We start from the raw sequence: 61,161 nt of genomic DNA, 5'->3' as shown, positions 1-61,161 counted from the left end.
CTTAAATTTTTGTCTGTGCTATTTTTTCCTATTTTTTGGATTTTTTTTTTAAAAAATAAAAATATAATTATGATGTTATATGATGTTTTTTCTGATGTCACTGGTCACATGGGCTGATCGGACCAATCGATCTGAAAACCAGACGGCTAGCTTTTTCCCCAGTCCGCGGAAACCTTTCATCATAGGAGAAAGGCCAACCCTGGACCTGCTCAGATGAGCCTCCAGGAGCGAAGGCGGGCCGCTGAGGCCGCCCACAGAAGGGTTCTGGCCTACATGGCTGAACAAGACGGAATAACAGACAGCCAGCTGTGGAACATATAAGACATCAGACAGAACTATTGTGCCAGCACATGCATTTTGAATAGCTACCGTACCCTCTGAATTGACAATGGAGAGTTGTCAGTCTATTGATAGAAATTAATCGTTTATTCCCAGATGCCTTGTCATTCCCCTTTTTTTCATTCTAGTTATTAATATGCGAAGAAATGAAGAAAATTAGGGATACAATTCTACGTGACGTGACTCAAATTTAGCCCCTTCCTTTTTTTTAAGGACCAGAATTTCACTTTCTTTAGATCGCGAGTCAGTCTCTTAGAGTCCTTTCCTTAGTAGCAGGAGCCTATCATAGGCGCACTCAGTTGAGTCTAGTTCAGGAGTGAAGGAAGGCTCCAAATAAGTTTCTTCAAGCACTGGGAATCGTCCCGAGGGAAGGTGTACAGTTTGTTCTTTCTTTTAATTTAACGTCATCCTTCTTCTCTCTTCTTTCTCTTCGCCTAGGACGGTAATTCTTTCAGGGCCCTGGCTTGTCACATGAGTCTGAATTTCATATTTCCGGATGTGAAAAGAAGTATAAATATCTTCATATACCAGACGTTCGCTAATTAATACTGCGTCTTCAGAATTGTACGGTCAACAATGATCTCGGTGAGAATAGTCAGAGCATTGGGGTAAGCAGCAGATCCAATCTCCTGGTCCCTGCGGAAAGGAAAAATAATTTCAACTTCTTTTCGGAAAGGGAGGATTAGGAAAATCCTAGGTACCTTTTTTCGAGCCGTCGTTTTTTCCGTCATCGTCCTCTTTAGAGTTGCGTGCAATTAGCTTAGACCTTGGTAAGCGTTTCTTCTTCGAAACCTCAGCAGATATGGTTTTATAGGACGATTTGTCCAAAACAGACCTTGCTCGTAATGACCTATGTTTCTTTAGTAAGAAAGTCCGGTTTAAGCCAAGCCATCTCATACTATTGAGTAAGAAAGATTTCTACTTGCCTTAGATCACTATCGAGGAAGATAAACTCATAGCACAGATGATCCTTACCCGGGAAGGCAGAAAGAGTACCTGTTGTTAACAAAATGGAGTCTCAAAAACTCAATTATCGTATTTTCAAGCAGAGCACCAGTAAAAGACCTAGAGGCCTATGAAAGTCATGTTTTTACTTAAGAAAGATGGCGCCTTTGCGAGGATGTCTTTAATCAGCCAATGCCAAGGCAACAAAGCTAGCATCAAACCTACCCATCCTACTGAGCAAGAGGAGAAGCCTAGGGATCCGATTGTCTCTGAAAAGCCTTGAATTTAAAAACGGAGTCAGATTAATATGCATTAGCATTTCTACCTTACCCCAGCTTCGCACCTCCTTAAATATTTCAAAGCCATTCGACGAAAAAAATGACAGTCGGGTCGTCCACAATGCTACTAAACTGATAGTTGCTCTGTTTAGGAACAAGAATCAGCTTAGACACTGAGAACATGGATAGATACATTTTGACTAATCTGTCCGCCCGAACGTCATGACGACGAATTAGTCTTCTATGGAAGTTCGGTATCACTCGAGGTCTCTCGAGCCTTGCTAGGGATATCGGATGCGGTAAGGATTCGTGTCGATCCCAACATCCGCCACTAACCAAAGAGCAACCAGTCATAGGTGCACGCCGAGCTAACATTCCCTTTGAAAGGAAATGCGAGCGATGCCTCGTTGCGCTTGAGGTAGGGCACGTTGATATTCTAACTAGGAAAAAAGTCGCGATGCGAGACACGTAACAACTAGATCCAATCCAAATAAGGGGCCCAACTATCCTAGTTAAGGAATGACAGGTCTACGTTCTGGTCCACCCGCACATGACTTGAAATTTTATTAATATAAATAAAAAAGAAAATGAAATGAAAAATGAAAATACTCAAAAAGTACTTTACTTACTACAAATTCACCAGGCACGTCCGATTCCTATTCATCCAATTTCTATTCTATGTTAGGATCGAATATTTGTTTGACAGAAGGCATAGAGCCGGGATGGAAGAAGTAGTTGACTTTCTCAAAATCGATGTTCGAACCGACTAACGCAAAACTAATAAAAAAGATTTGCTGTCCGATTTGATTTTAAAAATGTTGCATAAGAATGCCTAGTATTACAAGATTGGACATTTCTAGTCCAATCATGAGTTGGAGAGGATCCTGCTTCAAGATTTTTGGTTGAGGTTCTCTCTAGCCCACAACTAGACTATAGAAATCTAGTCTAGCAATCACAAGTACTCATGTATCATATGATAGCTTATGATTTCATCACTATACAGGGAAGAGTGTCCTGTATTGAAAATAGGCCCATGTAATTGCAAGCTATTTTATGTGTAAGTGCACAACATACAAACACCCCTAATGGCAAGGTTGGAGTAGTTCATTCTATTTAGCATATTTACTATCTAATTGTTGTACCAGTCCAAATATGATTAATATTTTCTAATTGGTCTTGGTACACTTTTCTTACTAGTCATATTGTTAGGCTATATATTGATACACATATTGGTGTAACGAATAGAAGATACAAAGAATGAATATATTCTCTCTCTTCCCTTATTTTAACATGGTTTCAAAGCCATTGATATGATCTTTGTCATCATCTGCAACCGTCCATCTCTAAGCCCTAGGGTAATGGCTTTATCTGCCTTTCACCGGACGACATCCTTCACTATGATGTTGGTGCCCTCTCTCCGACAGCTTGCTTTTCAACCTATGCACTTGAGAAAATGCAGGGGTGAGTATCTGCATCCAGCTCCCTGCGTCCAGTGACCTACTTGTGCTCCTCTCCAACTTTGGCTTCTCTGAGAGGCTAAAAGGGGCACACTACATCGCAACCATCTTCTAGAGATCTCCACGATTGCTGCTTACCAATCATTATCAATAGTTGATCCTCGTCATGCTGCTAGTGGATTTGACAGACTACATTCCTCCACTCGGATCTAACTTTTTCCTCCACTCGACAAGCCCCTACCTGGTAAGCCCCAGCCTACCCTTGATGCCTTTGCCGAAGCCTTGATCCTATGATAGAGTCCTAATGCCATCGACATCTTCTTCTCACCATTTCATCTTCCATGTCTCATTACTGCCATCTAGCAACATGTCGCTGTCGAGCCCTTGATGCCCATTGCCCTTAACGTGGCTCTCATTGCAGCCACCTCACGACTAACCGGTGCACACTCTTGTTTGTCCTCAACAAGGCTCTCATTATTGTCATCTGATGACATGTCGCCACCTCACAAGGGCTTGGATCCAAGCCCTAATCACGATGGAGAAGGATCACAATGGATGAGACCCTTAAGCAAAACTTGATCTGATTCCAGTCAATGCCATATCTTCTAGGGTTCTTCCTCACCCTAATTCTCCTTCTACCTCTCCAATCAAGGCACTTAGCAACCAAAAGTATAGAGAATTTAAAGAGGAGTTCTTCGATGTTGGTCCTCATCTGACATGTAAGTGGCCATGTCATCAGACCACATTATCATTGATCATCCTTGTCATCTTGCCACGTCATCCTCTAACCAGACACATGGTTTGCCACATCAGCATGCTCGGGTGGGTGTAGGGTTCTAGTGTCTGCGTCCAGCACCTCACATTCGATGAGAAGCCCAAGCTGGCCAAGGAGTTCCCCTACGAGCTCAACCCCTTCCAATCCAAAACCATCAAGTGCCTTGATAATGGTGAATCAATGATGGTGTCATTTGGCCATATAAGCAGATACGTCAATCTACCACATCAATCAACCATGCGAGTAGCCACATTAGTATGCTGCCATGTTACCGCCATGTGATAATGATAGCAGCTAGTAATCAAACATAGTAGCCTACATCAGCGGACACGTCAATCACCCACATCAGTTTGCCACATCAGATACTTCAATAAGCCAATTAATCAGCCATGATGGTAGATACATCAGTCTACCATATTAGTCAACCTTGCGGGCAGATACGTCAACCTACCATGACAATCAACCATGCAGGCAGATATGTCAGCTTGCCATGTTAGTCAGCCACATAGGTAGGCACATCAGTCTACCACGCTAGTCAACCATGTGGGTGGTCACGCTAGTTTACCACATCAACATTTCCAAATACATCAACTTGCCATGCCAACTTCTTGACCTGCCACGCCAACTTCTTGACCTGCCACATCAATCTACCACGTCAGCTTCTAAGCTACTATGATAGCTTCTGATCTACTACATTAGTTTGTGGATGCTTTTATAATCTGGTTTCTAAACTCAATCTTGGTTCTGCTTTATCACCTTGAGTTTTAGGAGGGATGTTAAGCATATTTACTATCTAGTTAATGTATTAATCCACATATGATTAATATTTTCTTACTGTCTTGGTACACCTTTCTTACTAGTCACATTGTTAGGCTATATATTGATGTGCATATCAGTGTAACGAATAGAAGTTAATGTATTGGGAAATGCTGATGTGGCTAACTAACATGGCAGCCCATATGGCTGCTTGGCGTGGAAGATTGATGTACCTACCTGCATGGTTGACCGCCATGGCATGCTGACATATCTACCCACATGGCTAACTACCATGTAGTGTCTGCTCGTGTGGCTAACTAACATGGCAGACTGACGTATCAGTCCAAGTGGTTGACTGATGTAGCTCTGATGATATGGCAAACTGGTATCGCTGACTAATGCGTCCACTAATGTGGACTGCTTACTCGTCAGATGAGGACCAACATTAGAGAACTCTTTAAATTCTCCATACTTTTGGTTGTTAAGAGCCTTGATCAGAGAGTTATAGATGACCCATTGCTGGTCTTGCAAGGATATGGCAATAGCATGCAAAGAAACCACTATCTTTCCTACTGATGTATGTGCTAACACCATAGCAGATTCACCATTTTTGAGGCACTTGATAGCTTCGGACTGGAAGGGGTCGAGCTCAAAGGTGAACTCCTTGGCTGCCTTGGGCTTCTTGCCAACGGGGTGGGAGGTTGACGGTGATTTCTCTTCACTTATTTTGACACATGCATCACATGATGACTAGTGATTTCATCGAGCTCGCCACCATATATGGGATGGTGCCCTGATTCTAAGGTGGGCCTCGCATGAACCTCTCCAATCCCACTATAGATCAAAAGGACCTTGTAGTCATCCACAACTAGGACAAGTAGTTTAAAGTACAATAAAAAAATTTATCCAAAAAAGTAGGGTAAATTACAAAACGCCCCTTTAACTTTTTGTGATTTGCACTTACACCCCAAAATGTTCTAATTTTTCAGTTAGACCCCAAGATTATAAATTAATTGCAATATGCCCCAACCATCGATCTCTGTTAGGATTCGTGAATATATGATTGCTATGTGAGATAAGTTTAGACACAAAATACCAATAATACCCTTGTTGGCTAGATTAGAAGAAGATATGTGTTTCTGTGAGAATAGAAGGAGATCGTGTGGTGATCATATGACTCCTCTAATTCTTTTTTTTTCTTTCTAAAAAAGGGCTTCGCAAAGGGAGAAGAAAACAAGATAGGGCAAAGAGAGTAGGGCGAGAAGAGAAGAACTTGGATCCGAACTTGACCATTCCCCTTATTTGTCAATCATACAAAGAGAATGATCTTCTTCTCCATTGGTCCTTTATAGAGTTTTGCTAAGTTAAAACTTTGGGAAATCATTAATGTGGTGGATAAGCCAAGGTATGCTGGGATGTATGAACTCTTTGGTTAAGTTGTGCGCAGCCTTTAATTTGTGGAAGAGAAAAGTTTCTTTTTTTTATTTTAATTCTAGTAGCAATTGAAGGCTGAAGCGAGTAGACTGCTTCTGTTTAAAGGAATACTTTAGTATTAATGTAGTGGGCATTCAACAATGGACCTCCTCAACACCTTTCGTTTGTCGCCCGCCCTCCATTTCCTCTCCACGAACCCTCTCATTTCATCTTTCTCCTCTAGCTCCACCCCCTCTTCTTCATAGCCCTCCAACTTCTTCACCCTCTTCGCCACCTCCCCTCCACCTTCACCACCACCAACTCCACCCTCCATCCGCCTCCTTCTTCCCTTCCGCCGCCCCCACCCACTCCGCGCGCGCGCGCGCGCGTGAGAGAACCTTTGAGGCTTAAGACCAGCAAAATACTCATTTAGAATGCTACGTTATTAGCTAGGATGTAGGCCCAGTATAGAAATGCCAATCCGGAAGTCTTTTTTAAGATGGAATCCCTATCAGAAGTCAAAAACTACGATAACGAAGAGGAGAGAGCAAACGGAGAAGAGAGGAGGTGAAAGCGGAGGGAGAAGAGAAGAACCTGGAAATCACCCATGGCTTCAAGCATAAATAGTTATCTCTAAAAATCCTTTGTTGAAGCCGGTTAACTGAATAGTTCCAGCATGAATAGTGATATCTAAAAAAGCATGAATAGTTTTCGGCTGCAATAGAGGGTGGTCGTGCCCCAACGCCCCCCATTCATCAGCCTCCGCAAACTCTTTCTCCATGTACTACTACACCACTAGCACTGACAACTTCGCCCCAAAGTCCAACGAGACCAGCAGGTCGTCGATCGGCCCAAACTCCGGGAACTCGTTCCACTCCTCCAACCCCGCCATTAGTTCCAACTTCCTCTCGTAGCCCCTCCCCACCACGTAAAGATCATAGCTGCTGCCTGCTTCCCATTCTCCCGCAGCGCCACCACCATCTCCTACCGTTGCTCCCCACCTTCTCCATGAACTTGTTCGCCGACTCCTCATCCCTCTCCTTGGCTAGCTCCATGTCAACACTTCAGTACGAGAGTGACTAGGGATTACTGGGGTATTTGGCAGTTTTTACCAAATTGAATGTTTAACCGAGAAGGTAAATTAGTAATTTTACATTCATCGTTAACAATGTTTGAAAAGATTACTGCGGTACATTGCAACAAATTTATAATTTTTAAAATTTAATTTAACAAATTAAAATTTTTAAGATGTAAGTTCAAAACGTAAAAAGTTGAAAAGACGTCAAATCTCCTCTCGAGAATAAGTATGAGAGGAAAAGGTCCCAAGAATCCATCTCCCCTCAGCATTCTTCCACATGCTATCTTTGATGTGGCTAATCTCATCTCAACCCTTGGATTCCCCCCCTTCCCATCCTCTTCTCAAACCTAGATCTCCTCTCACCCCACCATCCCATCCTTTTCCTTCACCTAGTCTCCATCGTGCATCCCATTTGCCGATTACCTTCCTCCACCCTACTTATCGCGTCCAACCAATTCCAACTGCTGCACCCAAACTTCCCTTGGCACCACCTCTCAATTCACCTCCACCGCTCAACCCTGCCAAGGCCATTCGCCACCATCAGTCACAAGTTCACCGTCATTGCCATTACCAACTATTCCCCTTTTGCCTTCTGTAAATCCTCTCCTACCTCCATAATTCTATCTTAAGAAGGAACCGGCAAATTGCTAAAGAGAGACCAAAACTGAGCTGGCATGAAACCTGCTGAAGCAGCCGGTTGAAGCATCTCATGCCACTAGTTCAGAAAGCAAGAATTTTGGGATTTAGAAACGTCATCACATCCGGTTAACAGTGCTGCTTTTTTTTTGTTTAATATAAACGGACCGGCGTTTCTTGCACAGTCCCAAGTGCAGTGCCTGGAAAAAATTTGGCAGAAAAAAGGAATTTTAAAAAAAAAAGTAAACAAATTGGTCAAAAGTTGGGAAAGCCTGGATAAACAGATATTAATAATAAGATAAAAAAATAAAAAATATAAATTTTCTAAAACATCTGGATACTTATGTACTAGAAATAAGTATAGTAATTCAGGAATACCATGTGAAAACAAAAAAAACTATTTTTAAACCATCACCAGCAACAATATATCGCATCGTTAGCTTGTCACAGTTTTAGAAGATAGTCTCCATAACTCATGAATGATCGCAAAATTCACGTACAACTGGAATAATGACGCAGTCCTGGAACGATTTGTTAATGTAGATAAAACTCTGCAAACATATCGCCGAAGGTAAAAAATCAAAAAACCGAAAACAATAAATAAATTTCCAGCAGGTCAGAGAATATTGCTACCATGTTACAATCATATCTCTGAGCATTGGACAAGTCAGCACACGAAGGAAAGAAATGGATAACCTTGGTTTACCAATCAGATGTCAAAATGACGACACCAGTTCTCCATTTCATTCATCCATTTGAACGCTCCCTTGCATCACACGCAAAAAATGCTGGCATCCGCAGTAGTTTGCTTTCTTTAAGAAGATAACAGAGAACTTGCATGGAAAGCTTTTCAACAATATATGATGCCAATAATCTACCACTCCACCTTTTCAAAAAATAAAATTACACATGCAAGTTGTCATTATCAAAACCATTGAGATCCATAAGAAAACTTGCTGATTGGTCCGCAATAAGATCATTAGATGAGAACTAATGTTTTCACAGCTTCACATTTCCGAAGCATGCCAACCTTCCAAAACAATGATGAACACCATTCACTCCACCCCGCACTGTCCAAGAGCCTACAAAAGATCAAAAGCTTCAAAACTTCTCATCCGTGCCCACCCGCTGATGCAAAACAAATTATTTTGAGGTGGCTAAATATAAATTATTTGCACTCCAGGAGGTGGGAGACTGTAAATCAACATCAGCTGATGCCTTCCGGTGTGTATACATCAAATTCAGAATTCTGTGGCCCAATGCATTTGGCCTTCTGGACTAAACATCATTGAATCAGATGCTGCGTTCCCATACCATGACAGTGAATTGGCCAAATTTCCTTGTTCCTACCACAATCCATTATCAAGTGGGTAATTGGAGTATACTACTAAACATATAAGAGGTAATTGGAGTATACTACTAAACATATAAGAGAACCAAATTTGCATAGCTAATTAACTCGTTAGCATATCGCTCTAACATATGTCTAAAATGTCCAGTCACGATAAATAAAGCATCAATTCTGCAGAAAAAAGTCTATGATACAGCTTTAAAGTAAAAAGAGAAAGTATTAGAAACAATGATGTTAAGTAATTATCCATCATATTCTCCTTGGGCGAACTTGGCCTCTGGATAGAAAACCGCAACAACCTGATTTCCCCCAAATTTCCTTCCATGCAGCCCTTGCCTGGCTTTGGTGGATCCATCAACGTCAGCATACTCCAAAAATACCTGAAAAGGAGCTGACGGTTAAGAACTATTATATAAATGTGAGCAGCATTCACAAGGAGATCAAATGTACTGTCTCATGTGATGGGCGTGCACAAAAGCAGGACAAGTCTGAGGGTACACCAGTTCTTTCACAAACTATAAAAACGGAGACCAGAGAAGGTACAAAAGTGTAGACTGCTCATGTTTTACCAAGAAAAATAAGAAATGCAAGGGGTGAGGATGTGCTTGCATTTGTAAGCATGGATCAGTGAATCTGCAAGGCCTTCAGAGTTCCTTTCATATTATAATAGAAAGTCAATCTAAATTTCAAAATATTTATGGACTAACCTTTCCAACACCAGGAGCTAGTTCTCCATTTGGACCAGGTCTAGGGATGACAACATTCACTAATTTACCTGCAAAAAAAAGTACAGGGTTGTCAGATCAGCAAGAAGAATTACTAAAAGTTAGAGAGACGGTCCCAGGTTAGAACACAGAGAATAGGATCTTCTGTGGGTTAGGCCTGATTCTCAATTGCATAAGGTTGGACTACAAAAGACTGTAAAACAAAGCAAAAACAAACAAAAAAAAGAATTAAGAATTTATAGTTTCCATTAAAATGACATCAGATGTACAAAAAAAATTCTGAAAAAATTACTTACCATATTTTCCACCCTCTCCCCTCATGTCTTCCAATATGTCTTCATATTCCTCATCATCTTTCAATTCATCTGCGCTAACTACCTGTGTTAAGCACACTATCTTGGTTGGAAGGGACCCTGCCTGGTACACAAGCCTCTGCACCAAAAAGGTTTAGAATAAAAAGAAAATAAAACCAAGTCTCCTTCAAAAAGGAGCAAAACAAAACAACTTGAACCAGAATAGTGTTACATGTATACTGTCCACGGAAGTTATAGAGAAAAATATTAGAACTCTAGGTATAAGTGCTGACCAAAATAAAGAATGTTGAAAAACATAGTGAAGCTTCATAGATAGCCCTATAAAGAAAGGAGGTGACAGACCCCATGCAGAGGAAAAGGATAGGGGGATGACGGATTCAGCAAACCATGATGCAGCCCTTATTTGGAATATTTAGCAAATTAGATTCATAAACCTGATCACAACTAGTTATATTGCTGGTTACAGTTATGGGATAAAAGAAGAGACTAAATGGTAAAACAAGGAGAGCAGCTGAGTGCTACAATACAAAAGTCACATCTATAAACACGCGTAAAAATGTATGCAATTTAAGACCCATAACATAAGTGAATTTAAAGATCGAATAGAAATGCTCTAGTACTTGAGCTAGTCAGTGATGATGGTAATCAAAATGAGGACGTTATTGCTCTTAAAAGACTAGTGCTTCCCATTCAGGATCAACATTCTTTAAAATATTCTTACTTAAAATGAGGACGTTATTTTGTGAAGACCTCAACAAACGAGAAATCACAGATTGTAGCAACATATACCACACACACACACACACACACACACACTCTTAAAACAAGTGATCATCAGATGTAGCAGAAGATAATAAGGAAAACTGAGCACAAGTCAACGCATGTCCATTGTCTAGTGCTATATGAGAAAAAAGGAAATGACGAAAATGCAGGTGAAATCGTGTCAATGTAGGTAGACTCCAATTTACCCATGCTTCAAATCTCTTTGCTTAACTTTATTACAAACAGAACATAGTGGAAAGTTCTTTATATGTAACTACACTTTAGAAGTAAAACTCCAAGAAGCAACAACTTAACAGAAAATAGTATATTCTCCAAAAAGAGTCAATGGCAAACATGCTTAAAGTGCACCTAGTAGTCACCTTAAAAGCAAAACCTTATGAAACAGAGACACTGCCCACAGTTTGCCCCCGGCTCATAATAAATATTAGGTTGAAAGACTCCAAATTTTGCTGTTTAAACTAAATTAGTCAAGTGTAATTTGCACTTTACCTGCAAAGCCACTTGTTGTTGTGCCTGCAGTAACACACTTTCTTGCTCAGGCCTAGGTTGTTGGGTACCTTGGTTTGCACGCCTTACAGTCAGGGTTTTATCTCCCATCTTGATGCCATTAAGAGCAGCACAAGCAATGTCTGTAACAGAGAGATCTTGGTAGACACAGAAGGCATAGCCTTTCGAGTTACCAGTTTCCCTGTCCTTGACCAGATCAAAACCTCGAAGAGGTCCAAAGGACTCAAGCAATTCCCTTACTTGTGCTTCTGTAAAATAGTACGGAAGTCCGCCCACGAAAATGCGATCGGGACCCTCAAGACCACCAGCAGAACCTGGTGTAAGCCCAACTGCAGCAAGATTAAGATTGGGATTGGGCTGGCTGGGGCCAAGTGCAGCTGCAAGAGAAGGATTATAGTCACTTGGCCTTCTGACCTTTACTGGTGCACCCTGGGTGAATAAAGCAACAAGTGTTCAGATGTCAGCAGATACTCATCTAATATACCTTTAACTGTGGAAGAATCAGAGGCACATAGTAATTCCGGGTTTTCAAACTCCAACCTCAAAAATGATGCCATCCAAGGCCATTGCATTGCTTGCTTCTTCAACAGATCTCATTTCCACGAAAGCAAATTTCTTCTCATGGTTTATATACACATTCACAACAGCATCACCTTCAATAACAAAAACAGATAAATAAATAATAGAAGTCAACATTTGACTTTAAGATATAAAGCTAAGGTGATAGAATGTTAGATGCACACAAACATTGAGTACCTGGACCAGCCGTGTTGCCTCCAATGGCAGACATAACCTGGCTAAAGAAAGTTGCAACTGACTGCAGACAAGTTTTCAGGAGAAAGAAAATCATCAGCCTGGCATTGCAAAATCAGGTAAAGGAATGGAAGTTTCCATCGCCCACCAAAAACTTAATGGAATCCATATTTTTTAAATAACAAGGCAGGAACAACAGTGCAAAATATTTCTGATAGGCAGAGAGATAAGAATAGGGGAGGGAGAAAGAGAGAAAGAGCGAGAGGGAGGAGGGAGGGGCAGAGAGAGAGAGAGAGAGAGAGAGACTATAATGCATATCTAAGCCAAAAGGGTCAAACTTGATAGCATTCATTGACATTAAACAAGAACAAGAACTACTAAAGTTCTGACTCACTGCTAACACACTTTAACAGAAAAATAAATTCTCATCTAGAGCTCAAAAGTAAAAGGGGGAAACCCACCCATTACAAGTCTTTGTGCCAGAAATCTTCTACCAAAGACCTGCACGAAAATGTCAGCCTAATCCTAAAACTTTAGAAGTATTATTGCTAGAACAGAGCACTGACAAATTAAAGAAAAATAATGTTGAGCATGCATATAGAGACAGTTGTCTTCATATGACAATTATGACTTCATATAAAAGCTCGAAATATAAACTTATCCGAAAGTTTCTCATCCTTGCCTCTAAACTTCGGCCAACCCCACCACTTCCATTCTCCCTCATCTTTAGCCGAAGTTGATCTCAAAGTTTTAAGGTAAACAACTTTTTGGATGTCATTCAGTCTCACCTATTTGCATGCAATAGCCACCAATTCACCTGTGTTCAAACTTTAAAGGTCCTTTTTCTTTTCTAGTGTCATCCAGTCGCTCCCTTTGTCGTGGCTAACCAAGCCGTCCATGCTCCTCAGCCATCCCTTAGTATTTGTGCCATTCAAAAGTATTGAAATAACCTCAAACTTGGTCTCAAGAATGTCTAACAGAATTGCCTTCACAAATGTAAATGGACATGATCATCACCATATAAGAGGTATGATGAGTCACCAAGGACTTCGAGAAATCAGACCTCCATTTCACAAATGCAAGTACATGATTGTTTTGCATGTTTATATGTCTACTTTCCCAAACACAAACATATATAATATAGGGAGACAATCTGATCCTAAATAACCATGAACACAATATTTGTCAAAGGCTCATCCAAATCATAATATCAATAAAACATTTAAACTTTATTGCCATTCCCTATTCTATATCCAATTCCCTTACCTGCACATACATGACACACTCACACCTACCACACAACCCCTCACTATGCTGCAAAACCCCAATTACTAGATACCATGAGGCAAGGTACGCCGAACTGGTATCGGTCGGCATACCGGCGGCAACGTACCAAACCGGTACCGACCCAATCCGCCGCAGGAGTGCTCGATGATGGGAACCGCGCAGGCACACTTCCATGGGCGAGGCCATGATGATGGACAACTGCAGGGGAAGAGGAAGAAGAAAGGAAGGAGAAGGAAGAAGAGGTTATAGACATGTAGGAAGAAAAGAGGAGCGAAGGAGAAGGGAAGGAAGAAGAAAGGAAGGGGAAGGAAGAAGAGTAGTGTTGGGCAACGGGCCGTGCCGTGCCGGCCCGGCCCAGGCCCACCGGGCCAAAGGACTAAACGGGCCGTGCCTGGCCCGGCCCGGCCCGCTTATGAAGCGGGCCGTGCCTGGCACGGCCGGCCCGGCCCCAGGCCCGTCTATTGGCGGGCCGGGCCGGGCACGGCACGGCCCGTAACGGGCGCAAACGGGCCGTGCCAGGCACGGCCCGCAACGGCTCCAGACGGGCCGTGCCGGCACGGCCCGTCTGGAGAGGGGGGAGGAAAATAGCCGTTTCCAACGGCTATTTTCGGGAAAAAGTCCATTTTACCCCTCCCAACAGTCCAATAACGGCTGAATTGAGGGGTATTTTGGAAAAAAAAATTTTGGGCTTCTATAAATAGCCCATTCCTCCCTCATTCTCACCACACCAAACCTCTCATTCTCTCCTTCTCTACTGCTATTATTTCTCTCTTCTAAAGTGCTCTTCTAGCAATTTAATTTTTAGTTTGTTCAAGTGCTACACAAGAGGAGGTTCCTGTTGAGAAGAGAAGGTCGCTTCTGTTGAGAGCACAAGAGGAAGCTCGGAATCTCGGCTCTGCCTCTGCCCTCCGACCCTCTACTCAATTCCTCCTTGCGGTTAGTTTTTATTTTTTGAATTAATCATAGATATGTCATCTTTTGAGGAAAGTCAGTTTGGCATTCCTGTTTCTGAGGGAGAAGAAACTAATCCCCAACCCCATGTTCCTAGTTCCTCTAGAACTGGTGAACCGAGTGAAGATCAAACCTCTTCTCGTAAGAGGACTAGTGCTGTATGGAATGAATTTGATAGAGTTATGGTTGATGGAGTCTGGAAAGCTAGATGTAAAAAATGTGCCAAACTTTATAGTTGTAGTAGTAGTGGGGGAACAGGGCATTTAAAAAGACATCAAAAGAGTCATAGGATGCATGATTCTCATGCTCAAACTCAAAGTACCCTTAATATACAAGGGGGATTACTTGTAGGTAATTTTGCATATAATCATGAAAATCAAAGAAAAGCACTTGTAAAATGGATAGTTAAGGATGAATTACCTTTTAGTTTATGTGAATCTTTTAATTTTGAAGAATATGTTCAATTAAACCTAAAACCTGCTTACAAAAGAACTAGTAGGCGTACATTTAGAAGAGTAGCTATGACCAACTTTTTAGCAATGAAACAAAATTTAATTGAAACACTTTCTACTTTAAATGTAAATATTTCATTAACTTCTGATATTTGGTCAGCATCTGTAGGTAGTAATTGTTTTATTGCCATTACTGCTCATTATATTGATAATGATTGGCAATTAAATAAACGTATTCTTGCTTTTCGTGCTTTTGATTTTCCACATTCTGGGCAACAAATTTCAAATATTATTTATCAAACTGCATGTTCATATAATATTAATGATAAAATTATGTCTATTACTTTTGATAATGCATCTAATAATAATTCTGCTGTTGCATTATTAAAAGACTCATTGCATCCCATATTAGATGGAAATTTACTGCATATTAGATGTGCATGTCATATCTTAAATCTTTCTGTTCAAGCTGGCATGGGCATGATTCAAGATGTGATTTCAAAAATTAGAAATGCAGTTTCTTTTATTCATGCTTCAAGATCAAGACTTCAAGAATTTAAGGAATTATGCATAAATCATGGTAAATGTTTTAAAAAATTTAAACTTGATGTAATTACTCGTTGGAACTCCACATATAGCATGATACATGATGCATACCCATATAAAAACTTATTAAGTGCATATATTAATGATCGTGGATTAGGCTTTACATTGTCTGAAACTGATTGGAATAAAGAAAAAAATTTGGAAGATTTTTTGCTTAGTTTTTATAATGCTACCAATGTTCTTTCTGGTATTTATTACCCTACTTCATGTTCATTTTTACAACAAGCATATATAATTAGTCAAAAATTTGCAGAACATATATATGATGATGTTTTAATGCCTATTATTGACCTAATGGAATCTAAATGGAATGAGTATTGGGACAAGATATGTCCTATGCATAACTTAGCTGCTGTATTTGATCCTAGAGTTAAATTAAATGGCGTGCTAATTTTACTTGATGCATATTCTGAAAATATGAATCAAGATTCTGAATCTGCTAAAGATGAGGTAAAACAACTTCTTTATGATATTTATGCTATATATGATGAAAAAATTCGTAGATCTAGAACACAAATACAAACCTCTATTTCTTCTTCTAGTAGTTCTCGTTCGTCATCTATTTTTTCATTCATTGCACAGAGAAGACACACACATGCTTCAAGTTCCTCTTCATCTTCTTCATCTTTAAGTAGTGAACTAGAATTTTATTTACGAAATGATCTTCAGTCTGCATATGATGAAAATCAAATAGAGAATCTAGATGTATTATCTTGGTGGAAGAGTGTTAGAAATCAATATCCTGTTATGTCTGCAATTGCACGCGATATTTTAGCTGTGCCGATGTCCACGGTAGCATCGGAATCCGCTTTTAGTGCAGGTCGGCGTGTTCTTGACGAAAAGAGAAGTAGGATGACGGGCGAAACGGTGGAGATGCTTCTCTGCTTCAAGGATTGGTTGGATGCTGAGGCAAGACTTCAAGATAAAGGTGGACATAATACAACATCCTCTGATGATGATGATACAAACACTACTGAAGACTGAAGACTGAAGACTGAATACTGATTCACTGAATCACTGATGATTAGTAAGATTTCTTAATTTTTTATAATTGTACATTTTTATTGTATTCTGGAGGTCAGACCAAGGTCCAAACCTCGGCCCTTTCTTAGTTTCTTATTGTATTCTAGAGTGACGACCAAGGTCCAAACCTCCCTTCATGTACCATTTTGATTTAAATTAATAAACTGGTAGGGGTCTATGCCAAACCCCCCACCATTAAGGTGGCTTTATATTCATAAATCCTTAGTTTTCAATATTTATTAATTTTTTTAGGAAATTTATGAAGCATTAATTTTTATCGGGCCGGGCCGGGCCCAGGCCCGGACCGTGCCGGGCCCGCGGGCTAGCCCGGCCCAGGCCCTTATGGGCCGTGCCGGGCTGGCCCGCGGGCCGTGCCGTGCTTGGCCCGCGGGCCTAGAGCGGGCCGTGCCGGCCCAGGCCCGAAGCGGGCCGTGGGCGGCCCGGCCCAGTGCCCAACTCTAAAAAAGAGGTTATAGAGATGCAGGAAGAAGAGAGGAGAAAAGGAGAAGGGAAGGAGTGGGAAGAGAGAGGAGAGAAGGAACGTGGGGGAAGAAATCTTAATTCACTTTCATTAAACCCTAATCACAATGAGGGTCCCTTATATATAGGGCCCAAACAAGAAAATTAACACAACCCCTTACACAAAAATAATTCCCAATAAAGCCCAAAATAACAAAAATAAAGTCCTACAACAATAAAAATGTAAACAAGCCCAAAAATAAAACAAAAAATAGAATCAAAATAAAAATGGTGGACTAGACAGGCGGATGATCAGCTCCGATGTCCCCATCAACTCCTTCCGGATGGAAAAAACTCAACCCCGTCGAGTGCAGATCGGGCTGGTTGTCATACTACTCCAGAAGATCGGGATCAAGGCGTTATGACTCGGCTCTCGAGATCCACGTCACGTCAGACTTTGGTCAACCTTTTCACCGAACAAGGTAACGTTGGTAACTACCGTTTCTAGTTGACATAACTTGCTCATCCAATATATGTTTTATTTGTTCTCTGCATGCATGAAATTTGGAAGGTGGTGGCTCAACAGCAGGTAATGGGTCAGGATGATCAACAGGGGCAAGTGTGTCAACAAAGGGGTCAAAATGAATAATTGTTGTCTTTTTGTAGGGGATTAAATCTTTAATATTAACAATCGCACTAATCCCATAGTCATCAGAAAGATCCACAACATATGCATTCGAATTAATTTTTCATAGGACTTTGAACAGTTCCGCACTACAAGCTTGCAATTTTTTGAACATTCCTGAAGAAAGTCATTCAAGCCTAATTCTTATCATGGCGTAACCTTTTTCACTTAGCTCTTTATACGTCCATATAAATCAGCAAGGGATTTATATTTTAAGTTATTAAAGTGAATGCATTTGCTGATTTTTTGATGCAATGAATGTGGGTGCAATGCGAATAACTGTGCAGACTCCGACACTCTATACTGATAAGACATGGGGATCAGGTCTATGGGTTGTCTAAGTTTGCAACCATGTACCACATCGAATGGACTCATGCCTATGGACTTATTGACCAAACTATTATATGCAAACTCGGTGGTCGGTAACACTAAATTCCAGTTCCTAGCATGTTCACCTACCAGACATTTTAACAGATTTCTAAGGCTACGGTTGACAACTTTAGTCTGGCTGCCGATTTGAGGATGATAGGCAGAAGAAAATTTCAGTTTGGTGCCTATCACATACCACAGGATTTTTCTAAAGTAGCTCATGAATCTAGCACCCTATCAGACATAATAGATTTTGAAGGGTCAGGAGGTCTAACAACTTCATCAAAATAAAGTTTGGCAATTCTAGAAGCATCATAAGTCTTAGAATAGAAAAGAAAATGAGCCATCTTTGAAAATCGGTTCACAACCACAAAAATGAAATCGTGCTTGGTAGAAGTACGTGGAAGCCCTAACACGAAATCCATAATGACATCTAGCCATGGGCATTCGGGACGAATCCGAATATGGTACTAACTCTTCGAATCAATCTTAGAAAAGATTGTGGCACTAGACATAGAATCTAAAAGGTCGTTTAGCCTAAGAATGAGAAAGCGATACTTAACCATGAGTTTGTTGATGGCACGGCTATCAACGCACATCCTCCAAGAACTATCTTTTGTGAGGTTGAGGAGTGTAGACACAGTATAGGGGCTTAGGCTCTCACAATCATACCCTCTTGCGAAGAGTTCGTCAACTTGATGTTTCAACTCAGCGTATGCATTTGGGTTGAGCCTATGATAAGGAAGGATAGGCAGAGGTGCTCGGGGGACTAACTCAATTGCATGATGGATATAACACATCAGAGGAAGTGCATCCGGAAGATCATCAGGGACTACAGAATAAAACTCCTCTAGAAGGGGAGCTATCACAGAAAAATGGTCAAGGTTGGATTCCTCATTGATAGCTTTTGCCACATGTGCCAACATAGGAGATTAGCCCTCGACATCTTTTACTACCTCTTTCGAAGTAGTAATGTGAAGTGGTGTGTTTATACTTAGGTCAACAATTTTCTTTTGGGGATCATTCTGGACAAATTCTAATTCGGTGAGTTCATCTTCAAAGTCTTCTACATAATCTTCTATATTTGGTTCATAAACTTTTTCGACATATTCGGCCTCTTGGTTCTCAGCTTCTGGTTCAGTAATCTGGTAGGTCTTAATGGAACATTGAGATGCTATGTGGCCGAATTGTTGACACCTAGAGCATTGGGTTTGGTTCGTAGGGAAATGCGAAAAAACTATAGGTAGTGTGGCCAAACCGATTTTAGGTTGGGCTGCAACGGAGGTTGGCAGTTTAGGGGTCCTGACATTTCGCATGAGCTCACGAACCTCTTGTTTGATTTCTTCCCTTTGAGTTCGTATGGCAGCAAACTGGTCCATGAGGAATTTCAGGACTTCGGAATCTATGGTAGCTAAGGAGACTTTAGATTGGTCGGCTTGGTACTCCTTATCACTATGGGTTGATATGTAATGATAACACTATGTATGATGATGTAAAATGCAATGTCACTAATGAAACCCTAATAAATATAATGCAAAACCAAATTTGATGCAGGACAACCTACTAATGCAATCTATTATGATTTCAGAGATCAAATTTTCACAAGAATAACTTAAAGTTTAAATGTTGCTATTTTTACTTCGGTTATTCGGAATTAAGGATTAAGATTATTCAATTTAAGAAATTAGATTGCAATCAAGTAGTACAGTTGTTCTGATTCTAAATCAATCTGATCGAAGAATGTTGAGGAACGTCCAGTTGCTAGGGTGTGCTAATTTAATATCTAAATTTTAAAATGGTGAATAGGATGGGTTTGAGAGTAGTTCTATGTTTTGAATTTTGACGGTAAAAGTAAGTTTCAAAAATACGGCTATCATGCAAGAGAACTAGAACATAATTAAATGAACAAGTCAGAAAAAGTAGAAACCTTATTACCTGTCATGAAGCAGTAGATCAAGGTTGTTCGCTCGTGGCTTCTCCAGCAACGGAGACGATGAGGGATGCAGCACAGAGACTCAGTGGAGCTGATTGCTGAAGCCGAACTGTTGCAAGGCTAAAATGGATGCCAAGAGGATGCTGCCATGGGCCTGTGGTTGCAGTTTGGCCCGTGTAATGAAAACGGAAATGGGCTACGGGGTGGGCGCGACCCTGAGGAATTAAGCCCGTGAGGAACTTTGAGGGGTTTCTATGGTGTTGGGCTTCGGGTCTGCTGGGCTCAAGTACTTGGGCCCATGAAGAGGGAACTTGGGAAAATGGCTGGGATCGAGTGCGGCCGGATGGCACCGGCTCGACTGGCTCAGGGGGAGGAAAGAAGGGTTCGGTGCCAAGAACCCTTGATTTCGCAGAGAGAGGGAGAGGGGGCTCGGCGGCGGTGCTGCAGGTGGCGATAGGGAAGAAGCGGGGCTCGGAGAAATGGCGCTCGGAGGGCGAAGGCGGCACGGAGGAAGGCGGTGTGGCGTGAAGGCGTTAACTTACCTCTTCTAGACATAGGGCTACAACTTTTGGATCAGGGTCCATCTTTTAAATAACATTACGTAGAGCATCCAGAAGTTCGTCATCCATATCGATTCTAACTACGATGTATTGAAATCTTGAGTTCAAGTAGTATACTACAAATAAAATTCGTTATTGTCTTTGAAAAATTGTATCAAATATATAAGCTGTCTAATTTTTAATGTTCTTGCTTACCTACTAGATGCAAGTTCCTACCCATATGATAGTCTCACCGCCACTCAATGATGTCGATGTATTTCTGGACATACGTCGAATATGCCTCTTTGATATGAATTTTTCCATCAAATGATACTAGCACTTCTAGGAGAACCTCTAGCAGTCCACGACCCGAAGTACATACAATGGTCTGATAGCCTTCATTATCTTCTCAGCTTGCTGTCAGAATGTTTCTCTCATCACCAAGTCCTCGCAAATCTACTTTCTAGCCGCTCGAAATTGACAAACATCTGATATAGGGCAATTTTTCTCTCAAGAAGGCTATCCAGTGCAACGTAATTGGTAGCAAACCATGTAACTCCTAGTCTCAAAATTTCTCCCCAGGCAAACTACCTCATCAGTGAAAGAATCCATGCATGGTTATAAATATATCTAGTGATGGTTTGAGCTGTCTCCACTATCTTTTGCACCCTATAAATCTTCACAATGTCCATCAATATGAGGTCGATACAATGTGACATGAGGTTCAAAATATGTGGCTGCCGCATCATCAAGATCTCCTCGATGGCATTATATTGTGGCTCATTATCAGTGATAACCTACACAACATTCTTCTTTCTATTTGATCAATGATCTCCAATCTGAGGATGTTCATGGCGTCATGCACCTAATCGAAAGCATCAACCGACTTATGAAAAAAGTTTCCATATCACATGTCAAGAAGTTGATAATGCTCTGTCCGATAGGAACGGTCCAACCATCACACATTACCATTAGTCCATGTAGGCCATTTGCTCTTGTATGAGGCAATTCATTTTTCTAGCTCATTATTGTCAAGTTCACCGTAAACGTCCTTCAGTTCTGGAGTATCTACATCGAGACCGACAGCCCGTGTTGAAAAAATGACAGACCTATAACACGTATTGTTTGCCACATTCCTTGGAATATGGCTAAAGTGGAATCATGATCCAATAGCTCGCCACATGTCTTTCTTATCCTTCAATATTGTGTCAACCCCTACTGCTTCAAATTTTTGCTGGAAAAGGCATGTAGATCTAAATCTTGTGGTGGCTCCTGGTGGAATCTCTGGATGGCTTCTTATTGCTACCAAAAGCCTCCAACATAAATGCAATACGACCACCACCTCTGCTGATGGCCTTCCTGACTGAGGTCCTCCTAAACTCTAGATCTTTCCTGCTGCTCACAAAACCGGAGCCCGATTCATAGTACGAGAGCCCAAATTCTAGCCATATGCCTGGCCACCTCATTCTCCTGCCACTGATTATCCAAACTCTCCTAAATGATAGCCTGGATCTGTGCCTCGTCTTTTAGAGCGAACGCCTCCTGATTTTCTGAAGTGATAGAAAGATGGCTCTGTCGCTCGACGGTCCACCTCCACCTTCTTAGCAACCCTCTCCTTCGCTGCTTTAAAATTAGCGAAGTGTTTCATCAGCTATCAAACCTCTCGTGGACATTATCGACATATAGATACATTGGAGTAACCACGTATTGCTTCAACTTGATCACTTCTTTCAACTTGTTACACCAACTGCGCTTCCAATAGTGCCGACCTGAGAGCATTTGCTCATAATCCCAATCAATGTCACACTCTAACTTCTTTCTTTTTGATGGTTCCACTTTAAGGATTATCAAATACATCAATTTAGCAATTATTTAAAAATAGCAAAATTTTGTTACGAAAATAATATTTTTTAGTTCAGAAAATACAACTGATTTATCTAATACATAATAGTAAATTTTCATATTTTTTATTTATATATAAGTTTAATAATTTTTAAATTAAAAAAAATATATTTAAATATCATAAATTTAAAAAAAATATGTTTTTTACTTCTGAAAATACTTCTGAAATATGTATTATGTACTACTAATTTTTATAATTTTTGGTATTAATTATATATTTTTAATTATTTTTTAAATAAAAAAATAATTTTTAAATATAAATATTTTAATAAATTAATTTCAGCACAGATCCATGTAGAACCCAATAATGGGTGCTACATATATTTTTTAGACCTGTGGGCATACATCAAAGGCTACTTATTTCTCATTTTTTTTAAAATTTAGGCCTAAGCTACTATGCGCATGATCGCATCAAAACTTGAATAAATAGACACCAAATTTTGCTCGAAAATAACTTGCATGCCCCTAAATACCCTTATAATTTTACAATTTTTTTAAATTTTATTTTTTATATTTTTTATGTTTTAATCCAAATACATATTTTTAATTTTTAAAAATTATATATAATCTGAAATTACATATTTTTATGTCATCATGATGATCTACAACATATCATAAAATTAAGCCCAAATCAAAAATTTTGGCATAATCTTTTTTTATTTCGCAAATTTCAAGCTATATTTTGGAGCCCAAAAAATAGAGAAAATGAGATATACGAGAGGAAGCACACCGTATTTAGGCTTGGATCTTTCTTTAATCGTGCTGAATTGGTGTGATTTTGCAAATTGAGAGGAAGGAGGAACCAACAGACGTTTAGAGTTATAGAGAAGAAATGTTGAGGACACGAGCCTTCCTAACATCTTCTTTTAACAAAAGAAGGAAAGAGGGAGGGGGCCTGATTCCGAACCAGGTCGACTCGATGCAAACTGGACGGTTCACACCGAGATCGAACGGAACCGATCGGTTCCGAATGGTACCAGCTGATTCGCGATCTATTCTGACCAATTCGGTCTGGTTCCGACCCTTTTCGGCCGGATTCGGGGCCAATCCTGATTTTACCGAGCCGGAATGTTCGGTCCGGTTCGGCCAACCTTGCCACATACAATTCATCACGACTTTATTGAATGAAGGAGAGAACTAAACCATCAAACTTATGGGATATTAATTTGATGATTCACTTTGAGGTCTATAAATGAGATTTGCTGAAACAGAAACAAACAATTTTATTCAATTCTTTTTCTCACATCCATGATCACCCAATCATGATACCTAATCCATGTTATAGGTAAGAGAAACAGATTACCATCCTTGGGATGCTTGTGCATTGCAGAATTGAAACAGAGAGAAACCATGTTTGCAAGAACAAAGATGGGTTTACGAAGAAAGGGAAAAACTAGAGCAGGATATGCTCCATTCGTAAGAATTCTACATAGAACTTTGTTCATAAACAGGTAAAAATAAATGAAATGGGCAAAAATGTGATAAGTGATTATGTTCAAATATATTTTTGTTAAGCAGGAAAAATGCAGAAAAGGAAAGAGGGTGACATAGCGAATGTGCACAGTAGCGCATATGTTTAAGAATTTAACAATACAATGACAAAACCCAATTATAATTTCAAATGGAACTTGTAATATTGTATATGGAGATATAGCACCCCATTCTTCTCATATTAAAAAGTTAACAGTTCTGAGTCAAATCCAAAGTTCCCAACCTATCAGAATTTCAAAGACAATGCCTACCTTGAGAACACCATAGCAATTTCCAATAGGAACATCTGGTTACAACAGTTTTATGTTATTCTTGCATTTCCAACCAACATCCTAAAAGGCTGATTTGGCTGACTTGATTTCTTAATATAAAAGTAGAATCCCTTACAAATTATGTGATCTCGAATCGCCTGATTCGTACCGAGCTGTACCAGCGGCGGACCGGGACGGTTCCAGTAACCAAAACGAGAAACTGAGATGAAGAGGGAGAAGAAGAAAAGAGAAAAAGAGAGAGGGTGAGGGAGGGAAAGGGAGAGAAAGGAAGAGAGAGAGAGGGTGGCGGCTAGCTGGCAGAGGGCCGTGGAGCCGCACAGAGGGATGGAGGGCCGCGGAGCCGCGCAGAGGTGCAGAATGGCTCCACCTTCGGTTCCCTATTTTGTTCAAAATAGATGATCCGGAGGGGGCCCTTTTTATTTTAAAAAATTTTAAGTGACTGCACTTAAAAAATTTCAAAATTTTCTTCCACGACCCTTGTTTCGAACACAATAGGAGAACCGGATGCAGAGCCCCTCCTCCGCCCCTGTGCGTGGCTCCCCGGCCCTTCGTCGATCTCCTCTCTCTCCCCCTTCTCTCTCTCTTTTCCTCTCTCTAGTTCTCCCTCTCCTCCATCTCCTCTACTGCGTCGGTACGGGCTCGGCATGAAACAACATAGGGGCGTACCGACCCATGCCGCCAGGCAACCGGTCCGGGCTTTAGTTCCAGCATAATAATCCTTGGCAAAAATCAATAATTGTAGTAAAGAAGAATGAATTATAAAAACATCTATCGAAATATAACTCTTAAACAAGTAAACAAATACACATATATACGATTTCAGATCTAGAAGGCACTAGTACTAATTTCATGAATTTGGACAATATGGCTTCAGGCAAAACTGAAAAGAAATCTAAGGAAATTCAAAAATAAGAAATAAATTTCTACGTCTATGCTAAGTCAAGCAGCATATATGTAAAGTATGGTAAATGCCTAGGGTAAATAACCTGTTCATTTGCAGTAGGGGGGAGGCCGCCAACATACACACGCCGAGCATGTCGAGTTGCCTAGAGATACCAAAATATAGACTAAAATATAACATGAATAAATTATGCAATGTTATACATAAATCAGCAATGAACATACCTGCTGTGTCATTGCTTGCACTGGCATCACAGGAAGAGTTGGGAACTGTCATGAATGCAAATACAAAAACACATAAACATTGGGGTAGATTAAATATATAAACCAATATGCACCAAAAGCATGTGGTAACAATAGGAAGTTCCAGATGGTCAAAAGAAGAGAGGGAAAAAAAGCACCTGGCCAGCTCCTAGAGGAAACATATTTGGAAACATTCCAGGAATGGGTGGTGTAGTTGGAGGTAGCTGACCTGTATAAGCAAAGTAAGTTAAATCACAGAACGATAGTATACTTATTTTAATAACAGAAAAATATATGCAGCACCACATTTTATGCCCTCACAGACAGACTTGATCTGGCCTCCTCAATAGAATACATCATAAGGAAAAAATGATCATACGATTTTCCAAGTATTGAAGATAATATTTGTAAGACTACCAAAAAGGAAATAGTTGTTGGTTGAAGACGAACAAGATATCAAACCGGTGCATTGATTCCTCCTTGCACATAAAAGCTACAGTAGTCGGCTCACGCCCATTGGCAGCACAGTGGGACAAGTGGCCCAACATTGCCTTCTTACAACAACATATATACACAAAACAAACAAACAGCCACCAAAAACAAGAAACAACCAAATTGTGCTCAGTTTCAGAATTAACTCTCCAAGTAAAAAAATATATAGTAAAAAAAAATATGTCCAGATACAACAGATTTAGTTTCTAGTATCCTACAAGCTATGTACATAATTAAAATCGCTTACCCAAGAAACACCATGAATTTTGATATAATTTCCCTCATTAACAACAAACTAAGCAACAATGAAGACAGGAAAATCTGAACCGTAATTACAAAATTGATGTACCTGCAGCAGTTGGACCAGGTATCAGAGCCGAAACAGGCGGAGCCATGTCAAAACCGCTGATGCGTTTGCTGTTTGAGCAAGAAAAATGATTAGAAATAGATTAATCATGTAGAAGATTAAACAAGAACACATATTTTGAATAAATAAAGGGAAGAAGATGGTAGGCTTAGAAATACCATAGTTATCAAAACACATGCACAAGAAGAAATATCTTGCACAAAATGAGAAGGGCCAGAAAGTTAAATAATACATCACAATATGCATAATTGTCTCCCATAACCATCACCCAAAACCTTGTCCCAACTATCTGGGCTCAGCTTTTTGAATCCTCATTCGCCAAGCATTTCTATTAGACGACCTCTTTTGTAATGCATAATGTCACAATAAACAATCATTTTCGATGCTCTAGTTAAAGATTCATGAATTTGATTTCAACATATACATAAGGCAATGTTGACAAGCATATTCTTAATTTAATTGCTAGGTTATTGAGGCAAAAACGGAAAAGTAATCCTTTTAGGCTCCAACAACTACTCATCGGACTAGACCTTGCAATACAATGACAATTCTTCACACAACTTATTTAAAAAAGTTGCTTCTTAGGTTACCCATCAAGAAAAAGGAAGACCAGCATTACACCTGTGCACTGGGATGGCCCTAAGCATGGCTTCAAAGCTCTACATGCTGACCCAAGATCAGCCTGCCCACTAAAATTCATGCCTAGACTTGAACAAGCCTGCCCTAATCACTCTGGTGCATAATTGGCTCACCTTTCGTGGCTGGTGTTTAAAAAGAGGGGAAAAGGGAGGTGACACTAGAATGCAACACCAAAACAAATAGTCAAAGGGAATGCCAGCAACAGGAGGGAGGAGAAACTAATATTAATGTGGCCATAAAAAAAGATCTGAAAAGTACGTGGTAGAAAAGTAGGAAAAAAAAAAGATGACAATAAATATTGGAAATAGATACCTGAAAAATAAAGGGAACCTGCTAATAAAGATATCCTTAGCAATATAGTTCACGACAAGCATTAAACCCATTGTGTTTAGCTCAGATGCCATAATAAAATGAATGTCATTATGAAATAGGCATCACAAACATAGAAGTACATATACATATGGTACAAGCAAGCTAACGCTCCGCATCTGTATTGCTTTCATTACTTATCATTTTTGACACACAAAGGGGTCTGTGGGTGTGTGAGTTGCTACTTGAGGAGCTATATAAAATTACAGTTCTTCACTAGGGACAATTTTAGTCTTCTTTCACAATTTTCAAAAATAAGAAACTCATAGTTTTGGTCACCACCACCAACATCTTAGCCACCAACACTAGCACCACCAGCATTGTCGCCACTACTGCCATCATTGCTACCTCCACCACCATTACCCCCGTCGTCACTATCACTACTATCATCGCCTCCATCATACCACAACCACCACAGCCATTGCCTCCACCACATCATTAGTGCCCTCAGCACCACCACTGTTGCCACCAATGTCTACTACCACAGCCTCACTTCCACCACACCACCGCCGCCATCATCGCCACCTCTGCTTTACCACTATCGTACTAACCACCAACATCATCACCACCTCTACTGCCTCCACTACAACTACCATCGAGCCCATCATTATTGATAAAGTTTATTTTTAAAAAATAATTGACTATACCAAACATGTCTATATATTTTTTAAAAAAAGAAAAAGAATAGAAACAAAATTTCTATTTTTCTATATCTAAAAATAGAAAAATGGAAGTGATGCCAAACGGCACCTTTACTTTCAATTTATTTTGGTTTTACTCAGCAATTGTACTTCAGACTGCTATATTTAAGCAACAATTTACATGAATGACCATATACATGACATCTCTGAAAGGATCTACAATTTGTACCAATCCACATGTAATTAGGCTCTAGACTTACAAGCTAGAAAAAGGAATGGAAAAGGTGCACAAGAGGAGATCCAGGGGCATTTTATTTTCTTCAGTTCAAAGAGCCGTACAGGAAGACTACAAGAGTGATAACGCCATTTGAAATCACCTTGGATGTGATGAGTCTGTGGTCCATGCTTCTAAGGACCATCAAAATAAACAGAGCACTATCACTAATGTTTGCTTTTTGATTTAAGGGCTAGATGAGGCAACAAAGTTGACAATATACATTCATATGATAGCAAAAAAAATCTAATTATATAACCAACCTCAAAACTACAAAGGCCACTCTTGGGAGAACAAACATATACATTTTTTTAATCCTCCAAATTTGTCTCTCCCAGTTCCTAGCAACTAAAACTTGTCTTCAAATTGCCACCTACTACACTCTTTCCATAGTCCAGCAATACTAATCACTCCACTGTTCCATTGAAGTGTTTCCAACATTGACACCTTTATTAGCACATAGACAAATAAGGTTTTAAATAAGACCCATGATAGTGACCAATAATGGCAGAATAACAAAATCACCTAAGTTGCTCATTCTGTTCCATGTAAAGAACACTAAACCCATATCATGTTAAAATAAACTTTATCATGAAACCTAAATGCATCAAAGATATCATGACTCCCTTTCCACAAGCTATAGTTTGGACCCTCCAGCACGTTCTAAAATTAGCACTAGGCTATCACAAAGTTGCAAGACAACCTGCATATTCTCAATCTCTATATTTTATCTGTCATATGCCGCACATACATCAATTCTTACTCATTAAAGTCACCACAAGATAGAACCTTAGGTTATCAACTTATGTAAATTCAGAATTTTTAAAAAAAGCACTCGGGGCAAAAAATCTATCAAAGAAATATCAGATATTTGGTATGATATTGCTTTTACCTCTTTGATCTTGAACGGGAACGAGAATGAGATCCTGATCTATGATCGGACCTACCCCTTGATCGAGACCGAGATCGAGAACGATGCCTATGGCGCCGTTCTTTATCACGATCATAGTCCCTACGCCTGAAATGAATATGATGATATGAAGTCAAACATTAAAAAAAAATCTTTCAAAATGGAAAATTATGTGATCATAGCGAACATTGACAGTTAAAAAATTCAACTGGCAAACGTAGAAGCAATTATCTATGAAAATCAATGTGGACTAGAACAATGGCACATGTTGTGATACATATTAATATAACAATTTCTTGTGTATCATAACCAACTCAATCAGTACATATTGTAGAAACAAGCTTGCCAGAATATGGGATCTCAGTTCAAGCCTATATATATATATATATATATATATATATATATATATATATATATATATATATATATATATATATATATATATATATATATAAAATATGATATAATATAATTTAAATGTTCTCATTTTAGTAACATAAAATAGTAATAAACTGATGTTAACGCAGCTGAAACAACTCCAACAAAGTACATTAATTTAAACCTGTTACTGATCACATCCCTTTTTATTGAAATAAGATATGGAACCAAATTCAGCAAAAATAACTTCTTGCAATTGTCTGAGGACTAAAGTATTCAACATTCTATAAATATGAAGATTGGACACTTAATTAGGTGTATCCATATCTAATATGCATGAGTTACTGATACAGGTATACAGTACAAAATGTGTCAGATGCTTCTTGCATAATTTCACTTACAAGGGGAAAAGATTGGACATAACATGGTACGATCTAGATACATCCCAGATGGCAAGGACACATTCAAGATACATCCTAGGGACATCTCAAATACTCTTCGGGGTTGTCCTGTGATAGATTACATCAAATAAGGCAAGCAACTTCTGATTTCAAATCAATCATGATAAATAACACCCCTTCTGACTTTAACCATCGTGTGTATGCAAACCATGAGAGAAAAAGAGCGGGGAGATCTGGAGCTAAAACTAAGAAAAAATAGTCCATCTAGTACAATACATGGAAATAAAAAAGTGAATGCGTATGCTATTGGTTCCCCACCATATCCGCATCTTGTTTTAATTTTTTTTGATGCCATGTTGACATGTCCACGTAGTGTGTAAATTATATCGTAAACACATCCAATGTGTGCAGTCATGCTTCATAGATTTATTATTGGCTTCTTTAGCAACCTTGACATCATGTATGTCTTGTACAATATGCCAACAATATTCAGTAACCGTGGAACTTGGTACCTAGAAGGTGAGCAGCTTTCGCAAAAATTAATTAGGCAAATCTTCGATTCTCCTTTCTAATACAACCTAACATTCAAAGATTTAGGCTCGCAATTTTGAAAATTTCTATCTACTAGTTGAAGTACACTTGCATATGCAAGTCAAGCTAATGGCCAAAAGAGGGAAAATAAATTACCTAAATTAATGAAAAAGTGTGATAAATTTAGCATATTGCTTCTTGCTAATATTTAACATGGATCGTATTTTCAATCCAAGCCTAATCCAAATAATTTTGACTTCGATAGTTCCAAAGAGGAATCAATTCACAATCCAATCCATTTGAAGACCTAATTTGTACTCGATGGAAAAAATATTGGACACCTCAACCTCAGACCAGACCGTCCTCGCCAACCTCGGTACAAACCGAGGTAGACAAGTTCGGACCTAGCCGAGGAACCAACCGATTAAGGAGCCAATCAACACATGCCGGCAAGGACTGACGGTCTTGGCAATTGGCCGTTGTGACGACGACAGGCAGTAATGAAGGCTCTGCATTTAGCTCCTGATCAGTGTCGTACTACTGCCTGGCGACTGGCACACATCACGCCGGGCTAGATAACCGCAAAACTGACTCCCTCATATAAAGGGGAATATTATTGACAGAGAACCACATTACTAAAATTTCTTCCTTCCATATTATTGCCTCTCCATTCTGACTTAGGTATCGGAGGATAGCCCGCCGAAAACTCTCCGACAAGCGAACTTTTTGCAGGCCATCTTCGAAGGAGTTCAACCCCCGACACCTCGGCCACCTCGACTAGCTCAGATTCAGCCGACCTCAAGGTCATCCTGGGCTGCGCTCTGACCTCGGTCCAAAATTCAGTGGCATCAAATTAGCGCTAAAGGAAGGGTTCCCAGCTACACTAGTGATCAAGCGAAGGGAGAAATCGCCAACATGGGGTCATAAGGAGCTCGCAGTGCATCGCATGCTTCACAACGCCGCGCTCCAACCGCTCAAAGATTGTTGTAGAGCGCGAAACTTGCTCCGCCGAAGCAGCCTACCACGCCTATTGGCAATAAGCAATTCAAGTTGTTCGTTCAACAGGTGCAAGTGCTGATCGCGACAGTCTAGAGTCTGCAGCAGGCAGTGCTCCAATCAAAACCGGTCCGGCTGAAATTTGGTCAACTCTGCCACCACTCTCAGTCGTCGGTGCACCATATACATCTAGCCAGTCACCACTCTCAGGGTCGGGATCCCGGGTGGTTTCGCTAGAGTCGACGCACTCAGCGGAGCAGTCCTGGTCGGGATGAAAAATGGCGTACGCCAAGACCCCATTCTAGCAAGGACTCCGCTCTAAGCCTCTCGCCTCCTCGCCATACAGAGCCCCCGCTCTAGTGGGATGCCAACCTCGATAGGAGATTCGAGAAAATAGGCCGGCAAATTCAGACCCTTAAGGAACAGGCTCCGAGGGCGAACAACGATCTCAACTTTTCTTTGGAGCCTCCCCCCAGTAGATCATAGAGCCGATCCCACCTCGGTTCAAGATACCCCAAGTAGAGTCGTACAACCACACCTCGGAACCTCTAGATCGCTTGGAGAGCTTCAAGACCCTCATATTGCTGCACGGAGCCATCGATGTCGTGCTTTACAAGACCTTCCCCGCAAGTCTCTGCAAGGCAGCTCGGTTCTGGTTCTCTGGTCTTCGGGCCGAGTCCATCCATCGAGCAGCTAACCCGCCTCTTTACAGCGCACTTTGTCTCCAACTGAAGACGACGCTTCGGCTCAAACGCCCTCCTCGACATCAAGCAGAGAGAGGAATCTCGAATCTGCTAGTGGGAGACCTCCCCAAAATGTTGGCGCCCTCCTCTTCTTCTTGGAGAAGTGTTACCTAGCCGACTTCGCCGAAATGTTGGCGCGAGCAGACAAGTACGCCAATGCAAAGGAGGCCATGGCCTCACAATGCAAATCTGCTAGTAGGAGACCTCCCCGAGGTGCCAAGAGAGGGTGCAAGGAACGAGGGGAGCCGAGGAGTGTTTCACCTCAGTGTGAAAGGAGCTCATAACGACCCAAGAGTCCTCGAAAATTCGAAAGGTACACTCCTCTCACTGCTTCAAAGACTCAGATCCTCATGAAGATCGAAGGCCGAGGCTACTTCCGCCCTCCTCAGCGGATGAAGGCCTCGACGATCGAGAGAGACAAATACTGTTGCTTCCACCGGAACCACGGCCACAACACTGAAGAATGCATCCAACTCAAGGACGAAATTAAGGTACTCATCCGGCACGGATGACTGAACTAGTACGTGCACACGCAGCAAAACCGAGGAGCACCCGCTTTAGCCTCTGATCCGCCACCCTAGGGGCCAATCGACAATCGTCTGACAGTAGACGTCATCAACACCATCGATGGCGGACCTCCCAAGGTCCTAAGTACCTCGGACAATCGAGCTCCTCAAGAAGTTAAAGCTGCCCTGAAGAGACAGTGCACGGAAGATGTCATCACGTTCTCCAATGTCGGCCTAGGAGTCTAAACTCTTCATGACAATGCTGTAGTTATTTCTTATACAATTGCAAAATATGATGTAAAGAGAATACTTGTTGATAATGAAAGTTCAGCCAATGTGTTGTTTTACGATGCTTTCCAACGAATAAAGTTGCCTACTGAACAGCTCCAGAAGGTCAGTGCACCCCTGGTCTGCTTCTCGAAAGACTCGGTCCCTGTGGAAAGCGTGATCAATCTATCGGTCACCGCAGGACAAGAAGTAGAGTTGGAGAAATCCGAGGTGACCAAGCAATAAATCGCCAATGCTACATGGCCACTCTCGAAAGAAAGAAGTTGGTAGAGACTATCGATAAAGAGGCTCGACACAAGGGATGAGCTCAAAGAACAGCAAGGAGAACCGACCGAGAGCTGGTGATAGTCCTCCTGAAGGAGGACGAACCTGACCGGACCATGCAGATCGGCTCGAGCCTAGACAAAGAAAAATGGGTCAGGATAATCGGCTTCCCCCGGGCCAATGCCGATGTCTTCGCCTAGTCGGCTACCGACATGCCTGATATAAGCCCCAAAGTGATGGTCACGAGCTCAACATGGATCCAACTCACCGACCTATATGGCAGAAGAAGAAAAACTTCGCCGCAAAAGGCCGCAAATCATAAACCAAAAAGTTGACAAACTCCTGGAGGTCGGCTTTGTTCATGTGGTAAGCTATCCTGACTAGCTGGCCAATGTTGTACTTATTAGAAAAGCTAATGGAAAGTAACGAGTCTGCATCGACTACACCGACCTAAACAAGGCCTGCCCAAAGGACAGCTTTCCAGTCTCGAGGATTAATTAGCTCGTAGATGCGACCTTGGGACACCAACTGCTGACCTTCATCGATGCTTTCTCTGGGTACAACTAAATTCAAATGGCGCCCAAGGACGAAGAGAAAAGAGCATTTCTTACTGACAAAGGCCTCTACTCTTGCAAGATAATGCCCTTTGGCTTAAAAAATTGCAAGGACAACTTATCAATGTCTCATCAACAAGATCTACAAGGAGCAAATCGGCCAAAACATGGAGGTATATGTGAATAATATGCTCGTGGAGAGCCGAGCAGCAAAGCAGCACATAGTCGACCTAGAAAAAACTTTCGCAACTCTGAGAAGGTACTAGATGAAGCTCAACCCAACGAAGTGCGTCTTCATAGTCGCATCAAGAAAATTCCTAGGATTCATAGTGACACAGTGAGGCATCGAGGCAAATCCTGAGAAGATCCGAGTAGTGCAACAGATGCGACTGCCAAAAAATGTCAAAGAAGTCCAACACCTAACTGGTCAGAAGTTTCACTAGCAAGATTTATCTCCAGATCGGCAGAGCGCTGCCTCCCATTCTGCAACGCCCTGAAGCACCCGAAGCACTTCCAATGGATCGAGAAGTGTCAAGAGGTCTTCGATCGACTGAAGGAGTACCTCAACTTGTCGCCTCTCCTCACAAAACAGTAGGTCGGAGACATGCTCTGCTTGTACATAGCCATTTCTCCTTCTGCTGTGAGTTTGGTCCTGGTGCGGAAAGAAAAAAGGTGCCAAAGACCGATCAACTAAACAAGTCAAATCCTGCGAGACACCAAGACCAGATACTCCAAGTTGGAAAAGACGATCTACGCCCTCATCATCTCAGCTCGGAAACTCCGGCTATATTTTCAGGCTCATTCTATCACAATCCTGACCGACTAGCCGAGGAGGCAGATTTTGCAAAAGCCCGAAAATGCAGGTCAACTGGCAAAATGGGCAGCGGAGCTCGGAGAGTTTGACCTGGAGTACCGACCTTGGCTGTCCATCAAGGTGTAGGTGTTAGCAAATTTTCTGGTGGAGTGCACCATCCCTGATGAAGACCCTGTCGAGCTCCCCAAAAAGAAGACCACAGGGTGGCCATGGATCCTGCATGTAGATGGGTCATCAGGCCCAAGAGGCATCAAGGCTACACTTATACTCACCAGCCCAGATGGAGTAATCACAGAATACATTTTGCGATTCAAGTTTTCGACCTCAAATAATGAGATTGAATAAGAAGCGTTGATCACTGGACTCAAGCTTTCTAGGGAGCTCAGAGTTCAGCAACTGAAAGTCTTTAGCGACTCACAATAAGTTGTTAGACAAGTGAGGAAAACTCAAAGTCCGCGGCCATCGATGATCAAATATCTATAAAAAGTAAAGAACACCTCGGTCTTTCACAACTTCAATATACAGTAGATCCCCCAAACTGAGAATGCAAGAGCCAATCTGCTATCAAAGTTGGCCACCTCGGAGATTGCCGACTTGACCAAAGTTACATACCTCGAAGTCTTGAAGACATCGAACATCAACAAGCCCGACATTGTGATGAACACTACCATTGAGCCGACCTGGATAGATCCTCTCGTCGACTTCTTGAAGGACGAGAAATTGCCTGCAGACCGAACTGAAGCCCGCAGGATAAGGCGACAAGCCTCCCATTATGTTCTCCTCGACGACAAGTTATATCAATGGTCATTCTCATTGCCACTTCTTAAATGCCTCTGCCCAACCAAGGCAGACTATGCACTTCGAGAGGTGCACGAGAGCATCTGTGGCAACGACCTGGGTGGCGGATCTTTAACCTACAAGGTCCTGCAACAAGGATGCTACTATTCGACCCTACAAAAGAATGCGGCCGACTTTGTCAAGAAATGCGACCAATGTCAACGGCATGCGAGCATCCAATGACGACCAACTGTGCCGTTGACGCCAATTAGCGCCCCTTGGCCATTTGCACAACGGAAAATTAACATCCTCGAACCTTTTCCAATGGTTACCGAGCCGCGCAAATTTCTTTTTGTGGCGGTGACTACTTCACCAAATAGGCAGAAGTCGAGCCAGTGGCCCGAATTACCAAGGCGAAAGCTCGAGACTGTCTGGAAGGCCATAATTTGTAGATTTGAACTCCCTCAAGTGATCATCATAGATAATGGGCGTCGGTTCAACAATGCCCGATTCAAGAAGTTCTGCTCTAAGCTCGGCATCGACGACCAGTTCACTTCGGTGGTGCACCCTGAGACTAATGGACAAGACGAGGTGACCAACCAAACTATCCTATAGGATCTAAAGGCAAGGCTGGACCGAGCAAAAGAATTGTGGGCCGAAGAGCTATGTCTTATGGGCATACCGAACAACACATCATATTCCCATTGGAGAGATGCCCTTCAATCTCACTTTTGGGACCGAGACAGTGATCCCACTGGAGATCGGGCTTCCATCACTTCGAGTAAAAAGCTTTGATGACCAGACAAACTCAGATCGACACTAAGCTAACCTCGATCTGCTGAAGAAACCAGAACGAAAGCTCAAATTCGTCTGGCGACGTACCAACGGAGAGCAGCTCGGTACTCAATTTCAAGGTCAAGGTAAGCTCTTCCAACCTGGCGAGCTCGTCCTAAGAAAGACTGAAACGTCATAGCCAAAGAAACTCGAAAAGCTGAGTCCAAACTAGGAAGGCTCCTACCGAGCAACCGAAGCATGCGACCAGGGATATACTCTGGTTGGAGCACCTCGACGACGCCCCGATCCCATTAACTTGGAACTCCGACAACCTTCGCATCTATTATCAGTAAAATTCATTATAGTCCGAGCTTATTTCCAATAAAAATTCTCTTATTGTGATTGTTTTTCAGATCGGACAATTATGACAAACATATTCTACTTGAGACACCTTAAGCCAATTTGGAACCTCCTCAAGCCGAGCCCACTCGAAATTCCTCCAAAGCTAAACTCCAAAGTAGACCAATAAAGGAGACAACCCGGGCCAACCTAGAACCTCCTTAAGCCAAGCTCACTCAAAATCCTCTGGAGCTAGACTCCAGATAAGACCAACTAAGTCCCTGTTTGGGAGAGCTGTTGGCAGTAGAGCTTTTGGAAGTAGAGCTTTATGAAGTAGAGCTTTTATAAAAAGTTGTTTGCTGTTTGGTAACTACATTTCTAAAGTGTTGTGGCACTTTAACATGTATTTGGTAAACAGACTAAGAAAATATTTTTGTATGACAAAATGACCATAAAGGATATTACTAGTATTATACAACGGAGCATAATAAAATATAATATATATTAATATAATATAGTAATGTAATATAATATTATTATAATATAGTACTATAACATTGTATACTATAGATAATTTAATATAATATTAAATTATTTAACATAATATATCAATGTACTATGATATAATGTAATATAATATTATATTTACAGGATAATACAATAATAAATATATAAAATATTATAATTATTAGTGTAAATTAATTTTTTACCCTTCTGATAATGATTTATCTTTCTGACAAATTTTCTAGCTAGATGATAAAACTAGTTACAAAATTACTAATATTTATTTTTTTTTATTTATTTAGATCAAATTATTTGCCACTCACTCATTATTTTTATTTATTTATTTATTTGTTTTATTTATTATTTTATTTCATTAAACTATATTTATTTATTATCTTAATCATTTATTTATTTATTTATTCGTTCATTTATATACATACTTATTTATGCATTTATTTATCTTTTCTTTTCTTTTCTTTTTCTTTCCTTTTCTTTTTTTTCCTTTTTTTTCCTTTTCTTCTTTTTTTCTTTTTTCTTCTCTTCTCCTTCCTTCCTCTCTCCCCTTCTCCTTTCTTCTCCTCCCGCAAGGCCAACGGCGCCAGAAAGGGTCGGGCCACGGCGACCGCGAGAGCGGGCCCGGAAGGCGGCGACCGTAGGAGGGGGCCGCCATGGGGGCTTCGCTGCGGCTCGCCTCCCTAGGCCCGCGGCTGGGACGTCGTGGTCCCGCGGCTGGCGGAGGCCCGGCCAACCCACGGTCGAGCCCGGCTGCTCCACGGGTCGGCCATGCGCCACGGGTGGTGGCGAGCGTGGTGGCTGCCACCGTGGGCAGCCACGGGCTGCTCCCAAAACAAAAAAAAAAGAAAAAAAAGAAACAAAGGCGCCAGCGTTGAGAGGAAGAAGAAGATAGAGAGGGAGGGGGATGAGTGAGAGGAAGAGGCGGATGGATGATTTTGGAAAAAAAAGGACTTTTAAATGAAAATATTTTGGTCAGCTTTCTGACAAAGCTCAAAACAGGTTTTCGGAAAGTTCCAAAATGGAGCTTCTTCCAAAAAGCTGTTTTTAGCTTTCTGAAAAAACTAAAATAGCTTTCCGAAATTTTTACCAAACATCCTCTTTTTTTTTGGAGGGCCAGAAAGTGCTTTTTGGCCCTCCCAAAGCTCCCTCAAATGGAGGCCTAAGAAGACACTCCGAGCCAACCTTGGACCTCCTCAAGCCAAGCTCACTCGAAATTTCTCTAGAGCTAGACTCCAAAGAATAACTAAAGAGACATCCCGAGCCAACCCAAGACCTCCTTAAGTCGAACTCACTCAGAATTCCTTTAGAACTAAAATCCAGAGAAGACCAACAACTAAGGAGACACCCTGGGCCGACCTAAAACCTCTTCAAGCCGAGCTCACTCGAAATCCCTCTCGAGTTAAACTCCAGAGAAGACCAACAACTAAGAAGACACCCCGGGCCGATCTGGGACCTGCTAAACCCGAGCCCACTCAAATTTTTTCTTGAGCCGAAGTCCGGAGAAGATCAACAAAGGAGAGAACTCAAGCCGACCTGGGACCTCCTCATTAAGCCGAGCCGACTCGAAACTGCTCTAGAGCTAAAGTCCGAAGAAGATCAACAAAGAAGACAACCCAAGCCGACTTGGGACCTCCTCAAACCAAGCACACTCGAAATTTCTCTGAAGCCGAACTCCGAAAAGATCGACTGAGAAGCCCACGTGATATTTGGAAGGTCAAGATTTCAACCAATTCTAAGGTTTTCGAAACAAAAGTAGCACTTGGTACAACCCAATAAAACTTATTCCATGAGATTAGCAAATTTTATTTTCCAATGCTCTCATCTAAGTGATATTTGGATATAAAGAAAGAGGCAATGGGGTATTGATATAGCATATTACCTTGATCGAAGGGTCATTAAGATGCAATATGAATTGGTGGCAGAAGACACTATGTAGGTTGAATCTATCTTAAAAATCAAAATTTGAAACAGCTTATCAATCTTTGAACAAAATCATTGAAGACATGATTCTTAAGGAAAAGGATCAGAAAAGTTAGAGAATTACACACACCCCCAGATTCCTAGAATAAGGACTAAAAGCCAAGTAAATGCTTTCCATAGGTCCCAAAATTATTTTAAATGCTTTCTATAGGTCCCAAAATTATTTCAAATCTAATGAATGGAGGAAGCAGGCTGTGTAGTGAGAGAGCTGACTGCGTGACCTGAGACCAACCTAGTAGAGTCGTAAAAGTGGCCACCAGTGCTCCAGCACCTCTCCATCCATGGAAGCATAGTCTATGCAAAAAGGAATCACAAGGCAAAGAAGACTTCGGGGAGGAAATGGTTATACTGAAAGTGCAGTGTCTTGCTCTCTCAATCAAAGGTGATCCACAATTGCCCCCCCCCCTTTGCCCCCACCCAACAAAAAAATGTGTGGGCTTTTCTTGTCAGGGGATAGGGGGATGGACACTTTTCTGATTTACATACAGCTAACCAAACTATAATCAGCTGCTATTTTGCCAGGATGAATAGTGTTCATGACACCTGGATCCATGATGTACTCCAAATAATTTTAAAAAATATTATACCAAAGAGGGAACATTATTAAGTGTATCTTGCATATTCACTAACCCAAAAAGTAGTTGTTTGCATATTTACTAATGCAAAAGGTAGCTCATACATCAACCATTTACAAATACTGATTGTTACATATTTAAATCTATTCTTGGACAAGACAACCAATAACTTATGATGCAAACAGCCTTCACTGCTAAAATGAATAATAACAATAATGTATGCATAAGATAATGCTAAACCTGTGCAAGATACTCATGATTGAAAGCCCATTGCTTTATCTTAATTTTATTAACTACAATGTCCATTGCATTTCAATGCATAACAGGAGGACATGGAAATCCATTCCTTTCACTTTTTTGTGTCTTATGAAAAGTGTATTATGTTACAATGCATGCAAGAGAGAAATTGTAAAGCTGTATACCTGTCATAGTCTCGGCTACGATGACGGCCATGATCATCAGATCTGTCTCGCCCATGATCACTTTTTTCACTTCTGTCCCTGTGGTCTCTGTGCTGGCGATCACAATCCCTATCCCTCTCCCTATCTCTACCTCTGTCACGACCCCTATCCCTGTCACGCTCCCTATCCCTGTCCCTCTCTTTTTCTCTATCCCTGTCTCTGCTTTGTAAGGACCCCTTTTCATGTTCATGAGAACCATACTGCAAACACGGGATGGTGTTAGTGAAGCTGAATCAAAACACAAGCTTGACGAATACCAAGAAACACATCATTCAAAAAGCAACCAACCAATCTTTGCTGAGCACAGATAAAACAAGTTCTTTTTTATATAAAAAAAGATACAGCAGAATGCAACAAACCATGATCTCCAGCTTATAAAGCTGGTTGCTAGATAAGGAAATTGGCTTCCAAAATTATTTTCTAAGGAAAAAAAAAATCAAGTAAGCTCAAAACAAGTAGTCTCCAGAAAATCGCAAAAACTCCAACATCCTCACAAGCCCAATCCGGAATATCATTCAAAAAAAAATATCTTGGTTCTCCTGCAAATCAACAACAAAACAAAACGATTTTAAAAAAAAAATCCAAACTCTAGCCTTCCAATTAACGCAAGCAGGGCAAGTAAATTAAAAACAAACTTCAATAGACAAAATATCCTGATACCACTGAAATTCGCGGCAAAAACCCTAATATTTAACAATTCCTCTGGAGGGGTCCGAAAAGACCTAGATGTAAACCAATTCCAGCCAAAACCTTGAATACTTGCAACTCAATTTCCAGCAACAATTGTACAACATCAAATATGAGAAAAATTCAACCGAAAACGCGTCTTTCTACCAAATCTTATAGCTTTCATTCGCAGAAATGGACGGAAGGCAAGAAAAGAGCGATTAAACTGAGAAATAGAGGGTTTGGAGGCGAGGGAGACCTGCGATCTGGAATCACCGAAGTCGTCGAAGCCGCTGGTCTTCGGCGGAGGGGAGGCCCCTCCATAGTCGGTGTATCCGTCGCCGTTGCCTTCGTATCTCTCCCCGTAGTCCGGCATCTTCGACCCTTCTCTCTCTGGTTCTCTGGGGAGGCTTCTTCTACCCGAGCGCTCCTTATTTCTCCACTGTTTGCTTCGGGTCGCTCACGGCAGCACTTCTAGGGCATGAAACGGTGGGCGACCTCGCCGCCTTAAATAGGACGCGAGGAAAGCCAAGGGCGGAGAGGGGGTTAAGGGGTGGGTCCGGGAGAGTGATAAAATTTTGAAGGATAATTTGCTCAAATTAGTAGGAATTAAGTACACACTAGACGGACACAGGCTTTGAACGAGTGGCCTGGCCATTTGGGTCTGGAAGGCCCTTGCAGCGCCTAACCCCCATTCAGGTTGACTTGCTGGCACGGTCAAACCCAATAACGACAGAATTAATACTGGACACCATACTAATTGTTTACCAGCAAATTGATACGGACCCGCACCATGCTATGCTGGACCTATACCGGTATGGTAGAGGAGACGTAGAAGAGAAAAAATAAGAAAGAAAAAGAAAGAAAGAGAGCGGGAGAGGAAGGTAGAGAGAGAAAAGAAAAGAGGGGTTGGCTGGGGCCAACCGACAGCTGAGAAGCCTCCATGCGGAGAAGATGGAGGCCGGGGAGGCATGAAGGCGGGGCTCCGCCTCCAGTCCCATATTTCATTCAAAACAGGGGCCTGAAGGAGATTCTTTTTATTTTTGCAGATTTTAAGTTGAAGTACGCAAACTCATTGTCGACTTCACTTAAATAAAAAAAAAATTAAGTGAAGTCAGTAATAGGTTTGCTGACTTTAATTTAAAATCTGCAAAAATAAAAGGGGCCCCCAAAGATGGGCATTGGGCCGTGCCGGGCCCGGCCCGGCCCAGGCCCACCGGGCCATAGACCAAACGGGCCGTCCCTGGCACGGCCCGCTTAACCTAAAGGCTAAGCCCGGCACGGCCCTAGGCCCGTGCTGTCTGTCCAAAAAAAAAAAAGCCGTTATGGGTGGCCCATAACGGCTATTTTTTTGGCCCATAACGGCTATTTGTGGCTTTTTACCCATTTTGCCCCTCCCAACTGCCATAAAATGGCTAATTTGAGGGGTATTTTGGGGAAAAAAATTGGAATCCTATAAATTCGTGCTTGGCCCACGAATCGTGCCAGCCCAAACCCTTATGGGCCGTGCCGGGCTCGGCCCGCGGGCCAAAAATTCTTAACCCAGCCCGGCCCCTTTTTATAAGCCGTGCCTAGCACGGCCCGTTACTGTAGTAAGCACGGCCCGCTTCGTGCCGGGCCGTGGGCGGCCAGGCCCAATGCCCACATCTAGGGGCCTCTTTCAGACCTCTGTTTCGTTCGAAACAGGAGATCGGAGCGGAGCCCCACCTCCGCATTTTTCTGGCCTCCGACAGCCTCTCTTTCTTCCTCTCCCTCTTCCTCGCCCTTAGTCCAACCCTACCCTTAAGTTCTTTTCTTTTTGCTCTTTTGAGGGTTTTTCAGTAGGGTTGCACCATGCTCAATGTGGTAGTGTAGCGGATGGGCAAAGCATGAGAGCCCTGGTCGCATGCTGTCAAATTTCCGCAAGGGGCTTGCATAGGTTGGCATGGGCTGGTGCATTTTAATCTAAGTGGATGAGAATGTGGCTTAGAGCCATATTGTAGTAAAATATTATTGGTTTGGTCGAGTGCTTGAATGGCCGGATGAGATGCAGGCATACATGAACTTGGGCCAAGGCGCCTGAAAGGTATGGATGAATAGGTGTGAGCATCTGCGCGCTGGGACAAGTGGGTACGCACACCAGGCTCAAACAAGCACATCCTTGGCCAAGACTCGCAGAACTTTTGAGCATGCAGGTTGCGGGTGCGCAGGCCACAGGCAGTAGGAGCATAAGCATGCAGGCACGTGAGCGCGCCATGTGCTGGCCGCAAGGGCACGAGCTAGTAGGCGTGCGGATGCACAGGTGGGCGCGCAGGCCAGCACGCAAGTGCACAGACAGGCGAGCGGGCACGTGCGTTGGCCCGTGGGCATGCTATCGTCGAGGCGCCTAGGCGCACAGGTGCCCAGGTGCAGGCAGGTAGATTAACCTGCCAAATAGTTTCTAATGGTTGTCCAAACCACCTTACTATAGTTGTATGTGGTTGCTCCTGTCCAAGACTCAAACAGGGCCGGCCCGAGCCATAGGCGACTCCTGTCCAAGACTCAAACAGGGCCGGCCCGAGCCATAGGCGACTGAGGCGGTCGCCTAAGGCCCCGGAAGGCTGACCAAAAGGAAGCAAAGTCCCCATATAAACGGGATCAGGAGCTGGCTAAGAATCTTCCCCCCTCCATCGGTGGAGAGTTTCCTGGCCTGCAGAGGGGCAATTTGGAAGTTGGGGACAGTAGTTTTGTTTTGGGTGGGGGGGAGAGAGCGAGAGAGAGAGAGAGAGAGGAGGGATTTGGTTGGCTTGATAGACGCCTGAAGCCACTCTTACCTTTCATCCTTTCTCTTTTTTGGTTTTGGTCTTGGTTTTCCTTCCCTCACATTACTCCTCATCCAGCTGGGCCATCCGGAAGAAATATAGGGGGATTGGAGATGGACGTCTTGGAGGGTGGAGATTCTTTTAGTTTTCTCCTCTCGGTTTCTTCTCCCCTCTTGGGTGGTAGAGAGAGAAAAGGAGGGAGGGGGTTGAATGGCTGCTGTGCCGTGATGTTGCAGTTGCTGCTTGGGTACTCACTTGAAGGGGAGATGGTGGGATGGGACTTTTATTAATTTGATGGAGTGAATTTCCCATAATGACCCTACTTTCTATTATTGAGAGGTTTCTTTATGGACAAATTCTTTTCTTTACCTTCACCATGAAGTGCCATGGGATGACCTTTTCCTATTCGGCTTTTGCGGTAAACAGTATTGCCAAGCATTATCTCAGTTATTTAATCAGTTTCATGGCCCTTCATTTAGAATAATTACTTTTATGTGCTTCCATTCAAGAATTATATTAAATTGAAAAGGCTTCTTGTCTATCTTTGTTAGATTTATGGTTAAAATAGTATACTTGATAGCTATCTATTTTCATATATTTTTTTAAGTATTTTATATTTATTAAAAAATTATTATTAAAAAAAATTATTATTAAAAAAAAGGCCTCATTCATTGGATTCGCCCTAGGCCCCAGAATGTATTGAGCCGCCCCTGGACTCAAACTACGCAGTTTGCAACGGTTTTGAAAAGTTCCTAGCGGTTGGGGGAGTTGTCCACCGCCTGTCTATAAATAGCCTAACTTGTAGGCTCCTTGGGCAAACATTGTGTGTGTCTCCTAGAGCAAGACCATGAGAGTCTTTCGGGGCATCTTTTATTTCTTTGTATCTCTGTTGCTTTGGAATTTCAATAAAGAGTTAAAATGATTCTCTTTATATTCTGGTGTGTTTAGCTCCGCATTACTTTGAGTGACAGTTCCTTGGTGTATGGATTGTAAATAGGCTGATCGGATGGGTCGTCTGGTGTTGTGCAAGGCTAAAAAATCTTACAAAAGTTTTGGTGCAACTTTTGGCATTGTGACGCTTGCCATCATGATGAGCTCTTCCCGCACCGTCGTCTGGTGTTGTGCAAGGCTAAAAAATCTTACAAAAGTTTCGGTGCAACTTTTGGCACTGTGACGCTTGCCATTATGATGAGCTCTTCCCGCACACCCCCCCCCCCCCCCCCCCCCCCCCCCCCCAAAACAAAACAAAAAAAAAAGGGGAAAGAAAAAATTATAGAACACCCCCCTCAATTTTGGATAAATCCCAAAGGTAACCCCTCAACTTTAAGAGTTTCAAAAGGATACTTCAAGTTTTTAAATTGATCCAAATTGATTCTTTAATTTCTCAACTAGTGGACAATATTAGCATGCCATTTCAATTGAGAAAAAATTATAGAACACCCCCCCCCCCCCCCCCCCTCAATTTTGGATAAATCTCAAAGGTAACCCCTCAACTTTAAGAGTTTCAAATGGATACTTCAAGTTTTTAAATTGATCCAAATTGATCCTTTAATTTCTCAACTAGTGGACAATATTAGCATGCCATTTCAATTGAGAAAAAATGCCTTCTCTTTTAGCCCATTCCAACATCTTTTTAAGATATGTATAGGTGGATAAATAATCTTGACGACCCATTTATTGCTTTGAGATCTATGCAGACAGATGAATATTCAAATTATCCATGTGGTTGCTTTTGAGATATGTACAAGCAGATGAATACTTGGATTACTTCAAGGGCTATGCAAAAGGATGAATAATCCAATCATCCATTGATCACTTTGATATATGTATAGGTGGATAAGTACCTAGATCATTCATGTAGTTGCCTAGAGACCTATGCACACAGATGAATATCTAGATTGCTTGGAGATCTATGCAGGTGGGTAACTCATCCTGATCATCCACTGATCGCTTTGAGATCTTTGCACGTGGATAAATATTCAGATCATCCATGGTTGCTTTGAGATCTATGCAAGCGGATGGATATTTGGATCATCTGCAATTGCTTTAAAATCTATGCAAGCATCATCTCCTTCTTCCACTCAAATCATCTATTCTCCTTTTCTTCCTCTTCCTCCACGTTGCTAGTGGCTAGCGGAGAGCATACATGGCAACATCAATGAGTTTCTCACGGCAGCACCAGCAGCACCGACGCACCGCTCCCCTATTTGTGGTGAATCCCTCTCTTCTCCCCAAAGTCTAGGGCTCCCCACCCACCCAAACCCTAATTTCTTCCTAATTTTCTCTAATCTCTCGATTTCTGACTCTGAATATCACCTTAATGATCTCTAGCATAACCTAGTTGTAACCTCTCTAGCTGTCCCGATCCATTCTCACCTGCCAAATCTCAATCTCTCGGGCTTGAACCATCCACAACTTCCCAATCCTTTCACCTTCATTGGTGGCATTGGGATCTCCGACAGTTGGAGAGGCCCTGTCAATGGTGGTTAAGGTGGAAGAGAAGCCCTCCCCTGTCTCCCTATTCACATGAATTTAGGTCATCCACCAGGCTTTAAGATCTATGCAGATGGATGAATAATCTAGGCTTTGAGATTTGTGCAGATAAATGAATGATCTTGATCATCCACCGATTACTTTGAGATTCCTTTCAAAGTCCAGGGTGAATCCCTCCTCCCCAAACCCTAATTTTCCCTAATCTCTTGATCTCCGGCTTTGAGTTTCACCTTGATGATCTCTGGCATGGCCTAGTTTCAACCTCTCAAGTCGCCCCGATCCATTCTCACCCCACCAAACACTCGATCTCTTAGGCTCGAACCATCCATAGCCCCCGCCCTCTTGGCTCTAGCGGCATTGGGATCTTGGATAGCCAGGAGCCCCCCATCAATGGTGGCTAGGGTGGAGGAGAAGCCCTCCCTCATCTCCTTATTTGTGCGAATCCTGGTCATCCACTTGACTTTGAGATCTATGCACATGGATGAATAATCTAGGTCTTGAGATTGTGCAGATGGATAAATAATCCTGATTATCCACTAGTTGCTCGAGATCATGCAGAAGGATAAACGACTTGTATCATCCATATAGTCATTTTAAGATTTGTGCAAGCAAATGAATAATCTAGATCACCCACTAGTTGATTTATGATCTGTGCAGGTGGATGGTGTTAGATGTATGCCCTAGAAGCCAATTTTTGGCTGACACATTATTAATTCTAGGACATAATTTGTACTTGACTTTATTATTATTGAATAAATGAAAGGCATCTTTTTCATTCATATTATTATTGTGTTGTTGACCCCCTAATAGATTTTGATGAATACAAAACACTAGAGTAAAATTCCATTATATCTTAACAATTTAATTGAGGAATTCATGTGTCTTATTAAGAATATTGTTAAGAAATGTCTAGGCAAGTTTCCATAATTTTTATGAATTTATTGAAGAATATTTTGAGTTAAAGAAAACAGATCAGGGACAGCCGAGACGTCTCCGGATAGTTTCAGAGACGTCTCTGGCACAAACAGGAAGAACCGGCACACTTGGAGACGTCCCCGACACCTGCCGAGTCGTCCCCGCGTTAGTGGAGTCGACTCTCTCAGTAGCGGAGTCGACTCTCTCAGTGGCGGCAGAAAGGCAGTTTTCAAGAGATATGCGCGAGACGTCCCCACAGTAAGCCGAGTCGTCCCCGCAAGTAAAAAGGAGACTTCCCGAGTCGTCCCCAAGATAGCGGAGACGGCTCTCTCAGGGTTTTCCAGAGAATGGTTTTTTGGGTGATAAGGAAGCGGAGTCGACCCTGAGACAGCGGAGTCGTCCCCATGCATAAAGTGCAGACAACCCGAGACGTCCCCTGAAGGAGCGGAGTCGACTCTCTCAGGAAATACCAGAGGACATGTTCTTCGGAGATAAAGAAGAGGAGTCGTCCCCAGATCAGCGGAGTCGTCCCCATTCAAAAAGTGCAAACAAGCCGAGACATCCCCTGAAAGTGCCGAGTTGACCCCAGACAACGGAAAAAGTAAAATCTTGTAGCCGAGACGTCTCCCGTTGAAGCGGAGACGTCCCCGGAGTGACTGGGACGCGACTGACAGCTTTTCAGGTTTGGTTTGAATTTCAAATCCTTCTTTCTTTGTCTCTAACGGCTATATTTGCTTTTTGGGCTATAAAAGGGACCTCTTAAGTGCTTCTCAACAACTCTTCACCAACTCAAAGCTAGATCATTCAAGAGAGAAGTAAGAAAGAAAAGTTCAAGGGAGTGAGTGCATTCAAGTGAAGAAATCAAGTGTTTTCAAGCTTCCCAAGTGATTTCAAGCTCAATCACTCTCGTGCGCTTGGGATTCAAAGCTCACACTCAATCCTACGCGCTCCACATCGGAAGAATCAATATCTCCCACGCTTCCAACGGCAAAAGGATTCTTCCGGGTTCTATTGTTCATAATTGCAATATTTGCTTTTTAGAGCTTTTCCTTTCTTTTGTAAACTCTTTCGTTGTGGTACTTGTTCCAGTCAAGGGACTTGGAACAAGGAAAAGGCGTCCCAAGCCTAAGTGAAATTGGGGGTTTTAGGGTTTGTTGTGAACCCGGTGTAAAACAACGAGTTGGGTAGTAAACTCGCAAAACTACCGTACTGTAATCGTGGATTATAGTGGAAATTCCCAAAGGTGATTTGGGGAGTGGATGTAGGAGCAGTGGAAGCTCCGAACCACTATAAAACCTTGTGTTTGCGATTGACCTTTCTCATTCCTCCTTCTTTACTTTAGTGCATATATTCGTGTGTTTTATTTTTAATTAGTCAAAAGTTTTTAAAACACCCAATTCACCCCCCTCTTGGGTGACCATCTCTGGGCAACAAGTGGTATCAGAGCAGGTGCTCTGTGTATTTCTTGAAAGACCTAACCGTCTTAGCCAAAGATCTAGATGGCAACACCCTTTAACAATGTTCCTGCCGAGGGGCAAACAACCAATAGACCTCCACTCTTCAATGGGACAAATTATACCTATTGGAAGACTAGAATGAGAATCTTCATTCAAGCACAAGATTATGCCTTGTGGAGGGTTATAGTCAAGGGACCACAAGAACCATCACATGTGGTTAATGGCATTCGAGTTCCCAAACCTGAGGAGGATTGGGATGAGAATGATGATAGGATGGCTCAACTCAATTTTAGAGCCATGAACTCACTATTTTGTTCTTTAGATGTAAATGAGTTCAATAGAGTCTCTACATGTAGTTCCGCTAAGGAAGTATGGGATAGGCTTGAAGTTACCCACGAGGGTACAAATCAAGTCAAAGAGTCCAAAGTGAACATTCTAGTTCACAAATATGAATTGTTTAAGATGGAACCTAATGAAACCATCACATGCATGTTTACACGTTTTACCGAAATTATTAATGGCCTAAAAAGCTTGGGCAAATCTTACACTAACCCCGAACTTGTGAGTAAAATTCTCAGGTCACTGCCAAAAGCATGGGAAGCAAAGGTCACGGCGATTGTAGAAGCCAAAGACCTCAACACTTTGGGGCTAGAACAACTCTTGGGCTCATTGATGACGCATGAGCTCACGATGAAGCAGCATGAAGAAGAGTTGCCAAAGAAAAAGACAATCGCACTCAAGGCTACCTCAAGTGTATGTGAAGAAGAGAGCAGTGAGAGTGAAGAAGAAAGTCAAGATGAGGACTTGGGTTTGATAGTAAGGAAGTTTAAAAAATTCATGAGAAGAAAGAAACCCTTCCCAAGAAAGAAATTTGGAGGGAGAAATGATTGGAAAAAAGAAAAGGAAAAAGAAAGAGATCCAATCATATGCTATGATTGCAAGAGACCGGGACACGTTCGTTCCAAATGCCCTCAACAAAAGAAGTATTTTGGAAAGAAGAAGAAGAAGGCATTGAAGGCAACATGGGATGATAGTGACACATCATCCTCCGAGGAAGAGAAGGAAGAGACCGCCAACTTGTGCTTCATGGCGTTCGAAGACGACGAGGTATGTCAAAACCCAACTATAAATTTTACTTTAGAAGAATTATATGAAGCTTTTCAAGAACTTATGGGTGATTGTAGTATGTTAGGAGCTAAGAATAAAGAATTAAAAGCCTCCAATCAAAAACTAAAGGAAAATATTGAAAACCTATTAATTAAAAAGGAGAGCGTTAAAAATATTCACACTACTAACCTAGAAATCAAAAATTCAAAACTAAGCATTGAAAATGAAAAGGCAAAAACACTAATTAAGGAATTAAGTCTAAAAGTAAAATCCCTACTCGACAATAATACCTCACTTGCTCAAAATGTTGAATCTCTTAAAAAAGATATGGAAGAACTAGTTAAAGAAAATTTGAATTTTAAGAATGAGGTACATAAGTACAAACCAATTGTTGAAAAATTCACACAAAGCTCTGAAAAATTAAATCTTATTCTTTCAAATCAAAGAGCTGTTTTCAATAAAGCCGGATTAGGATATAAAACTAATAAGCAACAAAAATATTTAAAGAATTTCTTTGTAAAAGCAAAAGACGTAAAAACTGAAAAACCAACATGCTTTCTTTGTGGAAAGAATGGACATAAAGCCTACTCTTGTATTCAAAGAAAAATCCAAACTAACAAGAGTACATTTGTAAAAGCTAAAAACATAACTAAAGTATGGGTGCCTAAGGGAACCAACTACACTAACCACGAAGGACCCAAGAAAACTTGGGTACCTAAGAGCTTCACATGATCATTTTGCAGGTATGCCTTGCAGCCGGAAATAAAAAGAGAATGTGGTATCTTGATAGTGGTTGCTCAAGGCATATGACCGGTGACAAGAGTCTCTTCGTCACCTTGGAATCAAAAGAAGGAGGAGTAGTCACATTTGGAGACAATGCTAAAGGCCGAATTATTGGTGTTGGTAAAATCTCCATATCACCCTCCTCATTTATTGACAATGTATTGTTAGTTAATGGACTAAAACATAATTTGTTAAGTATAAGTCAATTTTGTGACAAGGGCTTTAAAGTATCATTTGAATCATCACTATGCATAATTAGTAGTCCATTTGACAATGAGATCATACTCACAGGACATAGGCATGGAAATGTTTACATGGTAGATCTTGATGATCTCACCATGAAGGATGGCCAATGTCTTGTAGCCATGAATCCCAAAGTCAATGAGACTAGTTGGTTATGGCATCGTAGGTTAGGGCATGCTAGCATGGATTTAATCTCAAAATTAATTACAAAGGATCTAGTCAAAGGACGACCAAAAATAGACTTTGAAAAGAATAAAATTTGTGCTGCATGTCAATTAGGGAAACAAACAAGAAGTTCTTTCAAGTCTAAGAACATAGTTTCAACATCAAAACCCTTAGAACTAATTCACATGGATTTGTTTGGACCCACTAGAACTGCTAGTCTAGGGGGTAAGAAATTTGGTCTTGTAATTGTTGATGATTTTTCACGTTTTACATGGGTTTCATTTCTTGCACACAAAGATGAGTCCTTTCCCGCTTTTATCAAGTTTCATAATAGGGTTTCAAATGAACTCAATCTTAAACTAAAAGCAATTAGGAGTGATCATGGTACCGAGTTTGAAAATCAGTATTTTGAAAAATTTTGTGAAGAAAATGGTATCAATCACAACTTCTCGGCACCTAGGACACCCCAACAAAATGGGGTGGTAGAAAGGAAGAATCGCACACTAGCAGATATGGCTCGTACCATGTTGTGCGAATCGGATCTACCAAAGTATTTTTGGGCTGAAGCAATAAATACTTCATGTTATATCTTAAATCGTGCTTTAGTTAGATCCATCTTAAAGAAAACACCTTATGAGTTGATAAAAAGTAAGAAACCTAATATAAGTTATTTTCATGTTTTCGGTTGTCGATGCTTTATTTTGAACAATGGAAAGGACAATCTAAGTAAATTTAGTGCTAAATCAGATGAGGGGATCTTCTTAGGTTATTCCTCATCTAGTAGAGCATACAGGGTCTTCAACAAGAGAACTCTCGTTGTTGAAGAATCCATTCATGTTGTTTTTGATGAAACTAATGGAGATTCTTCTAGAAAAGAAGAAGATGGTGATGTAGGTATACTTGAAGACCAAATGAAGGAACTCTCCACTCAAGACAAACAACATGAGGATGAGATCAAAGAAGATACAAATCAGCGAGATGAAGAAGACCAACCTCCATCAAGAAATCAAGATCTTCCTAAAGAATGGAGGTATGCACATGGTCATCCAAAGGATCTAATCCTTGGTGATCCTTCACAAGGTATAAGAACTAGATCCTCCTTAAGAAACACTAGTAATTATCTTGCTTTCGTTTCGCAAATAGAGCCTAAATCACTAGAAGAAGCTGAAAAAGATGGTAATTGGATGAATGCTATGCAAGAGGAATTAAACCAATTCGAAAGAAATGAAGTTTGAACTCTAATGAAAAGACCCCCTAATGTTTCAATTATAGGCACCAAGTGGGTGTATAGAAACAAACTAGATGAAGATGGAATAGTAATAAGAAACAAAGCTAGGCTAGTGGCCAAAGGATATAATCAGGAGGAAGGAATAGATTTTGATGAAACTTTTGCTCCTGTTGCTAGGTTAGAGGCTATTAGACTGCTTTTAGCATATGCATGCTTCATGGATTTTAAACTCTATCAAATGGATGTAAAAAGTGCATTCTTAAATGGCTATATAATGGAGGAAGTTTATGTAGGACAACCTCCAGGTTTTGAAAATCACTTACATCCAGATTATGTGTATAAATTGCATAAAGCATTGTATGGACTTAAGCAAGCTCCTAGGGCATGGTATGAAAGATTAAGTAATTTCCTAATTGAGAACAAATTTAAGAGAGGAAATGTAGACAAAATCCTCTTTATTAAAAGAAAAGAAAATGACTTATTGCTTGTACAAATTTATGTGGATGATATAATTTTTGGTGCTACTAATGATAGTCTTTGTCAAGAGTTTGCCAAGCTTATGCAGGGAGAATTTGAAATGAGCATGATGGGTGAGCTCAACTTCTTCCTTGGGCTGCAAATAAAACAATCAGAGGAAGGCATCTTCATCAGTCAGACCAAGTATATCAAAGAAATGTTGGAGAAATTCAAGATGAAGGATGCAAAAGAAATCAGCACACCCATGGGCTCAAGTTGCAAGCTTGACAAAGATGAAAAAGGTAAAAGTATAGACTGCAAATTATACAGAGGTATGATAGGCTCTTTACTTTACCTTACTGCTAGTAGACCAGATATATTATTTAGTGTTTGTATGTGTGCTAGATACCAAGCATGTCCTAAGGAATCACACTTGCAAGCTGTTAAGAGAATTTTTAGATATCTAGTAGGGACATCTAATGTAGGCTTATGGTATTCTAAACAATCTGACATAAATTTAATTGCTTATTCCGATGCTGATTTTGCCGGGTGCAAACTCGACAGAAAAAGCACAAGTGGCACATGTCAATTCTTGGGTGCTAATTTGGTTTCTTGGTTTAGCAAGAAACAAAATTCAGTTGCCTTGTCCACAGCTGAGGCTGAGTACATTGCAGCTGGAAGCTGTTGTGCCCAAGTTCTTTGGATTAAGCAACAACTTGAAGACTTCGGTATCAAAATGGATAATATACCAATTAAGTGTGATAATACAAGTGCAATCAATTTAACAAAAAATCATGTTCAACACTCTAAGTCAAAGCATATAGAGATTAGGCATCATTTTATTAGGGATCATGTGCTGAAAAATGATGTGATGATTGAATATGTATGCACTGAAAATCAATTGGCTGATATCTTTACAAAGCCCCTTTGTAAAGATAGATTCAACTTCTTAAGGAATGCCTTGAGCTTGTATGATCCTAGCAAATGAGTTGAATTTGTATTGCATTGCTTTGCTACTCAAACTAATAATCAACCTCAAGGTAAACATAAGGGAAAACATGAATTCATCTAAGCTAAATGACGAACTGTTTGACTTTCCGGAGGATGGTTACCCTCCCTTGGACTCTTCATGGAGATATTTTCAGAGCCTATTTCATAGGTATTCGAAATTTGGTCAAACACTCCTCATTTCAATATTAATAATTCAAAAATCATTATCAAATTATTATAGGATGTATCATTAAGGGGGAGGATCACAAACAAATTCACTCTAAGTTTATCAAAAAAAAATCATGTTGATTAGGGTGATTAAACAAAAATTGGGAGAAGATAGAATTCAGTCTGAAATTTTTCAGTGCCGGAGACGTCTCGGGCAAATCGCAGAGACGTCCCCCCAGGGTAGACATCTCGCCTTAGTCGCGGAGACGTCTCGGGGACCGAAGGAGGGCTTTTTAAATAGGTCGAAATCGCTCGAGCCGACTCGAGCTTTCTCCTTCATTCCCGACCAAAACGAAAAACCCTAGCCTCCATTTGCTCTCCACCTCAAATCCTAGCCTCCGTTTGCTCTACATCACAAACCCTAGCATCCATGGCACCAAAGAAGGCTAGGACGACCCGTGGAAGGCGACCTAGGGTAGCGGCCGACGGTGAGGAACGACGGGAAGAACCCTTCGCGCCGTCTCCTCCGGTTGCTCCGCCAACCACGACTATTTCCTGTGCAAATCGCACAGTCACGACAGGAAAGTACATAGATTTCTCCTTTTTAGATCATGAGGGGTTCTCTATTGGAGAGAGACTCCGAGCCCAAGGGTGGAAACACTTTTGTACCCTCAATACCTCGACCTACCCCGGCCTAGTTAGAGAACTTTTTAGCAATATGGCCTTAGGGGACCTAGGGTACACTGGATATGTCCAAGGGACATTAGTAGAAGTCAATGAAGATGTCCTATCCACTGTCTTACAAATTCCTAGGGACGGTGAGGCTCCAACCTCACATCCCCAAAGGGAGTCAGCCCTAAATTTACTTTTAGGAAGAGAGGACTGCGGCCCTCTTGATGTTGTCAATTCCCAGGACCTAAATGCAGAGATGAGACTTCTCTTAAGTATTGTCAACCGGGTCCTATTTCCTAAAACCGGTCGCTTCGATTTTGTTTCGGAGCGAGACTTAGTTATAATGCACCACATCCTACTAGGGATCCCTCTAAACCTCCCTAGACTCATGCTAAATTACATTGCCCTATGTCATAGGTATTCTAGGTTTAGTATACCCTATGGCATGATCTTTACCGTAATCTTTAAACACTTCAAGGTTCCCATTCCAACAAATGAACCTGCAAAGCCCTTGAGAAACACCGACTATTACAATGAGGGCACAATGAGAAGAATGGAATTTCATAAGATAGATGGATCGTGGGTCAAGGTACCAAAGAGAAAAACCCAAATCCTAGAGCCTGAGATCCCACATCATGAGTCTGACCATCACTCTCCTCCACCTAGCCACATGGATATTCCTGATATTCCCTCCAGCTCAGCTGGACCTTCCACATCCATGCCACCACCTCCTCCAGTTAGTGGGCCCTCCTTTCTGTCAGAGGATCAGATGCGCACCTTAGCATCTGCCATTTGCCAGCAGATGAGGGAGGAGATGAGATCCATGATCTCCACAGAGTTGGCCCCCATCAGAGCTTCACATGAAGGGCTTCTACAAGAGATGAAGGATATTAGAAGTCAAATTGAAGCTACAACACAAGAGATAATTGGTGTGGGTGCCACCCAAACCATCAGATCATTAGAGCTCAAGGACAGCTTGAAGAGCATTTCCAAGAGTCTTAAAGAGCTAACAAAACCAGATGGCAATGTGAGCACCTTAGTTGCCCAACTCAGAGGAAGAATTGAAATGGCAACTATAGAGTTTGAGGCACTTGTGGCAGGTTTCCACAAGTCACAGGGAGATCAATTTAAGACCCTCATGGATTCCATCAACACATTCATAGATGCAGCTTGTAAGGTTTATGAACAAAATACAGCTGGTAGGGCCCATGAGCAACGTCGCCGATGATGGATATCTTGTAGAATCTTCTTTTTGTAAATCCTAGGCTATTTTTGAAATACTTTTGTATTAGAAATCAACACTTGTAATGATTTCTTCTTTTTGACTATGTACTGACTTCAAAGGTTCACAATGATACATGAATACAATCCCTTTTGAAAACTGTGTACATTGCCAACTCTATGTATGTGTTTTTATGAATGTGAATGTGCCTCTTGATGTGTCATAAGAATCTCATAACATACATTAAGTATTCAGATTTGGCACAACGTATCAAAGCATATGAAACAGGGGGAGCACAACCTGAATATCAAAGGGGGAGTAAAATGAACACTGAATATATTGAATATAGAGATAATTTGTCCCCTTCATTGTTGATGACAAAAAGGGGGAGTAGATATTGAATGTAGAGATAGTGAAAGGGGGGAGCAGTTATATATATGGATATTGAATATGGAATGCAAAATTTATAATCTTACTCCAAAGTTGATTTAGAAAGGATAAAATTGAAGAATATTGACCTTAAGATAATTGCCCTTCTGGAAAAGAAAGGGGGAGTCAAAAAGAATCTAGCTTTCAATTATCCTCAGCATCAATACTTCATTTTAACTTGATTCAAATTCAGTTGATATGCTAAAATCATTTAAGAACTATAAAGATCAATCTTATGCACAAGAAAAGAACTGAAAATTGAATACTTTGAGTAATGCACATTGTATCTAGTTCTAATCAAAACATTATACTTGTACATCTGATCAAATACTGTGTATATGTTTAAATCTCAAATTTTGCATATACTCAGTGTTTTGTCATCATCAAAAAGGGGGAGATTGTTGACCCCCTAATAGATTTTGATGAATACAAAACACTAGAGTAAAATTCCATTATATCTTAACAATTTAATTGAGGAATTCATGTGTCTTATTAAGAATATTGTTAAGAAATGTCTAGGCAAGTTCCCATAATTTTTATGAATTTATTGAAGAATATTTTGAGTTAAAGAAAACAGATCAGGGACAGCCGAGACGTCTCCGGATAGTTTCAGAGACGTCTCTGGCACAAACAGGAAGAACCGGCACACTTGGAGACGTCCCCGACACCTGCCGAGTCGTCCCCGCGTTAGCGGAGTCGACTCTCTCAGTAGCGGAGTCGACTCTCTCAGTGGCGGCAGAAAGGCAGTTTTCAAGAGATATGCGCGAGACGTCCCCACAGTAAGCCGAGTCGTCCCCGCAAGTAAAAAGGAGACTTCCCGAGTCGTCCCCAAGATAGCGGAGACGGCTCTCTCAGGGTTTTCCAGAGAATGGTTTTTTGGGTGATAAGGAAGCGGAGTCGACCCTGAGACAGCGGAGTCGTCCCCATGCATAAAGTGCAGACAACCCGAGACGTCCCCTGAAGGACCGGAGTCGACTCTCTCAGGAAATACCAGAGGACATGTTCTTCGGAGATAAAGAAGAGGAGTCGTCCCCAGATCAGCGGAGTCGTCCCCATTCAAAAAGTGCAAACAAGCCGAGACGTCCCCTGAAAGTGCCGAGTCGACCCCAGACAACGGAAAAAGTAAAATCTTGTAGCCGAGACGTCTCCCGTTGAAGCGTAGACGTCCCCGGAGTGACTGGGACGCGACTGACAGCTTTTCAGGTTTGGTTTGAATTTCAAATCCTTCTTTCTTTATCTCTAACGGCTATATTTGCTTTTTGGGCTATAAAAGGGACCTCTTAAGTGCTTCTCAACAACTCTTCACCAACCCAAAGCTAGATCATTCAAGAGAGAAGTAAGAAAGAAAAGTTCAAGGGAGTGAGTGCATTCAAGTGAAGAAATCAAGTGTTTTCAAGCTTCCCAAGTGATTTCAAGCTCAATCACTCTCGTGCGCTTGGGATTCAAAGCTCACACTCAATCCTACGCGCTCCACATCGGAAGAATCAATATCTCCCACGCTTCCAACGGCAAAAGGATTCTTCCGGGTTCTATTGTTCATAATTGCAATATTTGCTTTTTAGAGCTTTTCCTTTCTTTTGTAAACTCTTTCGTTGTGGTACTTGTTCCAGTCAAGGGACTTGGAACAAGGGAAAGGCGTCCCAAGCCTAAGTGAAATTGGGGGTTTTAGGGTTTGTTGTGAGCCCGGTGTAAAACAACGAGTTGGGTAGTAAACTCGCAAAACTACCGTACTGTAATCGTGGATTATAGTGGAAATTCCCAAAGGTGATTTGGGGAGTGGATGTAGGAGCAATGGAAGCTCCGAACCACTATAAAACCTTGTGTTTGCGATTGACCTTTCTCATTCCTCCTTCTTTACTTTAGTGCATATATTCGTGTGTTTTATTTTTAATTAGTCAAAAGTTTTTAAAACACCCAATTCACCCCCCTCTTGGGTGACCATCTCTGGGCAACATGTGTCTATGAATCGTCCAAGAAATTAATAAGATGATGATGTATATTCTCAAGAGTTGAGAATTTGAGCCATGTATCATTAGTGATTAATTTCTAAACGCTCCTGATCGATAGATCATCACGAGGATGGTGATCGATCCGATGAGATCAGTGCACACATTACTTTTTCTATGGATGGACGAGACTCGAATCCACGGTGTAGGGACACTGAAGTAATAGTGCAGGTGCTTGTTAGAGAACAAGGGTACTGAGCGTGACCAATACAAGAAGTCACTTGGATGTCTATCCACTCGTCAGTGCTTGCTTGATGTTGCAGTAGTGTGACTGGTCCTTTGACCTACAATGCTTCGGCTACTCACAGTGAGGTTATTGTAGTTTGACTGCACACATACATGGTCTCTAGCCATATGGGTCCATGCAGTATAGATTGGCTGCAGTAGGTTCACTGTAGGAGTAAGGTATGCACCTATAAGGAATCTATCGACCTTGATAGATAAGGAGAAATCCTATGTGATTTATAAGACTGAGTTCGTAAGACCTCGGCCGGGGCAGATTACACAGTAGAGAAAGAGTTCTCCGCTCTCGAACTTAAGTCGAATAAATCTTGACATATGATAGACGAAGGGGTTTGACGAGTTATCCATGACCTCCGTCTTGTAGGGATCCACGATAGAAGGACTGTATCACATGATAACTGCACCTGGAGGTTCATCATTCTATTCTACTGGGTAGCCACTACATGCTGCTAGGTGTCACTGGTGGATGGTGGGACTCACAGGGATTATCTCGATGATCGATAAACCCTAATGAGTAGAGTTGGAATCGTTCCAATCCATTGAAAGGAGTTTTCAATGATATTGTGATAGAGATCACAATATATCTCACTACCAGTTAGAGTAGAACCTATGGGGTCACACACACTAGAGGCATTGACTGATCCGATGGTTGAATCGTGATTAGGAATCACAAGTAATCAATTCGATTGATAATAAGTTGAAGAACGAACAAAGGGAATTAATTAATTGGACTTAAAACAAGAGTCCTACTTGGAGTAGGATTCCTAGAGTCCTAATTGGATTAGGACTGGAATTCCTACTTGGACTGGAAATCCTATTTGGAGTAGGACTAGGATTCCTACTTCGAGTAGGATTCCTACAATCCTAATTAGATTAGGAGTTTTGAATTAAATTTGGATTCCTATCCTAGAGTCCTAATCGGATTAGGACTTCGGATTCAAATTAGAGTCCTAATTGGATTAGGACTAAAATTAAATAAGTCCTAATTGGATTAGAATTTCTTAAGTCCTAATTAATTATTAATCTAATGAATCAACATGACTCCTAATTGGATTAGGATTGAAGAGTTCAATTGAGTCATGGTTCATTCAAGTTCTAATTGGATTAGGACTAGCATAGATTGAACCCAATTGATTCATGATTTGGTTAAGACCTAATTGGATTAGGACTTAGCCATAAGAGGGACACCTAATCCTCCTTAGAGGAGGATTAAGGCATCACAAGAAGGAGGGGATCACGCCCCTCCTCCTTCTCTTCTTGGGTGCGGCAAGAAGGAGGGCTGACGCCCTCATGATTTGGCATCAAGGGCTCCTAATTTGTAGGAGCCCTAGATCCCTTTAAAAGGAGGTGAAGGGAGGCGCCCTAGGGCATGTGAAAGCCCTCTCCTCTCCAGCCGTGGCCACCCTTTTTCTCCCTTTGTTTCAGCCGCCAACAACAAGAAAAAGAAGAGGAGGCGTCTCCCTCCTTTTGGGCTTCTTCCTTGGCTTCAACGCATGAGAAGAGAAGAAGGCTGCCAAGGGCTTTGATCCTCTTCATCTCTTCATCCTTCTTCTTCCTCCTCCCAAGCACAATCAAGGGTTGATTAAGAGGGAGGACATCAGCCATCAAAAGTTATCTCTGCAAGGGAGCTAGCACCCCGGGGAGATAAAGAGCTTGGATCGGTTCCTGCTTCGTGTGGATACCCGTAGAGGCCGGGCACTTGAACGGCTTCAAGCGAACCTTCATCCAAAAACCACGATCATCAGTTTGCGGTGATCATCTACCCGCACAAGGTGAAGATCTGATCTTCTAATATTTTTAAAAGTATTTAATCCTTACCAATCTATGAATGGTTATCAAACGACGTTCATGCGATGAACGTCGATCCCGCTTATGCCGATTCCGCTGCCATCTGAATTTTCTGAAATTTTTCTGCGGCATGGGCGGGTTCCCAACAGATGGATGATCCTGTTCATGCACTAGTTGCTTTGAGATCTAGGCAAGTGGATAAATAAAAAAATTTGGAGCACTTTGAGATCTGTGCGATGGATGATCCAATGGTGGATTTGCATAAAGGAAGGTGAGTTCTGACACCACAGTGCTATGGGTGATCCAATGGTGGATCTTTTTATGATACGAAAGGTGGTTTGGTCATAATACAATTTTATGCTACCATATAATAGTCATATGACACCATCGTATTAATGGAGATAAAAGGAAGAACCAGCTTGGAATAATATGCATACTTGAGGGATCTGTTTGAAACTTTTTAAAATCGAGAGGGTGATATATGAGATAGGCCCTATGATGAGAGGGTGCCTCTATAAATTTTCCAAAAATTAACTTAATATCATAGCAAATTGATAACCCACGTATCTAATAAGAACATATCAACAAATAAGGAGCTAATAAAAATATATATTAAACTGATAAACAAGCCTATCTATCTATTTAGTTGCCCGCTAGAATCATACTTGCACGATGCACAAGAAGATAATGAAAATTTAAAAATATAATTATTTATTGATTCACCATGTCATATAAAAAATAGTCCATTTTGGCTATTCACATAGTATCTATGGAAAAACTCACTCCTAGTTGCAACAATTAAGTTTCAAGCTCCAAACACTTTCAATTTATACCTACTGCACTTCAACTATTCCCCATTATAAGAAAGAGCAAATAATTGAAGGAACAATGGAAAATAACACAATACTAATCCTTCCAATTGTTTTGATCGTCGTGGCATGGACTAGCACTTCAAATGCGAGACAAGGCTTTTTTTGGTCCCTTACTTCCTTCGATTGCTACGATAAAGAACCCAAGTTTGAATTTATTTCAAAATTTTTCATGTAGAGAAAAATATGTAGAATTTTTTTTACACAGCTTCTTAAAATAATTATCGATTTCAAAAGTAAAGCTATATTCTTTTTTCTTGTGCATAGAGGAAAAGATGAGAAAATTTTCTCTTTTTTTACATGACTTTCTAAAATAATTAAGAAGAGTCCCAATCAAATTTGAATTATTTCGACTTTTTTGTGCATGGAGGGAAATATGGAAAATTTTATTCTCTTTTATGATTTTTTTTCATAATTTTTTTCTTTTTTTACAAAACTTCCTCAAATTATTATATGGCGTCCCACTGAATTTTAATTTTATTTTGATTTTTTCATGCATGTGAAAATAATATGAGGAATGAAATATTTTTTCCTTTTTTACCGGAATAAGTTTTTTCACAAAATTTTTCTTTGTGTACATGACTTTCTAAAATATTATGAATAGTTCTTGTTTACATCATATTTCAACAATCCAGCTAGTAATCAAAAGCAAACACCATATGAATTA

At 41.2% G+C, this 61,161-nt stretch overlaps 1 protein-coding gene across 3 annotated transcripts; it reads right to left on the bottom strand.

The window, feature by feature from the left end:
* Window positions 1-9,105: 9,105 nt before the first annotated feature.
* LOC103698299 (splicing factor U2af large subunit B) lies at window positions 9,106-41,000 on the bottom strand. 3 transcript variants are annotated; one of them, XR_005508289.2, is made up of 13 exons: window positions 40,740-40,998; window positions 39,776-40,014; window positions 28,897-29,022; window positions 26,064-26,131; window positions 25,381-25,451; window positions 25,205-25,249; window positions 25,066-25,125; window positions 12,114-12,174; window positions 11,898-12,010; window positions 11,340-11,786; window positions 10,050-10,185; window positions 9,736-9,946; window positions 9,106-9,408 (listed from the first exon to the last, which is right to left on the bottom strand). XR_005508289.2 is itself a non-coding variant. In XM_039118911.2 (13 exons), the coding sequence occupies exons 1-13, from the start codon at window positions 40,854-40,856 to the stop codon at window positions 9,271-9,273; spliced, it is 1,689 nt and encodes a 562-aa protein (XP_038974839.2). In that variant the 5' UTR covers window positions 40,857-41,000; the 3' UTR covers window positions 9,106-9,270. The 3 variants fall into 3 exon arrangements, 2 of the variants coding, with proteins under 2 accessions (XP_038974839.2, XP_038974842.1); XM_039118911.2 differs by having other exon boundaries at window positions 9,736-9,803; window positions 40,740-41,000; XM_039118914.3 differs by lacking the exons at window positions 26,064-26,131; window positions 28,897-29,022; window positions 39,776-40,014; window positions 40,740-40,998 and adding an exon at window positions 25,673-25,787 and having other exon boundaries at window positions 9,736-9,803.
* Window positions 41,001-61,161: the final 20,161 nt, after the last annotated feature.

The sequence above is a fragment of the Phoenix dactylifera genome, chromosome 15 (genome assembly GCF_051530095.1).
Source record: "Phoenix dactylifera cultivar Ajwa chromosome 15, Ajwa_hap1_PhDact_Kaust_v1.1, whole genome shotgun sequence".
NCBI lineage: Eukaryota > Viridiplantae > Streptophyta > Magnoliopsida > Arecales > Arecaceae > Phoenix > Phoenix dactylifera.
This window is presented reverse-complemented; position numbering and strand designations above follow the sequence as displayed.

Excerpts from the sequence above, each read along its gene's own strand:
- LOC103698299 (XM_039118911.2), bottom strand. The coding sequence starts at position 40,856 with ATGCCGGACTACGGGGAGAGATACGAAGGCAACGGCGACGGATACACC. Across the intron at positions 40,015-40,739 it reads TCGGTGATTCCAGATCGCAG|TATGGTTCTCATGAACATGA; the intron begins GTCTCCCTCGCC and ends CCGTGTTTGCAG. Across the intron at positions 26,132-28,896 it reads TCCCGTTCAAGATCAAAGAG|CAAACGCATCAGCGGTTTTG; the intron begins GTAAAAGCAATA and ends TTGCTCAAACAG.